Source organism: Ixodes scapularis, unplaced genomic scaffold, assembly GCF_016920785.2.
Source record: "Ixodes scapularis isolate PalLabHiFi unplaced genomic scaffold, ASM1692078v2 PGA_scaffold2__306_contigs__length_199485367, whole genome shotgun sequence".
NCBI lineage: Eukaryota > Metazoa > Arthropoda > Arachnida > Ixodida > Ixodidae > Ixodes > Ixodes scapularis.
Window position 1 is genome coordinate 65,415,482 of NW_024609857.1, and position 72,089 is coordinate 65,487,570.

The 72,089-nt window shown below is 42.8% G+C and overlaps 1 protein-coding gene across 1 annotated transcript; it reads left to right on the forward strand.

The window, feature by feature from the left end:
- The first annotated feature begins 2,167 nt into the window (after window positions 1-2,167).
- On the forward strand, window positions 2,168-54,693 carry LOC115325771. The gene is made up of 14 exons (XM_029986484.2): window positions 2,168-2,249; window positions 5,872-6,180; window positions 10,338-10,583; window positions 16,027-16,116; window positions 20,043-20,203; window positions 24,869-25,003; window positions 29,883-29,994; window positions 32,011-32,186; window positions 35,049-35,156; window positions 35,612-35,680; window positions 42,840-43,011; window positions 50,160-50,278; window positions 52,561-52,719; window positions 54,658-54,693. Exons 1-14 carry the CDS (start codon window positions 2,168-2,170, stop codon window positions 54,691-54,693), a joined length of 1,974 nt encoding a protein of 657 aa, XP_029842344.2.
- The last annotated feature ends 17,396 nt before the right edge of the window (window positions 54,694-72,089 follow it).

The window sequence follows — 72,089 nt, forward strand, 5'->3', positions numbered from 1 at the left end:
GGTCCGGCGTTCACCTCCATTTCGTCTGCGGGTGTACATAAGCATAAGTTGATGGTGCACTTATGAAGTTCGTTGGAACCAACTTACCATATAAAATTATATCTACAGTGTTTACTTCTTTTAAACATGATACATGTATTCAGTACAGGAGCTTTCGGTCAGCACGTGCGCATATTCTCGAGTGCATAACATCTTCCGACACAGGCACTTCTACATGCCACCTGTGCTGTGTCAACATAAAACCACAACGTTTGCGGCGCTTGGAATGAGCACCACACACGTCGTCGAGCTGTTGGTGCTATGAAAACGAGCTTTGCGATTTGTGATCATTTCACCTACCTGCCCGCTTTATTTTGGTCGGGTGACGACGTGAATAGAAAAGTTGTGAAGTCGAAACCAATTTGAACAACGACACAAGATCTCAACATTTTGTGTCGTTTTGTCCGTTCTTTCATTTCTACGCACCTCAGATTTTATCTGAACAAGCCTATTTTATTAAATTAAGTTTTTATATTTAATTTTTCAATTTTTACTTTAGTTTATAAGATTGTTTTGTTAAAAAAGTTACAAAGGTCAATAATGTGGTCTGGCTACTCTGACAACGCTCCACAACTATCCGAACCTATCCGAAATACACCGAGGTTCGGCCGCTCTTCGGAAACTTTCCGAAAGCTCTGAAGTGAGGTCAATAACTAGACACTACAAGTCACACAAAGCCAAAGAAAAAGAAAGAGTCAATAGCTACGAAACAAACACTTTTTTTTTTTCAAAGATCCGCAGATGCTTCCTTGCAAATGTCAGGCATGACGCACAAACAAAACAGATGACGCGATTGGCTGGAGGCAGCGTGTTATAAAAGAAAGTTCAGATCGTCAATGGTTAAACTATCCTTGAAGTGCCGGGGTTCATGAGGGTGCGACGACGTTTGTACGGAAAATTTCTAGATATATCACAAGTAAGGTAAGCTGCTTTATGTATATTTGCTCAAAATTGCTAAAATATTTGTAGACAAATTTTACTTTTCATTTTTCTTAATGACAACTCTTCAGTACCGAAAAAATAGCTTTCGGGTACAGAGCGCGGTTAAAGTATCCACCATACTCTAAAAAATGCCCGTGCGTATGCTTTCCCGCACAAGATTTGGAGAGCCAATCACCGCAACGTACGGAGGCAGCTCAGCGAATGACAATGCCGAAACATATGTTTAGACGAAAAAACGCGGTCTGAGTTTTGACATTAAGCAATGCGAAACGTCACACTTGCAGTGCTTAATGTCACAATTCAGACTGCCTTTTTTGGTCTAAACATATGTATTGGCGTCGTCATTCGCTAAAATGCCTCCGTAAGTTGCGGTGATTGGCTCTCCGAGTGTTGTGCGGGAAAGCAGATTCACGTTTTTTTTTTTTTAGAGTGTAAGCGGGGGATATTTCAGTAAAACAACATCGTAAGCTTAGCTGATACAGACCTCCCAGCCTTAAGGGCGCTCTAATGATATTAAAGCTTCTGTCCGTTTTATGTTAAACACTCCCGGAAAAACAATAACAACGACAAAAAACAACAACACCGTGTTCTGTTTATGCGACGATTATTGCAGTATGATTTTTCCTCTTCGCGAAAAAAAACATTTTCGACTACTCTTATTTGCTTTTATCATCTAGAAAAGCATAAACATCTTTCAATGACAGCGTTTGCAATCTGGATGAAACGTCGCATTTTCGTTGGTTACATGTCGCCCGGGCTGGCGGAAGAATGCTCCTCCCTTGCCGGAAATGACATCGGTGCGTTCGATCTTTGATTGTTCTTTTAAGGAGGAGATCGGCCGCGCATCGTTATGATTTATGAATTTCTAGTATGCTTAGGGACCGCAGGGTTAGTTACTGCCATGTTAAGGTGATCTCAGAAACCTCCTCAGAGGACTTTTATTATGATGCTCGAGGATTTCGGTTAAAAGTAATATAAGAAAAAAAAAGGCAGAACAAATTAGATACAACACAAAGTTTCCATCTCTGGTTCGCGGTTCACATTACTAACTAACTGTATTTTCTGTATACCTTAATGCTTAGAGCACGCTCATTTATATTTCAGAACATTGGCTTTAAATATAACGTGGTCTGCTGAATTGCCCGATTATTGCTTTGGGTTACTCTAATTTCAAAAGTCAATAAATATGTGGCTTTGTAATGCTCAGAGCGCCGTTTTGGTGGCACTGATAATACTCGTTGAACTGTCTACACAAATTGCTGGGCAAGGTGAGTTTAAACATTTATATGTGTTTCTATTGTCATAATCATAGCGCCGAAGCCACACAGGGACTAACGCTTCGAGAATGGTAGCACCTCACTGGAAAACTAAAAGAGGTAAAAGAAGATCGCTCTACCTCTCTTCGTCCTCTAATGATATATTACCATCCTTGAATCGCGAGTGCCACTAAGAATACCTGGCACGCCTCACGGCATCTTCGCCATAAGTATGCCGAATAATTTCGAAGGTCTTTGAGATTTGCTGACTTTGACGCAGAACTAATGTTCGCTCTCAATCAGCTTTACAGTTCATGCAAAAATCGCCATTGTTCTTGCGCACGGGATCGTAAAAAACTCGCATGGCGCAGCTACAGTTCTTCACTAAGCGAAGACCTTTGAAATAATGATACATGAAGGTCTCGTTATTTCAATAAGCTACTGCCTTTGACAGCTGCGCGTATCACCGTGCTGCCTTTTAATGGGACAGCATTATTAATGTACTACTCCAGATGTTCAGCTATATGGGTATCTCATTTCCTGGCCATCTTTTCAGTTTTCCCGCTAAATATGGCGAAAACATTCGCTTAATGACCTATGCAACAATTCAGTTTCCCCACTAAATTTGGCGGGCAAATTGACGTCCCGACTTGTGCACAAATTCAGTTCCCCCCAAATTCGCCAGGAGAATGGATCTCACTACCTATGCACCAATTCAGTTTCCCCGCTACATTAGGCGGGAAATTCACGTCACGTGTCCTATGCACCAATTTAATTTCCCCCTCACCTGCCTGTCTGTGCACGATAAATGCTATTACATTCATAAATATTCATCCCTGTGGTTTCCACATTTTTTTTTTACGCTGCCAATCTAGTCCCGCAATTTTCGAATTGCACCTTGTGAAGCATCAGGTTTTCAACAAACGTTTCATACGCGTCGGCAAAAGATCACCGTAAAGTAATGCGAAAGCGCCACCTTGGTTCAAGTGCCCAGGGTTATGATTTTTCAAACTTGGGAATTCTGCAAAATTATACGTTGAGCGTTCGACCTGACCGGACAAGCTCCCATGTCTAGATTAATCCAGTTTTCAGTGTAAGTGGGGTGCACGTTCCCCCGGTGAGTAACGGTAAGTGTAAATGAACTGTAAACTATCGACCAATAAAAAAGGCTACTGACTGCATCTGCTCATCATAACTACATATATAAATAAACACGATCTGTAGCTAAAACAAAAGCATTCACTGAAATTTCTTTCTTGTAACATCACCCTTTCAGATACCCGAAGGCGTTTGCATTAGCCAGGTTTAGGTAACACTAAAGGCGCGTTCACACCGGCGATGTAAAGCAGTCGCGCGATATAGATCGCGGCGCAAAAAAAAAAAAAAAAAAAAAAAAAAGATGGTTACATTGGCGCTTGCGATGAGCGAGTTGCTTATGGTTGTTTTTCGAAAACTCTCGCTCCGAACGCCGCTAATTGGCTCAGCCGCTCCGCGACTAGGTGGCATCGCGAAAATTCGAATCAACTATAGTTTGTTGCGAGAAAAGATCAGCAGTAGAGGCTCGGCCTCCTGCATGCGCTCGTTGCCTTTCGGCGTGTTTTGCTTCACGTGCACCAATGTGTTATCAAGGGTAGAAAGCTCGCTCCGGAGGCGGAGCATCTACTGCTGATGTTATATTGCAACAGGCTACAGCAAATGCTGGAATCACGTCGCTTTTTTTCCCACGATGGCCGGTTTGGCGATGAAGGTTATCGCCCGACTAGGTCGCATCGCCGGTGTGAACGCGACTTAAACGCTATGTGCTGCAGGTGAGCGCCAGGCTGCTGTAGATATATAGGCTAGCCTAAGATTAGTTGATCTAATGACTGTTCCCACCAACAGGTAATATTTTAAAACAATATGACTTTTCCTTACATCCAGGTCAGCAAGGGGTGTGTTTCACGTTTCTGTAGTCGCACATATAGACACAATTTAAAGCTACGGCTATCGTCTTTAATTTGAGAAAATATCCCCATTAGGGAAACATTCTTAATGCCTTAGCATCGGAACGCTCGTCTTGACGAAAATCCGCTGATGTCTGTCAGTTTGTCAGCACCGGGGAGAGAGGAAGAAGGCGGGGGAAAGAGCGACGCGTGCAACGCTCCTATTGGTCCGAAGCGCTGGCGTCAGCACTCGTCATCCTCTCCCTCACTCCCCGGCGCTGACAAACTAAGAGACGCCGCCGGGTTTTCCATGCAACGTGCGTCTTCGTTTTCGTGAAAGGAACGCAGTACACAGCTGGCGCGGAGCCAGAGAGGATGAGACGCCGCGGCGCGATGGAATGCGGGCGTGCTCAGTAGCCGCTATGTTGTCGCCGGGTGTTTTTCGCTCTAGGCCTCCGCAATAGCGATGAGTGGGCTGTGATGTGTGTGTGTAGTTAAAACGATAGATGCGGTTACATCCGCGAGCGATATGGATCCGGTTCCTTCCATGAGAGATATGGATATGGTCCTTTGAACGAGTGATATTGATGACAAGTGCTGATTGTTGGGCGAGTTGGTATTGTGCGGGAGAAAACATGATTGCGCTTTAAGACAGGGACAGAGGAAGAACAGACACCACAGAGCGCTAAATTTCAACTCATTCAATCCAAGAGCCTGAGCGCAGATACCCACTGCGTCACCGCACCACATCTCAACCAATCTGTGGCCTTGCCACGGACTGCGGGTGCATGCCATTATTTGCTTCTTCCACTGTTCTCGCTAGGCACAAGGATAAGACTGTTAGAGAGATAATTGAGGCGGACGCCATCAATAGTTCCGGCACGTGTTGTATCAGCGTGGCTTCAACTGACCTGGCAGGAAAAGAGATAGTGTACTTGCGCTCCGTGGATGGGGCCGCGGATTGGTTGAGGTGTGGTGCGGTGACACAGCGTGTATTTACGCTGAGGCTCTTGGATTAAATCAGTTGAAAGTTAGCGCTCTGTGGTGACTGTTCTTCCTCTGTCCTTGTCTTAAAGCGCAATCATATTTTCTCATGATATGGATGACATATCCAAGGGCGTCGACGTACTCTGACTGGCAAAGCACAGAAAAGGGGTACCACACATCCCCTTTGGGAAACGCTAACACTGACCCTATAACGAGGCCAAAAAGAGAGAGCAAAACATGGAGGAAAAAAAAAAAAAGAGAAAGCCAAAACGGAAAAATGAAGGGTTCAGCGTTAGCGTTTCCCAAAGGGGGACGTGAATACCGTTTTCCAAGGTTCATGCTAAGGCATTCCCTTAGAATCCACCAATGGATGTTCCTTCAATTTCTTTTTTCTTTTTAATATAAAGGTATGAACGGTACATCTGTTACCATTTTTCTATTTACATACTAAGACATCATCACTAAAATAAAAATAAGAATAAAAACTCGTAATTTGTCGTTTTTCACCACGTCATATCTGACAGTGTTACATACCGCGTGTCTAATATTTTCAAGAATTGGTTTCGTGTTTTTGGTTTATGCATCGGACTACTGAAACTAATAAATTACGGATCATAATGCGACTCAGTCTGGTCACTTACGCGGATTTTAGTGAAATTAGTGGTGTGTAGTGTAAATACTTCATAACATGGAATGTCTGTAAGGTTTATTTGTGTTTATTACAGCTCTACCGAAGTTTGAAGGATCCTTCTATGCATCTGGGGAAATATTTCGAAGTACCTTCGAAGTAGCTACTTCGGAAGTAATTCCTCCGAAAGCGGGTTCTTCGGAAGCAGATTCTTCAGACGCAGATTCTTCGGAACCAGATTCCTCGGAAGAAGAAGTGGAAGTTAAATTGAAAGAAACCAACACCTTTGAGGAGGCATACGATGCAGTCGGACGCAAGGCCGCCCTTCGCATTACCTTGGATAATGAGGTTATCGTATTTTTCGAAGATTTGTATACGAAGCATAGATTCGTGATTCATACTACAGGTGAGTGGAATTCTATTACGAAACTTTAGCCTAAATGAAATTAACAACAAAAAAAAAAACAGAAAAAACGTTATTATATAGTTTCACCTGGCTCCAGTGTAGTGTACTGCTCACTTTGTCGTTAACATATGGTGTCGCATAATTAAGTTACTTTTGATGAGCGCGTAGTGGTTTTTCACAGAGACGTAACTGAGGCGTAGTTAAAAATTTTATTTAGCGTGACTATGTAGGGGACGTGTAAAATATATTCCTTTACTTGAAATTTTCATTCTTTAACTCGAAAAAGTACAACGTAGACTCTAACCAATTTCTTCAATGTGCCCGACGTTTCGAAGCCAGCTCGACTCCTTGTTCACGGGTGACTGTATATGGGCGCAAATGTAGCAACCTGTCGTCGTTTTCTTCTCTTCTCTCTTAGCTTTGTTTCCTTCTTCTGTTTCTGTGTGTGGCGCATTTTAGTCCGTGTATATAGCTGCTTGGAAGCGTTCCGGTGAATCGGTTCAGGTTGTTGCTTGTATTTTGTATGTGCCAAGATTCTATAAAGAGCCGCTTTCTCCAGTTTCTTTCTGTGTCGAGGATGGAGCTGCTGTCAAAGCCATTGGCGTGGCCGGTCTTCTGAGCATGTTCCGCCAGCGCGCTGCCTTGGATGTCATTCTTGTTTGCGTCATACTTATGTCTACGCAGACGTTCGGGAAAGTTCTTCGTTTCCCCCACATAAGAGGCGTCGCATTCGGCACAAGGAATTTGGTAAATCAGGCCTTGAGCTTTTTCTTTTGGCGGACGATCCTTTGGAAGAGGAAGAAAATGGCCCAGAGTTGAGACAGGCTTATGCGTAACTGCAATGCCGTACGGTCTCAAAACGCGGGCTAGGACCTCGCTCGTGCCATGGAGGTACGGGACGCACATGCGGCTGGAGGTGTTTTTGTTCTTGGATGTAGGAGGGTGACGAAGTTGTTTGTATATTTTGTTGACAAATCTGTGGTCCGGTAGGGGGCGCCACCGCGGGTGCTTCCGGAGTATAAAAGCTTCGGGAGTACCATGGGACCTCAGTTGGTTTCGGTCCGAACGAGTCACCCCAGTGCCCCTACGGGTAGACTCGAATTCATAACTGGACCTACCCAGCCCGTCCTAGCAGTCATTGACGGTGTCCCTACCTACGCGGTGGTACAGGACTTAATACCTCAAAGAGACATGTTAAGTCAGGCGTTACAAGAGGTCGGACTGTTAAACCCCTTAGCGGTAACTCCGACCCCTTCCTCAGAAGACTCCTCGAGCACACAATCGAGTACATCCCTTGAGTCAGAGGACGATACGCTCGCTTTTGGAGCAGAACGTGTCCTCAGATGGTTAGAGTCACACGAAATTCCCCCCGATTCCGATGACTCAGCCACTGAACAGGAAGACAATGACGACTCAAGACGGGCAGCGTCCCGGCCCGCTGGCCCACCATACCAGCCAGTCCGTCAAAGCCTACCGCCACCTTCGGTTAACTGGGACCGCTTGGGTGACATTGTGGGATACTACCCCCCTGCGGACCCCGCTAACTTCAACATCAAGTGTGCCAAAAGCTTTGTGGTCAATAATACCCCTCCGAGGCAAGACCAGTTACCAGTTCTCCGTGACGCCGTGACGTCAATGTTAGCTTCTGGAGTTATTGAGACAACAACACGTGGACCATTCCTGAACCCGATACAAGTTGTCCCAAAGAATGAGACTGAGGGTAGATTCGTTCTTAACTGCTCCGCTCTGACTCCGCATTTGCAGGCTCCGCGCTTCCAGTTGCCCCCACTTCCAGTGGTACTACCAAGCTAACCCCCTCCCACACCAACCCTTCTTTACAAAATTGGATCTCGCTGAAACGTATAATCACTTCGGGTTATCGAGCTCTGCCCGAAGGCTTACAACTTTCAAACTTGACGGTACCTATTATAGGTTTACTGTGTTGTCCTTTGGGGTCCGCCCGGCACCTTTTGTGATACAGATGTTTGCAAATGCGTTAACTCGCTACCTCCGTGACCGTGGACTATGGGCATGGAGCCACCTAGACAATTTCCTGATGGCACACCCAGATCCAGTGTACCTGAGAACGGTCACTGCAGACTTCGCCCGTATCCTAACCGAAAACGGAGTTCGCATCAACCCGAAGGATACGATCCTCGAGCCTTGCCAGGAAATCAAATTTCTTGGATTTTTGTTTGACGGTCTAAAACAGACCATTGCCCATACTCCTTCAAGACTGAGAGATCTCGAGAAAACACTCGAAGTCCTAGAGACCATTCAGTCCCAGAGAACTTACCAGCGGATCGCAGGCCATTGGGCTTTCTATTTCTCGCTTTATCGAGGACATTATCATGCTCTTAAGCCAATGTTTTATGCCGCAACAACGGGAAACCCTGTCGATCCTAAATGCCGAAATGTTTACATTTAATTCATTAACTCAAGCACTACAGAGTGTTTCAAGATTTGTTTGCCTATCGAAAGCGGTATTTTTTTCTTTAAAAAATAGAAAGGGTAAAGGAAGTTATTATGTGTTGACGTGCGTCCGGATATCTGCGCTGTCGGATTAATTTGATAAATATGAAACAAAATTAAAGTGTCATTGCAGCTTCTATGTTCATGATAAGCAACGTTTCTAATAAGCTCCGCAGGGAATAATATTAAAAAGAAAAGTAATCGTTCAGCTTTCTTCGCAGACATGTAATTTGTTTCTTTTAAGCGAATGAAAAATAGCAATGTCCAATAGGTGCCAGGCTTGTGTAACCTCCGAGGGTAATGGCGAGCTTCTTGGAAAATTTGTCTCCAGGTGTTCTCAAGGGCACAAAAAAGTAACGTTCTAAAAAGTCACTGTTCGCTTTTGTGCATATTTTTGTACATATATATGTTTGTAGTGTGAAACAAATGCTGGGAAATTTTGTCAATACCATCTGGGTCCGTTTTCTCGAAGATGGTTAACTTTAACCACGGCAAAAAGTCAACAGCCCTTCCCTACTAAGTACCGACGAGTTCGACGAGGTCTGGACAAGCGATAGCTTCTTGTTTTATTATGGGGTGGTAGTTGATGTCACCCACTGGTTGTAGCGAATAAAAGTGACTTTCGTGAAAAAAAGTGAAATTCGTTTACAACTCCCTGTAACGCCGAATTGGAGCGCAGCTCTTGAGGAGGAGGAGGGAAGGGTACTGAGGGGAAGGTAGACCCCTCCTCCTCCTTTTCCTCCCTTTCTCCTCATTCTTTAATATGCTCCGGGGGGGTGACCTGACTTCGGGTGAGGGTATCACGTGACCTCGGGGGGGGGGGGGGGGGGTCACGTGACTTCGGGGGGGGGGGGAGGGGGGTCATGGGACCTCGGGGAGGGGGCCAGGTGACTTCGGGGGTCACGTGACTTTGGAGGTCACGTGACCTGTGGTGTCACGTGACTTTGGGGGTCACGTGACCTTGGGGTGACCTTGGTTACGCCGACGGCGACGGCGGCGCCGACGGCGACGGCGGCGCCGACGCCGCTCAAGCCGGAAGCGGGCGCCTAAGAGCTGCGCTCTAAAAAATTACTGAGGTTGCGGTTGTGGACTAAACCGTATGTATACGGAATTACATTCCGTATACTCACGGTTTGGCCCACAACCTCAAAAGAATAGACGGCAGATGAGATGTGGACGTGTTGTTCTCCGCTCCTGACCAACTGTCAAGGTTGTGCAGGGCTATCAATCCCTGTGTTATTCTCTAGTCCCACTTGAGCGACAAACAGAAACAGTCAACAGCGACAAGCCTCAAAGACATACAGCGTGCTTGCGATGGTACCATTATCAGGCGTGTGGTCGTTCTGTGCTCGTGAAGTAAGCACGAGGGATTGCAAGCCGGCCAAAGATACCCTCGCGTGCATGATGCTTATGTTTGAGCATAGCCTCCTTTATTTTACAAAGCCTGTCAAATCGAGAAAAACTCTGGTTTGAGTCTTGTCACTCTCGTTTGTTTGTGTTTGTCGCTCTAGTGGTACTCGGGAATTAGGGATGCTAGCATTTGCAAAAAAAAAAACATACGCTGATTTTTATGCATTAATCAGCACAATACCAAATAACTGGGTTACACATGCTATTCACGAATAACGTTGATGTGCGGCAAAGGGCGATTCTTTTCTGTTTAATAAAATACACATGCTTTGCAGATGGTCACACAACATGCAGACGTGCTGATAAAAAGGACTGGGAAGCTAACAAGTATCTGGTTACGGTACTTCGTGGACCCCACAAGAGAAAGTACACATTCTTGCGAGACATTTTCACCTTACAACGGAAAGCGAAAGTTAGGAGCAGGGTGATTGAACTCGTGCGGGACATGTACTGCAGGGTGTTTGATCTGAATATCACTGACCCCCAAGAACGATATATAAGACCCGTCGTTTACTGGACTTGTAAGTAGACAAAACATTTTCATTGACTCTGGGTCTCAAAAATGCGTTTACAAGAAGTGGGGCGGCGACGAGTCATTGAAGGGTTTTGGGAACTTAAGGCCAACGCAAGGCTGCGATATAAAAACGACAAAGAAGAAACGGCAGACAGAAGAAGACGTTCTTGTTACGACACTGAACTGCGTGAGCGCGAAGTCGGGGCAGGTAATAAGACTCGAGTGGCCGTGGGGGGACCCTACAATTTCAAGTTTAGTCTTTTCTGTCAGTGAATAACGAGGTGCCTTAGAGCATTCCGAAATAATGACGTGAAAAGCACTGATAAGATTTAAAATAACATATGCACATCAGAGCCATTTGATGCAAATAAGAATTAGCTGTAGCAAAGCACTTAGATCGTTAAATTGCGTAGCCGTTTTTTTTGTAAAATTCTTAAAATATTATATATTATTATTAAAATAAATATATTATTAAAATAAACTAGGCATCGCCGAACGCTCATTCTCCGCCCAAAGGTAAAGCTAGAGGTCACAACCAGATGCCAAAGTTTCAGCCGGATGCGATATCTTATTCAAAAGTTATAAGTGATTTTCTGAAAATTTCAATGGGAAAATGGAGCCCATTTTTGCCCGTTTTCGGTTTCTGGTGCCATAGAGCCCCACGTGTTTGAAAAATCCGTCGGCCGCCATTTTCCCATAGGAATTTTCAGAAAATCATTTATAACTTTGGATTAAGTTATCAGATCGGGCTGTAACTTTGGCATCTGGTTGTGACCTCTAGCGCTACCTTTGAGCAGAGAATGAGCGTTCGGCGATGCCTATATTTTATTTTTGCGGTAAAAAATACCGTGTAAATTTTTTTTTGTGACACCCTGTACATTCAAAGTTTGATTTCAGCAGCAGTGTTTAAAAGGCGAGAGATGATCCGGTTAAAAAGATTTTGAGTGAAAAATTTGTGATTAACACATGATAATCATAGCACTTTCTTCTTTATTACTTGTTTCTTATAATCAGAATATATGCTTTTCTCGCTTCCAAGTGAATGTAGGAGACATTTTAGGGAAAGCTGCATTTTAAGTTTTGCGACCACAATAGTTTTAAAACATACAAAACATAAATCACATATCTAAGATAACCACCATGCGATCATGCATGCCATCTTTACCCTTCTCCCCCCCCCCCCCCCCCCCCCCCCTTCGCTCCCCGCCCAAACCCAATAATCACAAAATAGAAAAAAAAAATTGATTGAGAACAGAGTTACAAATAAGTCCAAAGGGCTTATTTATTTATTTATTTATTTGTTTATTTATTTATCCATTTATTTATTTATATATTTATTTATTTATCCACTTATTTATTTATTTGTGCATTTATTAGAGTAGATCGCCTCTTGATGCATTAAAATAGGAAGGGCCACATTCCCAAAATAGATTAATTGAACATTACGTTAAACACATAAAAATGATCAGAGATCACAAAATGATGTTAGGAGTAGTAATATTACAATAGTCGAAAAATAGCTGAAACATTCACCTGCACCTTAAAAGGAACAGCTTGCACAATGTTGTTTAAACCAACGTGTAGCCGATTCCAGTCCCAAATAGACCTTTGTAATAAAATAACATCTGTAGACGTCAGTTCGGCATTCCCCAACTTTCAGGCAGTTCCGCCCGAAAGCTGGGGTATGTCGCCAACTGTCGCCAATGAAAAAATCATCTTCATAGACATTTCAATAATAGCGTGTTTTTTCGACATCAGTCTCCGGCCTTACGCAGCGCAGCAATGACATGCTCCCTGTTTAACCTTCTTTAAGACTGCCGGACCAGCTGTCGTAGTGTGGAAATAATACGTTCTATGACGTCGGTATCCGCTGGTGGTTTCAGGTCTCTGCAGAATACAAAGTAGTGCAGGGTAAACAAGCTGGTCGGTTTATGGACGCTTGGTCGGTACGCCATCGTAATTGAAGGGAAGAGCGGATCTCAATGTCAAGTTAACGACATTGATGCTTTGCATAAACGATGGCCTCCTATTAAATTTATTTTTTTAAACTTTACGTTAACCTCTAGCACTCCTCTCGAGTTCTTGTCACGTTGTCGTTAGCAATTTTCTTGGTATTGGCAGTATTAAGAAGCATAGTAAGTTGCTCCACCGAGTTCAGAAGCAAAAATGCATGATCGGGAAAGTATCCAGTTTTTTGTCTACATTGTATCAGTGCATCCGCCGGGAACATTCTGAATGCCGATAAACAAGACCGCGTAAGCTTCGTTTCGTCTTAACACCAAATAGTTTGCTGTGTGTGTGTGAAAATAAATTATGTGGCGATGCCCCTTTATGTAACCGGCCACTCTAATAAGATCCAGTTTTTTGTCTACATTGTATCAGTGCATCCGCCGGGAACATTCTGAATGCCGATAAACAAGACCGCGTAAGCTTCGTCTCGTCTCAACACCAAATAGTTTGCTGTGTCTGTGTGAAAATAAATTATGTGGCGATGCCCCTTTATGTAACCGGCCACTCTAATAAGAGGCGCAGTAAGTTACAAAAAAAAATCAAGTAAGACGAGTATCACTGCATCCGCTATAGAAAAAAAGAAGATTCATTGGGATAGACTTTAGCCAGAGTTTGATCCAGATGCGTGCGTCACGTGCAACTCTCCCACTGAACACCTCTTTTGTTCCCGCCGTCGGCAGTCACTCAGTAATGAGCAAAGACTGCAACTGCGATCAAATTCCAAGTTTGATAACTGTGGCGTTAATTAATGGCTAAAAGCAACAGGCCAAAGTAAAAAAAAAATATTCAAGAGTTGCACGGATTACACAAGCATACACTGGAAGAGAAAAGCAATATTTTGAACGAACAAAAAAGAAATATACACAAAAACATCGAATATAGCTTGTAGGCTGAGAATTTACAGTGCAATACAGGGGGTGAGTGTTGTGGGGCTAAAAATATATTAAAATCTCAGTTTTTTCTTCAAGTTGCAATTAAAGATTGCAGGTTTTACATCGTAGAATGTGCAAAAAAAAATATGCAGCCACGAAATATTTTGGCTTATCACATGAATGCCCTCGTGACCCAGAAAACGCCTTGAAAGGTACTTAGAAAGAAGTGCTATTTTATTTTGAGATCGGAAAACTGCATGTTAATGAAGGAATGACGGTTTATAATAAAAAATACATCAATATTTTTCTTTAGAAATTGTAGCTTTCGGTAATTTCTGTCAAAGCTACTCGTAAATGACCACACCTTCTTAATGGATACCGTGCAATATATAATTTCCGGTCTATATATAAATAACGATTATCCTGAAGGCGCAGGAGATTTCATTCTACGTAACTGAAACAAACGTTTACATGTTTTAACGGAAGAAGGTTGTAACAATTAAGAAAAAATAAACATCAGTTTTTTTTTAAACTTGATATATTTGGAAGTTTTATGTAATAATAAAACGGGCTTGAAATGCAGTTTCATTTCTAGGCGTGAATATAAAAAGCCCATTTTCGGCAACAGGTTTAAGAACCGAGTAGGAGCACCACCTCCATCTCGCGCTCGCTGCGTTCTCCGGGGCTTTGACTGCGCGTGCGACGAAGTGATATCGAAGGAAGGAAGCTTCTTCAGGTGGCGGAGCCTCTACTGGGTTCTACTGGGTTCGGGGAAGCTAGAAGCTGAGACATGACACAACCCCGAGACTGCGGGAAGTAAAGACGACACACACGTACAAATATCTCTAATACAATTGTGTTAAAGACTTCGTGTGTGTGTGTGTGTGTCATTCATTTCCTACAGTCTTAGGGCTGTGTTATATCTAAACATCACCAACTCCTTTGCGCTTTTACTTTCTGTTCTAAAGACTCACGGAGAAAAGCTTGCCTCATTTCCGATGGGACCGAAAAAATGTTCACTCTGGACCTAATCCGTCTAATACTTGACGGCAGACACATGTTCGCATTGCTCCCGTTAGACACAGTTGAAAGGTTTACCTTTGGTGCATAGTGATAGTAACCAGCATAAAAGATGCCGAATGTTTATATAGTCTTTGACGATTTTGTTTGTTTATTGGGATGGTGATTTTATCTGACCTGGACGCATTATACATTCTGGGATCTTGGAAGCTGCCGTTTGGTTTGAAAATGTGTGCCAGTTCAAGTCCACATTGTTTTTCTTGAAGCATGGAATGTTCCTCAACGGAACCCTCCACTCCTAGGCATTTATACTTCAATTCGTTCACACGTGCATTTCACTGCTAAATCTCAATAGAAAGTGACGTCACGTGACTTCATGTTGTCAGGTGGCTCCCCGACTGGACACCGTGAAACCACTTCATGTGACCGCGTCGCATTTCGTTATGTTCAGCGATGCCAATTTTTTTGTTAACTTTAAGGGCGGATAAATAGAAAAAAGAAATACTTTTCACTTCCCGGAAACGATTGTTTCATGTATTGAAAACAGGTTTAAGCCATTTCTTTTTAAAAGCTGCATTGCATGCATTATCGAGCTGCGAGGATAAAGGTCGCTGGTACCCTTATACATGTACGCGGCAAGTGCGACCACGGATGTGACCCGTGCGCCAATCAGCCATTGGAGAATATAAAGACGGACCACTGAATTGGGATATTATGCTAAGCTAAAGTAATCAAGTAGGCCATGTGATTTGCCTTTTTGATGGATGCCGGTAACCGAGGGAGATAAAAGAACCACACGCACACAGGCACACACACGCACACACAAACACACACACACAGGTAAAATATACTTTTTTCGATTTGCCCCGCTTCTTTGTTAATTCCGTCAGTCTTTTGCATCGATCGACAATATTTAAGAACACGGTGTTTATTGTATTCCTAGAAATCTCGCCAATGAAACTTTCGAGCATTTCCGCAGGAATAATTGTTGATTGCTGTACGAAACACGAAATGTCTCATTAGTGAAGGGCCCGCCAAATAACATTCTAATAGAACCTGCACAAAGTTTCCATCCTGTTTTTCTTACAGCAAACAACAATTATGGTTGCGCAAATCCGCAAGATTTCAACTCCCACAGAAACAGAATGTAGCATAAACTGGAATCGCATAGGTCTCCTGACATCCTCATGTGTTCATGACTCCAATGCTTGAAGGCGTTTAGTGGAAAGGGCGTGATGGGGCAGCACTTCGCCAAGGCCTGATCCTAGTGTCAGCTGGTAAACAATTAGGTTGAACATGCTTAGCAATTCACAAATGAGCTTTTCTGTTTTAATGGTTTTACTGTGAACTTATCGCCCGTGAGTATTTCACCCATGATCATACTTTCTTCCGCCGCCCAGAATGATTACACTTGGTTGTATGGCTTCGTCGGAGATATAAGATTATTGATCTTTACTTTCGGTATTGGCCAGCGTTTGCATTAGTTACCCTATAATATAACGCTCTGTGTAGAAATGTAACGTATTTATATTTTTGTTTTATCAAAAGTGAATGAAACAGTCCCAGATGACCCATATGCTGTCCCAGTTACTGCTACTCCACCTCCACAAGCATCAAGACCTCCATCCGGAATCACAAGTAAGAGCCCTATCATAGCGAGCTTGTTTTCGTTTACGCAGTTTTACCGTCCTCACTAGATTAGAAGTTTCTAGTAGTGAGTTTACTTATAGACACGAAGATGTCAATCAGCATTGATCAAGGGACTTGTCGCTACCTCATGGAGAGAGGATGCACCAGTAAATTGTAATTTTAATCTATTACATTTTTTCAAGTAGCGGGCACAAGCATGCATGCCAACTCCATCCCCCCTGCCTCCCCCCCCCCCCCCCCCCCCCCCCCCTTTTCCCCCAGACCCCAAACCCGAAAATCACAAGATAGAAAATAAAGAAAGAAATTGTTGGGGAACAGTCAATATTTTCCGGAGAGCTTATTTGTTTATTTATTAAAGCAGATCGCCTTTAGAGACATTTGAATAGGGAGGGGCACACACACACACACTCACACACATACACACACGCACGCATACAACACAAGTTATGCGTCCGCACATCTCAGGTCTAAGTTTGCTTCAAAATTCGACATCCATAACAGTGTCCCACAGGAATCCCAAAAGAACGCAAGATCCTCTTATGGTCAGCAATCCAATCACCTATTTTATGACTGAGTTCAGTCTTGATTTTCTTTTGCATATTTTAGGCTTACTTTAATGATTCTTTTTGAGATCAATACAGGATGCAGTGGCATAAATATGATTGGTGTTTGTAAGTACTAAGCATGTTTAAAAGGCGGGTCAGTTAGCTGCACCACTCTAATGGTTTGTTCTTCTGTATGCCACATTGAGATGTAGTCGGCGTACACAAGTGTCTGCTTTTATTCTGAGTTGTATATTGGCATTCTTACTTGTAAATACAGAGGCGTCCATCATGGATTCTGGGTTGTATATTTCAATCAATATTTTGTAGGCAGGTGCAATAATATCATATAAATGTGTTTATGACTATGATAAAATATATTTTCAGTTTTTGTTATACATATGTATACGTCTCCCGGCCTTTTACGAATAAAGTCCGGAGACCCATTATCTGTACAGTGGTTTTTGAGCTCAGAACTGGTTATAAATAAACAAAGAGGGCATCTCAAAGACACTGCGATTCCATTTTTACTGACATTAACCGCAAAAATTAAGATAGATTTAATTTTAATTCGTAGCCCCACCGACTGCTTTCGGTTAACCATGAAGTTTTTAACTTTTAATACACCCTTTTAAGTGGACTATACATCTACAGGAGCTGAGCTGTTTTTAGTTTGAGTATCTCCTAATAGACCCTTTTCAAAATTCAGTGGCATCTCGTGGCTCAAAAAGCACGGTCACCTAGGACAAACTAAAGGCTGCATTTCATCGGGCGCCGTGACTTTTGCATGCCAATGGCGGATAAGAATAGCTTCTTCGATTAGCTCATTATTCTTGATTTTTTTCCTTTTTGATAGTTTGAGCATAAGAACTCCCCTACACAAAGCATCTAGCCGCAAGCCCCTTGATCGAATTGATTGGATTCAGCAATCAAAAGGCTTGAGTGCTAAACTTGTGCTAATAAATTGATGGGACAACGCCCTGAAATAAACGCTTACGCAGCCCTTGTATAAAATTCGTGCGTCGCGTTGTACTGATATCTCCAACGTAAAGGCCTTATAGATCTTCCGCTTGCTAGTGTCTTCAACTTCTTCCCTCATCAGTCTGAAGAAAGCAGGATTAGCTTGGTGGAAATGTCGTACACTGAGATAATAATAGTGATCAAAGTGGACCTACTTTTTTTTTTTTTTGGAAAGGGTCTATTGTGATTGACCAAAAGTTTCAAAAACTGGCCTAGAGATGACTACAAAAAGGTGAGCCATTAAAGTTGCATACATTCTGCATTTGCTGCAGGCACAAATCCATTAAAGGGTATTTGAGGAAGCTGACGAAGGTAAACAAAAAGGGCAATGGAATAGAAAATAATCGCTCAGTGGATGCAGCAATTATAAATACATCACTTAATGTAGGCCTGATGTCAGCACAACAGCTGTAATGTTTTTAGGGCGGAAGGAATTCGTATTAAGATAAAAACGGTAAAAGAGTTCGAGGCGAAGGGACACGCAGTGACCGCACGACTGCTGTGTTCGTCTACGTATCCAACGAGGAAAGAAAGTGAAAAACAACCGAGATAAATATTCCGATCATGTTTTTTTTTGTTTTTTTTTGAAGTAGAATGTATTATAGCTTACATTTGAATAGACTTAGCGCTTTCCTGTACTAGTCATGCTCCTAAAAAAGAGCACCCGCGCATTAGTGTTGCGTGCCTTTACCGGGTTCCTAAACGTTTCTTAACATATGGCACTTTCCATCATTGTTGGGTGGGCTCTTGATATTTGGATTAACATCATCAAGAATCTATTTGTTTATGTAATTTCTTTTCGCTTGATACTGGCTAGCGTCGTATTTTTGCTCGCGCAGAGCAACGGCGAGGGCCCTTAACACCACTCAGATATACTGGTTGGCGCTTGTTTTTTTTCTTTTTTCTTTTATAACGCAGGCAGGTTTTTCACACCCGATTGACGGCTGATGCAAAGTTCAGAAGAGCTATGCAACGTAACAACTTCGTTTCGCACATGAATATAAAGACAGCGGTGTAAACTGCAAAGGTGAACGATCGCTTAATCTACGTTATATCCTCATTATCACGTGAACCTCACATTTAGAGGAACATTTTCAAGACGTAGACGAAAGTATAAAAGCGGGCTTTTGATTGCTAACCTGGAGGTGATGGCGAGTTTGACAGTCGTACTTGCTCGCTTTCCAAGAGATCGGGTTCGCACTGCGGGGAAGGTTTCTTTGAATTCGTTTGAATTAGTACCTACATGATAGCGAAAAGAGGAAGCCGTCCGTCGGCGGACAAAACTATGGAAAGGGAAGCGCGCCGCGCAGAGAGGAGGAGAGTAGTGAAGGACAAAGGCGAGAGAGAGGTGAGGTAGAAGGCAATGCGTGCGAGGGAAACCGGTATGCAGCGAAGGCAGAGGTTGGTTGTACTATTTCTCCACGGGGCGCGGTGCCGTCGGTGCCAAGAAGCGCTCCGATTGCAAGCCGAAACTTAAATACCCGTCAAAGTTTTGAGGTTTTTCAGAAAGCCGTAAAATACCGCGCGTGCCTTGTATCGTTCTGCAATTTAGTGATTTAGAGTTTTTCGTTGAAGTTCAGCAATATTTTAATTAAAACCATGCCCTTAAACTCAATATTTAAAAAAAGAAGTTATTGCGTGAAAATAATTAACAATTTAATTATCACGAACTTTAAAACTTTTCCTACATAAGCCCAATTGGCCTAGGACCAAAACGACACAAGCTTTTTTTTTTTCGGTGCGATGCGTAGTTTGCGCAATATCGAATTTGCCTACCTTTCGTGAAACACCCTGTATATATATACATACAGCCCAGCTTCCAACTTTGGTACAGGTTCTAAATATATTTTTTCTTTCATTTTTCTTTTTTAATTTTTGATTCATCGCGTAACTGGTGTGCTACTCGTTACATTTTGTTTTAATATATAGTATTCGTCACGCTTAGTTAATGTTTGGGACGAATAGCCCTAGGGAAAGAGTGTAATTAAATGCATACGTAAAGGACGAGCGTGTTGTTAAGAGTTCTGAGTAAGAGGAAGGGACAAGGGACGGACAACAACGACAACTTCCAATAGTTTTGCGATTGCAACTGTAGTGACACTTTCTAAACTTACTTTTTGTGTATAGCGTAGTACTCTTTTGAATAGAAAGAATGAAGCATTCAAAAGTAATTGCATGCGAATTTCAATTTATTATAGTAAGACGATAGTTTTTCCGCCAAGTTCTAATTATTTGTCCGCTTGATCACAAGATATCTTTCTTAAACACCAACCTTACTTTGAAGGTTACAGAGGAATCCGTCAAGGTTGTTGCTAAACACAAACTCGGGAATTCCTTTCTTGCTAACTGCAGATCTAAGATCGGCCATGAATATACCGAGTGTTAGGACACTTGCAGTTCCTTGGAGGGTGTACTACATAATTGAGGCGGCACCGTACACCACAGAAGCAATGACCATGAGAATATTCAACATAGACTACATCCGTCAGTCATCCGTAAACGACCTTCTGGAGGTAAGTGTTCTCGTTTATAATTTTAGCTTCCTGGCGATAAGAAAACACACGAAAAAACAGTATTCGTTAATTTTTTGCGTCAAAGCTGCATTAGGAGAGTATAGCTTCGGAAGTTACAATAAAAGGTGACTTAATTGTGGCAACCCTTTGAAGCTATTTTAAAAATGCTCATATTGATTTAAATATTAGATATTAAAATTTATTTTACCATTATTATTTCAAAATAATCTAGTTACTTCCGCCTTTAAATTTAGCGCAACTTGCACGCTCTAATCGAGTGGTGGCCGTTGAAGCGTTTTGTAAATCTTTTTCAATTTGGGGACTTCCCCTAAATCATTAACTTTAATTAGAAATATTGCTAATAAAGTCGTGCTCACAAAGTTACAAAATCTGAGCCTGTACCTAGGCTCAGATTGACCCTAGACCCTAGAGCGTTCTGACCCTAGAGCGTTCTGCAAGAATTTATTTATTATGATTCGCTTTCCTTGTTCACATTGATCGAGTGAAGGCAAGTTCAACAGGTGAGAAAATATAAGCTAGTGGTTCCGATGATATTTTTTTTCCTGAAAATTAATCAGCTCCAACAAGATTACATTCAACTGCTCAGTATACATGTTAAACCTCCATTTAACACGAACTAAACAATTTCTTTTTATTTTTGGTTGAAATCGAAAAAAAACACAACTTTAAGTGGTATAGATGAAATTCGTCATTAAAATACAGCACGCTCTAAACGTATTGTTTAAAGGCAACATTAGGTTTAAATATTATCCTAAATATAATTACACCTCTGTCACACGAGGGGCCCATTCCTTAAACAAAGGAAACGGCGACTTGACTTGCGGCACACAGCACGTAAGGGACTTTTTCGTTAAAATAAATTTTAAGATATATTTAGCTTGCGAACTTCCGTCTGAAGGTACTGCATGCAAGGAATTATTTATTTTAGGTGTGGAATAAAAAAAATACATTTGGTTGTTTTTAGCCTTGGGGCTAGGTTGGAGTCCATGGAGGCCACTAGAAAAAATACGAGACTGGTTTATTAATTTGCTAATTATTTAAAACGATTACTTTATCCTAAATTTATATTCTGGCAACATAATGTAGTTCGAAAATTGACACTCTTCCTCAATATGTCCACGCCGTGACGGGGAAGTTCGATTACAATACTCCTACGGAGTGCTTCGGGGCCGGAAATAACACATTTGTAGACGGCTTCAAGCCGCTACTAAGTGACCGAAGATCGGCTGTGTCTTCCTTCCCTTCGTCCGGCGCCTGCTCCGCAACCGACGTGCCACGCAACCGACGTCAGCAGTGCGACGCAAGCGCAGAGCGCAGGCATCGACGGCACGAGCGCTCTTTGCCTGCTTAGTTCCGATTTTAAGACATCTGTAGAGGAATTACATTTGTAGGCCATTAGCGCCAACAACGAATGTCTTTTTTATCAAAATGCCACCTCACGGCAATAGTATAAGGAGGTCGAGCATGAAGTCTCCAGCTACTTTACGCCTCAAAAAATAAAAATATAAAAAGTCAGTAAAAAAGGTTTGAGTAAGTTGTGGAAGAAGCTAACCAGTTGCACAGCTTTGCTAGTGACCCTCGTGGCCCCAAACGTAGACCCAGGGCTAAAAGAACCCTGATAGAAATTCTATATAAAAACAATTAGCTTCCCTTGTGTGCTCGTGCTGATATCAAATGCTACAACGAGGAGCCATTGCGTCTGGTTGGATCGAGCCTCGTTTGCACTCAGGCCCGTGCAGCGGGTGCTAAAAACCCATTGTCGTTCGCAAACTTTACAGTTACTGTTGTTGAGGCAAAACGAAATATTAACTTTAGTTCACGTCCACAGCCAGAACACATGAAAACAGATGTGAGACGAGTGAGGCAACTCAACATGATATAAACGTAAACCTTACGACACAGCCTGCGCTGTGTCGTAAGGTTACGTTTTTATCAACAAAAAAGGTGCTATACAACTACTACTGATCTAAATGTAGATGCGTGCTGTATGCAATTTCATACAGGTTTGAAAAAGTTATAAATAAAAAAAAGTTATCGTAATTTTTTTCACTTCAGGTTACCCTTTTCTTTTTGATATTCAGCCATTTCCCCTCCTTCGAATAAACGATCGCATGGCGAGTCAAAATGTCCGACGCGTCAAGAGATCCAATATTGGATCTCTTGACGCGTTGGATCTCTTGCTTTGGCTGACATGGAGTCAAGAGATCCACTATGGGTCAAAAAGTCTAACTCGTCAAAAGATCCAACGCGTCACAGATCCATGGCAAGTGAAGAGGTCCAACGAGTCAAGAGAGCCAACGAGTCAAGAGGTCCAATAGTGGATCTCTTGACTCGTTGGATCTCTTGACTCGTAGGACCTCTTGACTCTGAATCCCCGAAAGATGTACCTTCCTAATGCGAAGAGGGATGGGTGTGCGCAGTATAGGATGGGTACGTAACTATGGTTATGTGAGTTGAGTGACCCTAGCCTTTGCACCCATATACCCGTAAGGGAAACTAGACCTAGTCAAGGACTTTGGACCTAGTCAAACTTCCTATTCGAAGTCCTTTGTCGGGTGTCCTCCGCACAATTTTGTTCTATTGAAGTTCAAAGTTCAAAGCCCACTCTACCCACAGAAACTAATCTATTCCTCCTGCCGCTTGGTTAGCTCGAAGCGCTGAAGTAAGCATTCATCACCCGCGTGACTAACCCAGGTACGTTTAGTTTAAAGGGATACTAAACCGAAAATTCGAGCTCACGAAACAAGGCTGGACGGATAGGCGGGACGCTGCAAAACCCCATAACATCACTCATACAGCGATCTCTCTAACGGATCGCCGTATTTCTGGAAAAGGAGTGCGCGATTGAACACGGCCGATGAGGCCAACGAGACAAGTCACGTCACAATTGTCATTCCCTCTCTTCCTCAATACGTCCTGTCGAGGATTCCGAGTCAAGAGGTCCAACGAGTCAAGAGATCCATCGAGTCAAGCGATCCAATATTGGACCTCTTCACCCGTTGGATCTCTTGACTCGTTGAACCTCTTGACTTGCCATTTATCTCTTGTCGCGTTTGGTCTCTTGACGCGTTGGACTTCTTGACCCATATTAGATCTCGTGACTCGTGTCGGCCGAGTCAACTGATCCAATATTGGATCTCTTGATGCGTTGGACCTCTTAACTCGCCATGCGATTCATCATTCGAAGGAGGGGAGGGGGGCTGCCTATAAAAAATAAAAAAAGATACCGGACAAAAATAGTAGAGGACGGAAAGGCAAAAGAGCACGGACTAGGTGTCTTCATGTCCGCTTGGCGTCGGCCTCCTCAACCTTGACCCATGCGATGTTTTAATTAGCAATGCAGGTCTGCTGCACGTGTTACGTTTGGTCTCGGAAGGTCCAAGAATGGTTCAAAAGTTTCTTCTTCGCTTGATCGCGCCCTTCTTTTCCAAAAGTACGGCTATCCGTTTGAGAGATCGGTGTATGAGTAATATTTTGGAGTTCGTAGCGTTCCGTTACACACTTCTGCGACCTTATTTTGCAAAATCCATATTTCACTTCAGTATCCCTTTAAAGACTTCATCTATAGAGCTACATCTATTTGGAAACAATGAACTGCACTTATGCACAGATTGTCACATGCCACTATTATTCATACATAGAAAATAACCAAACGACTTTCATTAATAAAGAATTGTAATTAATTTATGGTTCATAGCCAACTAGCATTATAATCTGCATTTTCACGGTAGTTTCTTTCACCCAAGTTCCACTACTTCAAAGTAGTCGGTTGTAGTATCCGTATCAAAAGACTTCGCGACGGCAGACCTGGTAGCCTGTGTGTTTTATTAAAAGAAATGAAGTATGGAACCTTCAACCTGAGCCTGCTATTTCATCGGTTTCCGTTGAGAAAAAAATATTGAATATTTATACGCTTTTATTGGAAATATTTCGCCCCCAAAATCGTGTTTCTATCATTTTTATCACCATGTGCACTTTTGCGCACCCTCTAAGCAATGCTCGGTTAGAAAAATCTTAAACCAGTATATCGTTCCACTGTTTTCACTACGTATCTATCTGCGATAGATACGTAGTGTTTCCAAGTATTTCGAAGTAGTTAAATGTGTAGGCACCTTGGCGGCTCCCCAGCCCAGTTCCCCTACTACGGGGCACAGGGAGCCGCTGCCTGGACTCAAGCGTCGCGGGTGCTCGTTGGTTTTCTTTCTGTTAGTATTCTTCATCGTCCAGTCCTTGTTCTATTAAATGTAGTTTCTTGTTTTTGAAACCGCTTGCTCCGTGTTATTCTTCCGGGTCAGGTATGCACAGCAAGGCAAACTGACCACAAATGTAATGCTCCGTTAATGGCCTTTCCTTTGCTGTTGTGTTTGGTTTCACATTTGACGGTTTAATACATGTATATCCTTATTGTAGTCTTAAGAAAAGGTTTTTTTTTTTTTTTTTTTTTTTTAGAGTTATAAATGATGACCGGCAAACTAGCACCCGTATCAGTTACAGCACTAAGTCGACCAAAATAGACCACATAGAAGATACCTTATTTTATTAGAAACGACTAAAGTATGATAGAAAATGCTTTGCGTAATGCTATAATTAGGGTCTTTGTGCCTTTTACAATTTTAGATAACATTTTTGTCTTATATTTTACAGATTCCAGATAGAGTTTACTGTCCTGGGAATTACTTCAAAAGATGGCTTCCGCACCCCATATATAATAATATAAAAGTACTTCACTATTCGGCACAAGTATGGAATTCAAAGACGAAAAAATTCAGTGTTATTAAAGTAAGTAGTTGCCATGACCCAATTAGTATTTAGATCTCAATGCTTATATCTCATTTGAAATTTTATTGCCGTACTGGAAAATGTAGTGTCACGTTCTATAAAGGCATTTCACCTTGACAATGTTAGTTTGGCTTGTCTAGCAATATCAAAAAAGATGCCACACCCCCGAAAGTTGATTCCTTCCTAAGTTTGATTCGATTTGCCATTCTTTCAAAAACACCGAATGAAAGGCAACTTCTAGTGAGTGCAGAGTCCTGGCCAATAGTAACCTGGGCAGAAATAGCGTCACTCAGCCACCGTGGGAGAAAAGCGAGCGTTGCTGAGTAGGAAGGACAGTCATTTTTGGTTCATCGCCCTAGTTTCGCTGATCATAAAATCTAAAGCAAGCATTCTTTCTACTTTTTCTAACCGCACATTGAAAATTAGCTTACTCCCTATTTTCACCCGATTTGCTTTCAAGCTTAGGTTAGCTATCTCTCGTGATATTACGATAATGACATTAACTTGTGGGCACGGCGACTTTGCCAGGACAATGCGTCTAAAGAACCCCTTTGATTTTTGGTCCTCATACTGGTGGCGCATGCTGAATTTTGCATTCTCACAACTGGACGAGGGACAGTCAACGAACGCCCTGCGACGGAGCGGGATTGCGCACCGCTTTGGACCACGCCAGTACGCGCTGACAAAGCAACGACCGACGATTCCATGGGGGACAACTTTTTGCATCAACAACTTTGGCGAGCTTTATCGATAACATCATCACCGCCGTCGAAGGATGTAGAACAACGCCCAAACTTGGATCTCGGCAGTGGGCACCACGACTCTGCCAGGACTATGCGTCTAAAGAACCCTTTAGCTCTTTTCGTCAGGATACTGGTAGACCACGCCGTTCTCGCAACTGAACGAGGGACAGTCAGCGAACGCCCTGCGAAGAAGCGGGGTTGCGCACCGCTTTGGACCACGTAAGTACGCGCTGATAAAGCAACGATCAACGATTTCACGGCGGTACCGGCACCGGGATACCGGTACCGCCAAGACAGTGGATACGGCTGTCTCTGCTGTCTTGAAGTGGCTTTCTACAGAAATCGTTGGCAGCAGCCACCCCTTCCACTTCAAGGGGCAGAACCTGGAGGCTTCGCACGTCCAGCCGTCCCTACTACGAAAAAGCTGTCGGCACTAAGGTCCTTAGAGTTTCGCTTTGTGAGATGTATTCTTTAGCAAACTAGCAGTAAGGGCGGCTTGAGGTTTCAACTGCCAAGCTCTGGCAGCTTCTATGAGAATACCCGACGCTAAGAGTGCATTGAAAATCCGCGCTGGCTCAGCGGCCCGAACAAATAGAAAACCTACGAGACAGCACACCTTGACTCACATTGCAGCGTTTCCACAACACCGTAAGGGTCTCGGATTCGCTTCTCGAATACTTGCCCAAAGCGGGCCTCCAGGACTTTCTATAACACCCTTCGCCTTCCCTTGATGCCGTGAGGCGAGAGAGGGATACACACATTGAATGGCAAAGTTTCAGTCACTCTTATTTAGGGGCATTATTTCTACAGTGACAGCAGTGCCATCCTACATTCGCCAAACATGATGCAGCAACGGGTGAAGTTGTGGCCCCGTGGCCGGCTTACAGATGAAATTGCAAACGATTGATTGCCACATCTCTCCTTCTAGCCCAATATAGTGTTACAGTATTGAAGGTGCCTGAAACGCGTCTTAAAATAGTCTGATTATCGTCCTATACCGTAAACCGCCCGTGATCTGAATGTTCACCGGTTTCATGATTTTGGTGGTTGGTTGCAAAATTTCCGGCAAACAAAAACCAGAAGACCCAGGTGTTGCTTCCGTCGTAACGTCCATAAAGCCCCTGAATTAAAACGGTAGCGATCTATTTTTCATCCTCCCACGGTTGCGCATGGTCTTCTATTCTTATTTGTGCTTTTTCGCCCCTGCGGGCAAATGCAATTATCAAAATATAACATGCCGTTTTCCATTGCTTGTTTTTAACTTAAGTCAGAAAGCAGTGAGGGGTGAAAAGACATGCAGACACACATACACAAACTAAAAGTGAGCTTTCCTTGCGCATTTTACGGGTTTGACTACTCTGGCGGCAAAAAAAAAAACACATAAAAAAGATTATGAATGTAGTTACCTTGCGCGTTCGACCTGCAGCACGCACTCTCTTATCTTTATTTTTCTATATTTTGCGCTCCTTCACTGTTTAGCCGTCTCAAGAAAAAAAACAAAAGCGGCATTTACATACCAATATGGTGTCCGTCCTTTGAATAGAAGGTTTTATTAAGGCTGAACTCCATGGAGCTAATATGCTAAGAACAAGCGACTGATTTCGACCAGCGGCTGTGAATGAGTCTATCTGAGTCCTCTGATTAGGATGATTTTGTTTTAAAACTCGAGCGTAAAACTGAAGGCTAAATAAGGGGAGCATGAATGAAACGTAAATTTTGCCTGGTAGGCAAACCTGAATCGAGCGCGTGCTTGCATTATGATGAAAAATAAAAACTGCTTGTCCATTTTCTATATCCCAAAGGCGCTCTAAATGCATAGCGTTTATAAATCTCCTGTGACGTCATAGTGTTACCTGACAACACATGATCTCAAGTCAGGTCACGTCACGTTACCTGTCCTAAAGAAAAACACACGGTCACGTAACCTTACGTAATGTGATCACGTGACGTTACAATATCTCATGACGTCATGAGGTCGCGTGACCTGACATCATGATGTCACAGTGTCGCGATTACGATGTCACATGACAATGTCAGCCGACGTCACAATGTCACGTCAAATTACGTTACGTGGCCACTTGACGTGACATAAGGTTACCTGACGCAACGATGTCATGTGAGACCATGGTGCTACTTGAGGGCCGTCATGCTGAAGACGGCATGCGAACACCGTGTGCAAAATTTAGCGGTTTGCCTCCCTTCTACCAAAGCTCCCCCTGTCTTCTCCATCGAGGCTATATTCCGGGCACAAACGCAAAAGCGGTACAAGTTAGCCCTACAAATGTTATGAATTAAAAAAAGAACGAAATGGTGCTATCATTATGCTACCCAGCAATACAAGCATTATAATTGAACGAATCATTCTTTGAATACCTTGCTTGTCATAAAATCAGTAATGACGGAAAGTGTTTTGTCGTGAAGCTTTTAATGCGTGCCCCCTAGTCCCCTATGTTAAGAGCCTGCTCAGGGAAGAGTTGTAGGTCATCACGACGGAGCTCCGTACAAGGGACTTGCAAATAATCGTTTTCCCTTTCTCTCTCTCTCTCTAGCTCCCTTTTTTTTTCTAAGGGCAGGTACGCGAAGATCATGAGAGTATTAAGAAAAGCAGTAGGAATTTCATGTTTTGACGTTTGTGGTTGCACTTGGTGCTAGAGCCAGAGACAATCATTCACTCGAATTTGAACACTTCTAGGTGGGAACGTAGTTAGCCTAACGTAGGTCAGCGATGTTCCACAACTTTTACACACACAAGTGCTGTTTTGTTTTTAACCTCCAATGGATTGAGTAAACAAGCAAGAATGATAAAAATGTTTTAATGCTCATGATACCTGGACACATACTGTAGCTACTACTCAACAGAATCACCGCGAAAATGCAGGTCATTTTCATGAAGTGTAACAAGGGTTTCAAGGCCCTCCTCAAAGAAGGTTTCCGGCCGGGTTCTCAATCATTCCACTCCACGTTTAAAGAGAACGCCAGCCGCCACATACGTTCCTTTCGGACCCCCATCATGATTGCATTTTGATCGCCCTCTCCGAAACTCCATGCAGTTTCATCCGTACAGTCTACACCTCTGTGGCAGTGACGGTCTTGGTGATGCGTGGTGGAATGCCTTAAAACCCAGGAGGCAACGTTTCTTGACGATGGCGTCCAAAATTGTGCTGCACGTCATAATTATTACCTAAATCTGTGAAGGGATTACATAAAGAATTAGTTACAGTGCGTGTCTAAATTTTGTATGCCCTAAATATTTTCCTTCTCTCTTTTCCTATTTATTTCACGGATGTTGAAAAAAAAAAAAACAATCCTTGTATAGGCCGATCAAGGACGTCCGGAAACAGTTCGAAATATTCTGTGGCTTGCATTTGTGTTCAGTTTTGGTTCCTTAATACATCTGACGCCACATATTGTAGATTCTGTAGTGTGAGATCGATAGGAACAGACTGAAAATTTCTTTGCACGACCCCACTGGTATTTAAAACAATTTTGTGGATAGCACTTTCCCGCTTCGACACCCCTCCGCAAATGCAGCCAGCGAATGTTTTTGATAAGACATCTTGTTTTCCCGTACTTTCAGCTGACTGCAGTGTTAGGTATAATTTCCGTGTCGCTGAGTTTCTCTAGATCTTCGGTTTCTTTAGGGCAATTGCTAGGTTTAAAGAGTGTTGGAAGGTACTTCTACGATAAATCAACATCGATCAGGTACAAATCGTGCCCTGCCACGCTAGGCAGACACCATCTCCAACACTCTACCCGAGTTTCGGTAAAGTACAAATTTTCGTCAGCCGTATTCGCGAGGCAGAAATGCTTGATATTACAATTTTTATAAGGATCACTCCAGTCTAGAAGATACTCTTTCGTCAACGTTCCCAAAGTGCACTTCAAGTAGCTTTCGTAGATTGAAGCGACTGGCTGGCACAAAGATATTTTCCAGAGTGAACCAATTATGACGAAACATACAACTCTGCTGGCTCCTAGCTTTTTCATTTAGTCACGCTGTTTAGATCTGTACCCGAATAGGAAACTTCTATTCAATTTATAATTTGTAAATTACATCTTGGTTTCAGTGCAATAAGTAGAGTATCATTTTATGTTTTATTACGCCGGTTAATTGTATGTTCCTTATCTTGTTGCAGGCGTGGCTTGATGTGTACAAACGCCTCTTTAGGCTGGATTACACCCCCTGGTTTTCGAAGAATCCGGAGCCAGTCACAATCATTGCAGTTGACACAGTGACTAAAGACACAGGTATAAAACGTTTTATTTAAAAAAAAATAAGACCTTTGTTTTTGAAAGAAAAAAACACACAACAAAGAACTACATTTGGGGTGACACAGAGGCATGAGGAACGTTATAGTTATTAGACATTTATTACTTGTTATTGTTTTAAAAAAAAGAACTCGATTCTCCACAAAGAGGAGCAAATATTGCAACAATCCGTTAATTTCGTAAGGGCAATGACCATTCAATATATATACGGCAATGATAGCACGAGATAGCAAATAACGAAAAAAATGTAGTTGATAGAGGGTGCATAAATATAAGGTGTCCACAATAGATCCTGCCGTTGTAAAGCAAGCCGGAAAGCTGAACGCCTGCACATAGAAAGCTCAAACATTCAATGAATATGCATTTTGATGGTGGATTTTATTTGGTTGAAATTTGAAGGTGCACAACCCGTCTTGTGGAAAAAATTTGACCCGTTTGCTCGCTGAGACTATCGCGAGACGGTGCCACAACTTACAGCCATCGCTAACTCGGTCGTCTTGAAACACGTCCATCGTTTACCCTAGCAACTCCATTGGTCTCATCTTTCACAGGCCGGAAGCTTCGCCTTGAAATTGCAGGAGGCACAACTCACCAACCTATGATAATATTGCTAAAAAAATACACTTGAAATAATGAAACAACACTGAGTGTGCAGGCGAGTTGGTGACAGTTAATCATGATGTTTAAAACCCGAGACCAATAGAAAACTTTGAAGTGGAAGAAAAAAGGCACAGGAGAAGGAGCGAGAGAAGATGAATGATTTAGCTACGTTTTGAGATGTATTCTCCGGCGCCTTTTTTCTTCGACTTCAAAGTTTCTTATTTTTGCTCACCACAGTCTCGGATTTTAAACATCATGATTAGATTGAATACAGAAATGATTTATTCAGAATAACGTTGTCGGCCGCGACGGGCGTCGGGCTACGAGCACACAATGATAATTAGCAATACAATTACCATACATGCACCAATTAACATTTGAGATAGCCGCATTAGATTACACGACACAATAATTTATTTTTTGTGCTAACACTCCTTTTTTTTACGTCGACAAATTTTTCGGCAAAGAGCACTACCACTGGGACATTTTTCGATGTTCGAAAGACTGTGCTTGTTTTTTGTTTGACAGGGGCGATGCAGAACGTGACGACTAATTAATTCTTTGATGACTAAGTTGGGTAGCTCTTGTTTTATTTTTTCATAAAGAATAATGAAACTCATATGCGCATCTTTTGATATATACATTTCACTTGGTGCAAGGTCCGCAGTCGACAGAATAAAGTTTTGAATAAAGAAAGTGTTTTCGAAAGTAGTCGACACCTCGTGCATAGCCCGTACTCGGCGTATACTGTATTCATTTTTCTACTCCCATAGAATTTATCACGTCATTAGTTTGCCTACATATATTAGAACCTGATCTCTTATACTGGTTAATAAATCAATGCGTATGTAAATGTACATGCTTTTAACAATTAATAATATTTAAATTTATATTAAAAATGGGTTTGCATGGACTTCCTAATTACAAAGTCATGGTGGCCATGGTTCCTGAGAGACACCACAGTCAATTGTTTAGCTGTGGTAATAATGTTGCAACCATACGAAACGGCACTCCGTGCCAATAAGATCAAGATGGGTCCACTTTAATTACATCGCGCGTCACCCGGGGGAATGGGGGGGGGGGGGGGGGGGGGTATCGAGGGTGAATTGAATGCGCTGCTAATGTCCGCTGTCACCCAACTAATAATTCCCAACGCCAGACGGTGTGATATTGACAACCACACAAATTAACAACTGCACTGATAATGAGCCATCTTGGAAAAACAGTCTTGAATAGTCTTCATCTTCTAATTGTCCGCAAATCGTAGAATATAAGCTCTGAAGAATGCATAGTCCGAAGACTATAGTCTGAACAAATACGAGAGTACTTTCTCGTTAGGAATTGTACAAAATTTATTTCCACAAAATCATAATGATATATTACTTTTTTCAGCAGCTTATAATCGTGTTTACAAAATTTCTAGTGGAGGTTCTAAGTGCAAGGCAAAAAAAATAAGTAAACTTCAGTTTGACCCGCAAATGATTTTGTTGCCATCGGACATCTCACACTTGACGACAAAGACATTTTTCACTGGACGCAGAGACGATGCGAGGTTAACATACACAAAAGTGGTGAGTTGCCTTTAGATGTTCGTTTTATTTATGTAAGAAGTTTACATTGAGTATCTACGAACCTAAAATAACTAAGTACTAAATTAATGTAAGACCAGAGCAACACTCAATCCCTTCAATTCCCCATGAAGGGAATATTTTCATTTCACACTCCTTAGTATTTATTTATTTATTTGAAGATATTACTACCTTCTCACGGAAGTCATTGTAGGACCGGGGGAACGTACAATATAACAAATATCAGTGCGACAAATTTATTCACAACTGTACTAACAAGAAACCCCAATTCACAGTTTACACAATGCAAACACAACAGAAAGTGGCAACAATAGCAAGAGAATGCTCGGTCAATTGAACCTCCAGTTCGATTGTTCAGTTTGTATCCTCCACCTCTCCTTTTAAGCAAAGCAAGCAAGACAATGCTCAGACAATTGAACCTCCAGTTTGATTGTTCAGTTTGTATCCTCCAACTCTCCTTTTAAGCAAAGCAAGCAAGAGAATGCTCGGACAATTGAACCTCCAGTTCGATTGTTCAGTTTCTATCTTCCACCTCTCCTTTTAAGCAAAGCAAGCAAGAGAGTGCTCGGACAATTCAACCTCCAGTTCGATTGTTCAGTTTGTATCCTCCAACTCTCCTTTTAAGCAAAGCAAGCAAGAGAATGCTCGGACAATTGAACCTCCAGTTCGATTGTTCAGTTTGTATCCTCCAACTCTCCTTTTAAGCAAAGCAAGCAAGAGAATGCTCGGACACTTGAACCTCCAGTTCGATTGTTCAGTTTGTATCCTCCAACTCTCCTTTTAAGCAAAGCCAGCAAGAGAATGCTCGGACAATTGGACCTCCAGTTCGATGGTTCAGTTTGTATCCTCCAACTCTCCTTTTAAGCAAAGCAAGCAAGAGAATGCTCGGACAATTGAACCTCCAGTTCGATTGTTCAGTTTGTATCGTGTAACTCTCCCTTTAAGAAGTGGGGTTGATGGTGTGTGTCAGCAAAGACCAGGGACGGGGCTGGCCTAGCTAAGTGTTCGTAGTTCGTTCGTTTTAATCACTGACGAGAAACGCCCATACATATGAGATGGAGATGGAGGGAGAAACAAAGAAACAAAGCAACTAAAAGGGAAAGTGCACCAAGACACATGCCAGGAGGATTCAAGGACGTCTCAGGAGGCCCGCTTCTTAAAGAACGTCCAATATAAAGGGGGTGGTGATAAATATTAAAGCATGAATAAAATATCGAGTTTGCGTTTCAGTGGCATACCAGAAAAATGGCGAACTACTAGTTGAACGGTGAACGTTTTATAATGTATATAGATATATAAGTTCTAGTACTATACTGTCATCGTACGAGAAATAACTCATAATGTAATACCTGAAAAATTCGTCTCAAAAACTCAAGGAAATTTCAATTCGAAGAAAAATACATCAGAAGTAGGAGAAGAAAGAAACTGGAGGATTTTTGAGGTTTCGGGACCCTAGTCTCAGGTGTTACATTGCGATTAATTATCACCAGCTCGCCTGCACACTTACTGCTTTTTCGGTATAATAGAAACGTGAGAATATAAGAGTTTCCAATTAGAATAAAATAAACATTAACCTAATCATTTAAATATGAATTTCGAATTTTTAGTCATCGAGTTTCCGAATAGTTCGATGCATTGAATACCCGTAGGTACTGCTGGACAGAGTACATGTTTATTCACGGATGCTGTCCACACGATCACATAGTTTTAGCACGACTCTGTTGACTCTCTACCAAATTTGCTTTCAGAAGCTCTCACTAACTAACCGATAAGACAGAAAGTAGGACTGTCTTGCACTTTTCACGTGACGCAATCGCATTGAAACCTCTTCGCGCTCTAAGAAAACGCGCAAAGTAAGCAGTTGCGTCGTGTTGCGCCAGCTCTCGGCTATACAGTTATATTCCTGTTTATTACGTTCATATTATGGCAATGAAATACGAAAATGAAAATTTGTTGAAATTAAGCAGTTCTTTCAATTTCTGGGCATTGCAAAGTGAAATATTGACATTCAATGTTTAATCCGACATTCAAAGGTTTGACCACTGTTCGGTACTATTATCGAATGTGATTGGATTTGAAGTTGCACTATTCGTGCACCTTTATAAAATAGTATTTACAGTGCATTTTCAATCGCACTTTCAACCATGATTTGTTTAACTATTTAATGGCAGTACATTGGCCCAAACCTCAAGGAATGTTGACCATTGACAAAGTTTACATGCTTCCAAAAATAGCGTCAAATAACTCAAATATCTGAAAGCAATAAAACAAAATGTTATAGTTGTTGACATTTTTTTTTTGTGGCGAATTAGAGGTTAGCGGTTATATTATAAAATCGTCACAAGGGTTTGCCCCTTGTGACGATTTCGGTATCGTAGGAAATATGAACGTCGTATAAATAAACATTCCAACGTTTGGACGACGATCTTCATATCATTTTATGTAAATATTCAAGACATGCTCAATCTGCAGTTTTTGATAAATGTTTTCCAAGGAAAGTCAATTATTTCTTAAAGTAAATAAAGGGAACACAGTAATAATCGCCAATGAACGCCAATAGAACTTGGAAAGTAAAGACAGCTTGGTTGTTGTTACATGGCTGATGTGTGAAGACATTAAAGGCCCGTTCAGCTATTTGCATTTAACTACGACCGACTAACTCTAGACCGGTTTTTGAGGCTCTTCTAATGGCTTACGACATCTGCATTGCTGCTCAGCCGACCGTAAGCTGTTGCAATTGGCTTAAAAACCGGTCTTGTCTCAGTCGGTCGTACTCGGTTGCAAGCGTGTGAACGGGTCTTAATTTCTGTTTATGAATTCTTACGGAGTTTTTATTTGTTATAGATTTTCAAGAGAGGAATTCCATGCCATTTGTGGAGCATGAAGAGAACAGATTGGCCGCCTGGCCTCACATACGTTGTCTCTCTATGGCAGTGGTGCTTCATTAATAAGGTTAAGGCACGCTCATTATTTACAATAACATATATTTATTAAAATGCAACTGAGACGTTTGTCTAAATTCAACACATTTGACAGAAAAATAGTGAAGATTATTTATTTAATAATTAACTATTTATTTGTTATGCGCGTGCGTTTAACTATTCTCATGTCTGCAAGGAGCGCTCATCAAAATAATGACGAGAAAAAAAAGTGCCAATTTTCCGGCCGGAAACATTAATGTGTTCCTATTTGGTGTCTATACCTTCCAATAAGAGCAGCAGTATAATCTTGATAAGCTATAATTCTACATCCGAACATAGTAGACACGTTAAAAGCGATAGTTTATTAAAAACGAAAACAAGAAATTTAGTTGTAGAATAATTGGACCGGCATAAAGTTGAACTAGTTCGTGCATATCTATATATGGTATAAAATATAAAAATATAATAATTGGACTTCTTTTTCAGGAGTTTTTTACTGATCCATCTAAAATCATATCCTCCCAGCTCGTCAGTCTTGACATCATTATTGAAGATGTGAGTTGAATGCATAAATATACGTAATTTACTGCATAGCATTTATGTGGCTTCATGGTTTCGTGTTTGCTTCTATTCAAAGGAAATATGAATAATGTTTTGGCCCGTATTTTTACGAAATGTAGCCACGCCTCGCCTTTTAAGTATATCTATTGGGATGTCACTGCGATTAACCTCATAAAATAATAATACTTACTATATCCTTGTCGTCCTTTTTGATTTGGTACTTGGGCCTAACTTGTTCCTTTTAAATGAGCGCCAAAGCCTCTCAAGCATTTTTTTCTCTCTTTGTATTATGTAATAGGAAATTAACTTTGATGTTTAGAAAGTCAAATTATTACCTACATCTTATCCGTCAAGCGAAAAATTCTGTTAGGCTTGTGGACTATTATTTTAAAAAAGGTTACACGTTTTTGACGTTATACAAGTATAAAAAGTCATCACTTCGTAGCTTTGAGGACAAGTCTAGGCGCCCGTTTCCGTGGTTTTTGACAGACGCCTAATATTTTTATATTTCGGAGAAACTTGCCCTTTCAGAGTAAACATAAAGTAGTTTCTTGGGAAATAATTTTGTTTTGATACTTGCAGTGTACTTGATATTGTGATGTCACTTTTACAGACCATAGCAACTTATAATACTCGTTTCTGCATTGTTTAACTCTACAATGTGCTAATAAAAACTTGATTTTCACTTTATGTTTATTTAGTGGCCAATTATAGATTCACCGAACTCCGTAAAAACTTGGTACATCAATCAATGTAATCTTAGCAATACCACAATAATTATTTAACAAACAGTTCTGTTAGAACTGTTGAATAATTCAATTGATTAAGGGTCCAACAACGTTAATGTGCAGATATTTACATAGTTTCCAGCATTGTACGCTCACTGTCATGGTCCATTTTAAAGCCTGTGCCTCGTTTCACGCGCTGAACACTATCCACTCGTATTCGTTGATGCCCGGTTAGGCACAAATGTCTTCAACACACTCCCTGCCGGATGCGAGGGAGCACATTCTACAGTTTCGGCATTACTGAAAGTAGATGAACTGTCCAGGCCTTCGCAAAAAAGTTACCGTTAAGTACCTTTACATCTCTACGTCGCACAAAAATTCCCTTAGTCTCACCCGTGGAAACCTCTTTCCACGTGGCAAGACTTCCAATGCAGGCTCGGACATGTTTTTTAGAAGACTGCCTTTAACTAGTCGCCTAGGCATATCTTAGTTCGCGAAGGTATTCAAATTCAAATTCGTTTATTTTACCACAAACAGTACACTTGTGACAGGGGCGCTGGAAAAGAAGCTGTAGGCAATATTGAGAATTCAACTTCGCAATCAACAGTATACAAAAAAGTGGTGGTTACTTATTATAAAGCTTCCTGAATGGAACGTAGACTAACAGAGTGTATTTCAATATCACGGGAAAACAGAGTTTTTAATAAAAGTGGTAATTGGTGGCAATATTTTTGGAGACCAAAATTTGTCCTTGAAAAGGGAATACCTCAGGGTCGCGACGGGTATACAGACTCGTTTGCTTCTAGATTACGAAGATCAAGAGAAATTTCAATATTTTCCCTTACGGATCGTTGATAATTAGCTATCAGTCCATGCGCATACAACAACAAAAGAAAACGCCAACAGATCATCGGGCACTCTCCCAAGCGTATTTGTATCAGGACTTCGTCGCTTCACGGAAAAACACGGGCGCAACCTTCCAAACCGGGTTCCAACGCTGGATATTGTTGATGGAGATGAAGACGACGAAGAAGATTCGCCCAACCCATAGTAACCCGTGACCAAGGGGCCGAGCTGGTCCCGAAACGTAGGGTATTTAGTTTTTATTCAAATTTGGTTAGAGTTTTAATTTTTGTAGTCAGTTTATGATTACGCGATTTTATGTTTTTACATAAGGTTGTGAGCGGTGCTATTGACTCACCACTTTTTTTAAGCACTGTCCGTTTTCACGCTGCCTTGCGGGCCAATCGATTTCAGATTCCTTTTTACCCTTCTGCTTTTTGGTATTGGTATTGGTATTGGCATTTATTGCGTGCCCAAAACATCGTGAAGGCTTTGATATTGCGCACATAAAAGTCACAATGAGTTGAACATGCAAAAGATGTGAAATACAGGAGTGACACATCAGTCATAATAAAACAAATTACAGACACAACTGGGTATTCAAAGTAAAATAAAGCATGGAAAAGAAATCATGCCGCACAAGGCTATTACAAAAAAAAGTTGAATTCTATGCATTGGTGACCCTTCAATCTGCTTGTTAGGATAAAACGTATCGCAGAGTTGCGCATGTTTAGCTGGCACACGTAAGCTTGTACTACTCAAAAGATCAGGTGCATCGAAACTACCTTGTGTGAGTTTCTGTAAAAACACCACATCTCGGCAATGCCTGCGGTCAATTAGCGTTATGAGGTTTAAAACTTTAACGAGAAAATTATACTCGAAATAGACCCGTTAAAATGCCTATCGTAGACTATGCGTATGAGACGCCTTTGTACCATTTAAATACGTCTGCAATCACTATGTGATAGAAAGTTCTACACAACAGACGCAAATTCAAGTCGTGGCCTAACCAAAGCACAAAATAAGCGTATTAAAGTGTCAGGTGCCTGGAAGTGTCGAGTCAAACGTGAGATCATCCCAAGCACTTTAAGACCGGTACCACAAATGTTAGTGACATGAGATTTGAACAATAGTTTACAGTCTACCAGCACACCAAGGTCACTGACTACATCAGATCGAGCAATAGTACAGTTTCCTAACTTATATTTAAAGTGTAAGAGATTATTGCGTCTTGTTAGCAAGACTACATTAGGTTTGTTGGCGATCAAAGGTAAGCGGTTTAACAGGCACCACTTAGAAATGATCAACACATCAGATTGTAGCGCTTCACAGTCTTTTTCGGAATGAATATGTGAAAATAAATTTACATCGTCAGCAAATAAAAGCATCCTGTCAGATGTAATACACCTTGAAATATCATTAATGAATACTAAGTATAGCAATGACCCCACTACGGACCACTGGGATACTCCTGAAGTTGGAGAGAACGCACTTGATAAAACATTATCAACACGAACAAAGTTTCTTCGCAATGACCAATAACTAGAAACCCAATCACAAAGCTTAGGTACAATACCATAATGTTCCAATTTTTGTACAAGCAAAAAATGATCAACCCTATCAAGCCTTTGAAAGATCGAAATAAATCGAGTCAATCTGACCGCTTTTCGAAACGACCGGGGCTGCGTAATGAAGAAATGTACAAAGGTTAGTTTCCACGGAAAGTCCTCTAATGAAGCCATGCTGTTGATGTGTAAGATACTTTGAATGACACATCACCATTAAAAAGAATGCAACTTCAATTCAACAAACTGGATCAATCTGTTGTAGACATTTTAACGATTTGATTGTTTTTGACATAGACGACTTGACTCAATTATATGTACATAGTTTTGACCTTGTTTTGTGGCATGCATTTATTCCTGATGACGAGCGGTGTACCACTATTTAGGCTCTGTGCTGTTTTTGGAGAAGCAAGGAAAATAAAAATAAAAATTATTATTAAAAGAACTTATGTCCACATGGTATCTCAGTAAAGCCACAGTTATCCCTAAATGAAAGAGTTAAACAATATTCACGACAAGTATTGTTAGCGGCTGTGGCCTCATAAGAACGGCAGACTCAAAGTAACGTGAAAAAACAGCTCTACTTACAAGCTGTGATAACGCTGTCTGAGCTTCAGTAGAGAGTAACTTACTTCGTCACTTTTTGGTTGAGTAACAAATAACGATAATTAGTTACTTTATTTCAATTACGTGCGCATGTCTCCACCCTCGTATCTGTCATTAGTCTTTGCAAATTTTGGCTTCATTTCATTCTTACGTGGTCCTCGGAAAGGTTTTCGACTGGCGTGTCTGTGACTCCAACGGTTTTGGGCTCCTAGAATTCCTTGAGAGGTGACGCGTTTTGCGATTCTGGTATTTTTTCTTGCAGCACGATCGTTTGTGAGCAACTCTCGGCCGTTGAGCCGTGAGTTGCTCTCAGTTTTAATATCAGTCGGACTCCTACTTAGTCTGCGAATTTTTCCTGTGACGCACTCTCGGCAATGGTCGGATCCTGGCAGGATTTCGACGCCGCGCTGTTTTAGTTGGTCAGAAGTTCTCCGCTAGGCAGTCAAGTTTCTCCAATTTTTGTTTTTTTAAGATGCAATCATTGGGAGTTAGTGTTTTCTGTTCACAAACGGTAGGCGTAGTAATGGATTGGAGCTCATATATTTTGTTGCGTTCATCTCGCAAAGTCACATCAGTCCTGCAACATCCACGTTTGTTGCCATCACCCCCAAACACGGGGATCTTAAGTATTTCTGTCCCATTCAGTTCGCAGAGGAAGTCTGTGAGACAGTTTTTCTATGGTAAACATGCTCCATACTTTTAGGGCTCCTGACTTATGCTGTTCCAGTCTGCGAAAGGACTGCCTGCTTCGTAGTGCCCCTCCATGTAACCTGAAGATTCAGTTACTGTGTTTTTGTTCTCTTCTCTCGTGGTCTTGTTCAATCGTGAAACTTTTCATTCGGGGACTAGGCCCGATTAAAAAACGATAGAACATTCCTGCCGCGACAGTTGCTTCAAGACAGGATGTTCTTACTCATTTCCGAGGTGTAATTCGGCTTCCTGCGCCTGATGCATCGTCGATCAGTTTGTAGAGCGCGTTTTTTCTCCAAGATGTCCGTTACTCTTAGTAAAACATATAAAATAGCGCAACAGAAACAAGGACAAGAAGTAAACAGGACAGCCGTTACTCTGTTGTAGTTTTCTGTTCCGTGTGTATTTGATATACAGTGAAAGCATTGCTCATCCTTGACTGTGCTGTGCAAGGTTGCCGCCGATAATCGTCGGATCTAGTCATAGTACGGTGTTTGTTTCCATGTCTTTTGTGCCCGAGACGACGTTGGGTTGCCGGTAGTGTCTTTCGATTGAAAAGTGGACTTTTCCCTGCTCTCCACTTCTATAAAGAGGAAGTTCAGAAGCATAAGTAGCATCCCGAAGTGCACAGGCTCTACTGTTGACTGGGATGCGGTGTCGGTTCTTGACCTCCCTCCGGTCTAGCGTCTCGATCATCCACGGAAGGCATCTCGCGGTTGTAGTCCAAACACATGTCGTTCTGTAGCGCTCAAAGGACTGAGTATAACAAAGCTCAGTAAGAGCCTTGGCCCAAACTCGGCGCTATTAATACCCCGATGTGAGCTTGGAGATTGTCGTCAGCGTAACATTGAGGGATAGGCTGCAGTTCTGTGATGAATTCTGCACAATCTGCAGTCCATGTCGATCTCCGGTGAATACATTTCTCCGACACTGACAAGTTTGGATTGCAATGAGTTTCCCGCCAAAATACTCTCCCACAAGGGGTGAAAATTGTTTAGTTGACCCTAGACATCAATTAGTTCCAATTTTAGTAGGATGATACTAGCCGTTTTTGATGCTTCATGCTCTTCCGCTCTGGTCTTTGTTTGTGCGTCCACCGTTTGCGTTGCTTTTCTTCGCGGTCGGCTTTGCTTTTCTCTTTCATTTTGTGGCGCACGTGACTAGATTATAGGCGTAATGTCTGACATGTGTGAACTCTGTCTCTGCATCGGGTTCGAGGATCAGGGGCTTGATCGCGTTGTTAACGTTATTGAGCGGGTCCCACACCAGCTACAGACGCTCAGTCAAAACTTCTACTTCCTCAGTCTTCAGTGCGGTCGACTGTAGCTTTAGCTACAGTCGACCGCATTGAAATACTCGTTTTCGAGGCGGATTGTCTGCAGACGATCCGCCTCGCAAAGGAGCTGCGTTACCTGCGTGCGGTGAATCCTGCCTTTCTTTTTGAGAATCTCCATGGAGCCGTTTCTTTCAAACACCTAGCTGTGTTTGGAGATTTGTGTTTGTCCCCTGTCCCTCTTGTTCCCCTTCTCCAGGAATTACATTCGACATTCTTGTCCAGCTCGCTTGCACCTTTGCATTTAATTGCATTATAATCAAATCCATCACACGTTTCTCGCTAGCATTATCCGCAGTGCTGCAGCTTCCCAGATTTTGGCCCCAAATATTGTTAGGTCGCTTGAATAGTCGTTCAGTTGGCCAGGTTCCCAACAATGTTTATATATTTAGAGAATGTGGCTATACTTTGTCTCATCCTACGATGGACTAAAGGCAAAAGCTACGGACCGCCAGATCCAATCACGAGCCACTTAGAAATTGCGTATTGCGCTTTGATGCACGTATCAGTGCCAGCGTCTCGGATCACTGATTGGGATAGGCGGACAGTGGTTCAAATTGAATAGCAGGGAGCGACTCAACAATTTTACATTGCAAAAACGAGGTTGTTTGCAGTGTCCAAGCTATACAAATGATGCAGCGCTTTTGTGTTCGGAGCATTATTCGTCCACTCCCAATCAATGCTACGCATGTCATAGCGTAGCGTGGAACGTGATTGGACGTGGCGGCCCGTGACTTTGGCCTTTAGTTCATCGTAGGCTGAGACAAAGTATAGCGTTGTCCGTTCATCGTCATGATCCACTTTAAGAACCATGCCTCGTATCTTGCGCCAAACGCTAGGTCCCCGTGTTGGTCGATTCACCGTCACGTATATAATGCTTCATGTTCTATAGCACCAACATTGGTTTTCACAATATATATTTTGCATGCATAAATTAATCATATCGAAAAGACCTATCGAATGCGTTTGATAAGTGCTTCACAGCAATTAAAGTTGTTGTATACAAAGAAACGAAAGTCATTTACAAAAATAATACAATAGCAAGCATTCTCGCGTATTTATCCCAATATTTATTTTTAGTCAGTCAACATTAGTCAACAGCAAGACCTATGCCGAAGATTCACCTGCCATTGAATAACCGAGGTGAATAGCCTAAAATTTAAAGACGATGTTTCGCAAAACATACACCTTCTTAAGGTTGTCGTATTGCGAGGTACTCAAGAAGGCCCCTTCGCGAAACATAGGTCTTCGTCTAGCCTTGTGCAGTTGGTTGTTTTGTAAATTACTGCCCTCTTGTTCTTTTGCCGTCGTGCGTAATTTCTTAACTGGTGCGAAAGAATGTAAATTGTTTTCCGCATTTTATAAGGACACACACCCTTCACTTTCAGGTCTACTATAAAAAAAGCGAGAAGTACAGGCCTTATGAAAATGGACAGACCTTTTCGTTCTATTTCTATAATGTAAACTCCAATATGAATAAATTATCGGAAACAGAAGGCTTTGCTCCAACAGCGTGCTACAACACGAGTGATAGAAAACATTTGCGAATACGCTTGTCACGTAAGTACATATATTTAGTCGCATCTTACTGTTAATACACATAAGATGTCGAGAAAGTAGTCACGACAAAACATGGCAAATATTGTGCAGACAAAATAATATAACACAAAATACCTGCTTAGTTTTAATTAAACGAACATGTTATGACTCGAGAAGCTTACACAGTTTATATGGTTTTCTGATATGTTATGTGTAGTCCGGAGACTTCTTGAGGCGTTTTAACGAATTTTATTATGACATTCACCATTCATTTGCGCGACAAATTAAAGTGAATAAAGCCAATGGCACGCACGGGATATGGTGTATACTCACCGGGATATGAAGTTTGGGTTGACAAGTGGCGGCATATTTTTGGGTAGTTTTCGCAACTTTGAGACAGGTCGCCGCCGCAATCATTGGGCACGATCTCAAACTCGAATCCTTTAGTGCACTGCTGAACCCTGACGCAGCGCTCGTGCCCAATCGTTCCGTGGTTTGGTCTTCCCAAGGTTGCCCAGTTTGCCACCAACGGCACTGACCAGCAGCCGATCGAGTTGCCTCCTTTTCACTGTCCTGGGGCTATAGTAGAGCAAAATATCATATTTGAGTAATACTATGCCCTGAGTCCGAAATTAAACGGGCTGTAGATGACACACTTAGTGAAGATGATCTGCCGAAAGGTAACGCAGAACAAAACGCGAACATTAAAAATATAGAAAAACGACGGGGGTTTCGCCGCATTTTTATTCGGTAGGGATGACGTATCGTAATATATTTATTGAATGTAAGACTGAAGATCAAGAGGAAACGTACAAGGTACGTTTCCTTTTGTTAATGTACAAGGACGCAAAAGGTTACAGACACTCGCGACAAAAAGAAGTGGAGCATATTACTGGGAAGGGACTTTGGCCGATGGTTCCGTCACCGATGAACGGGGATGGTGTCCAGTATTCTATGTTTCGTATTTAGTTACTTGGTCTAAACTTAAATTTTAAAAAAGCCTGTCCTCACAACTATAGAAAACCAAGGTAACGTGAATTGCGCTCCTCACAAACTAAGTAGTCGAATTTTGGTTACTTGCGTTCATCGGTTGAAACAAAAACTTTGTCTACCGCGGAAACTCTCTTCGGCTCCACGTCATTCGAAGTGTTGGCCAGCGGTCGGCATAAAAAAGCATTCCTGTGTTTTTCTCTTGGTGGTAAATTCAAACCTGTGAAATAACCAGCAACCAAAATTGTTAAGCGTAAATAAGAACGAACACATACGCTATCGTTAGAAACTGTGAAGATAATTTGTAGTTCGCAGGTGACGATAGATATTTGTGAATAATGTCCTCCCATTTCAGTATTTTACCAGATTTTTCTAGGAACAGAGCTTTAGTTAGTAGCCACACATTGAAAGATTTTACGCAATTAACAGTGTAAAGGTTTGTTTCAGATACTTACACCCATATCTTCCCACTTTCATTGCCCTTACTTTGAACATACAGCCCTTTTAATTGTAGAATAGGGCGGTGTGGCTTGCAGCAGCCTTCGTTTTTGAAAACCTTAAGGGCATGGAAAAGGGTGTTGGGGGTTGTTTCAGCGAGTACGTCAAATAATTATTTCCAATAATGTAAGGGGTCTTCGTTAATTCGTGCTCGCAGTGTCAAAGTCGCGGATTAGGAAATACTCCTTCTCTTTCTGCTCAAGATGTGAACCATGATCTGGATTCTAAAACTGAAGATCCCGAGGTATTAACAACACATCAAGTCGTTGACATCTCGTTTGAAAATCAGACACATTTATTAAATCGGAGGCATACGTGCAGTTGTGATTCGAAAATCAATCTTCGCGTTTCCATGGGTACCCCCCAGAACTAATTCTAGAAACGTTGTTCTTTGTGGGCATCGTTTGTTTTTTCTAAACCCCTTACCACCTTTTTTATTACGGCTTATAGTTCTCTAGAGTAGATTGTTGGGCTTGTTGGTTTTGGTACATGGAATACATTTTAACGCTCAAAATACAAGGACACAAAGACGAGGATCAGACACCCCAGTGCGCTGTTTTCAGCTTTGTGTGTTCCTGATGTACGGGTCACGCGGCCGCTGGTTTAGGTGGGAGACTTCTCGTGTTCCCTCCGCAGGGCACCAGTGAGCCTGGCCTAAAACTAACTTGGAATACAAAAAAAAAAAAAAAAGCACAATGAAGGTGTTTGCGATTGCAACTTACGTAAAACTCAACAAAATATTTTATGACAAAAATGCAATGAAGCAAGCAGACTCACGACATTCATTGGATTTTGATAGAAGGGAGTGTTTCATGCTATTTATGAACACATGAGCAGTATTTTTTATCCTTTCAATAACAGGGTAATCATTCCGAAGTTGTGGTGTTTTATATAAAGGACGGAAATTTTCCGGTTTTTATTCAAAGAAAAATAGGTGGATGGTTTCTACTGCGTAGTTAGTGTTTAAATATTTATGTATTTCGGCGATCTGTTTCGTACGGACGCTGAAACGGTAAGTATCGCTGCAACGAATCATGAAAACTGAGAGTACAAATTTAACTTACAATTTGTGTATGCCCTTAAACGGTTCGGTGCTTGCAAACCAACACTGGGGAGTCTGAAAACGGACCGAAGTCCGAGTACTCTTTAACGCAACTATCTGCAAATTGTCCTTTTTTGTATCCTACCACCAATCTGCTCTGTCAGACGCGAAAACTTGAAATGCTGTCAAGCAAATGGTTCTTCCATGAGGAAGGCAAGTTGCTCTTGATTATTTTTCACGTATCAACATTTAAAAGCCGCCAGCGAATTTTTGAGCACTGTCGTCCCGCTCTGACTTGAATATAGCAAATGGATTTGAACAATCCGTGGTGACCAACTAAATGGCGTAACCCTGATATCGCTATCCCTCAAGGTTTGTAATTTTACTGATTCAAAACTGACAAGGTGCTTAATTTTAGATGACAGTAGGCGAATGACGAACATCTAAAAAGGGAGGGCTTCGACAAAACAGTCCTTGTTTGAAGCAAGCGTTTAAAGCAATAGGTGGTTTTCGGTTTATACTGTTCTATTAATTTTTATACCGACAGTTGCTTATCTGTGTTTTGGGTTCATTCGCGGTTTCGGTTGCGTGTATAGTTGTTTCCTCAGATTATATTGTGTTGTTTTTTGGCTGTAAATCTGATAGGATTAATTTTGATTATTCTTATACTTGCTAAATATTTTCGTTGCTAATCCAAACATAAAAAAAGTTCGGTATCTTAAATTTAATACTTGGCAAAATGTGGGGCTTCTACTGCGGAATTCAGGTTTTCAATGCAGCACACTCTTCGCTCTAGTAGTCGTAACAACCCGTCTACATTCTTTAGCAGCGGTTTCTCAGATTAATATACAATAACAAAGATGGGATTGAATTAGACTCTTGTAGGACTGACATTGATCAGGAAACGAAGGAGATGTGGAAGTTTGTGTAAAATTCAAATCGATCTAGATACATTAAAGCGAGATGATTAATATGGTCTATTTAGAGATTCAGCCTGAACAAATGTTAGGTCTAATCTTTGTGGACGCATTTTTTGTATACATGCTCTTGTCTTATTTTGAATTCAGTGTCGATCAGAAACTTTCAATTTAGTCTGATACCTTCATCCAGGCTGCGTATTGAATCCAACCCTTCGGATTTGGCGTTAGATTAGGGTTAACCCAGTCGCAGTTAAAAGACAGAATTCGATAGGATATCCCCGAGTACGCAAGGCCGGCGTATATTGTAGGCTTATACACCGCAAACATGATTGAATGCCAAGTAAGCACGACATTTAAGATCAAACACAGGCGAAACACATTTCTCGCGACAAGCTTTTTTTTCCCCTTGACAACGTTGAAAACAATTTTAGTTGGTACGCTGTACATTAGCAAGTCGCATCGAGGCTCTATGCAAAGTTATACTAAACACAAATATGGGCACATGTGATTTGTTTTAAATTATTCACAACTAAAATATACCATTATGGCACGCTGCAAGAAAACATAAATGTGCGCAAACGTGAAACTGCTCTGTAGAATGCAGACTAAAAAATTCAATTGAACTGTTCTTGCGTTGAAGAAATCATAAGGGGAAAACTATACCTGCTGCGGTTTTAGCACGACGGATATTTTCCAACAAAACCAAAAAGGAATGTATGTTGCCAAAAGCTTCGGGCATGTAAAACGGGTACTTGAGTTGAGAAGAGTGAACTCAAAATATGTAACCCGAGATCACGGGCATCACACAACACAATCACAGGTAAATCTGTTACGAATCCTACGTGACATGCACAAATGTGTCATGCACCGCAGCCGCCAGGCACCAAATGGACTTCCTCAAAATTCTCCACGGTCTTTCTATAAAACGGCACTAACGCGCTGAAGGCTGCGGTAAGGGGGTGGGGGGTTGCAAAAATGCGCGTTGTCTGATCTCAAAATATTAAAAACAACTCATGTGTTTACCAACGCCTCTCTGATTCTGCAGTCGAAAGTATAAAGGGCATTTATTTAACCTGAGACTGGGGTAGAGAAGAAACATCAAAACGTAGAAGGGACAGAAAATAGACAGGACGACGTCTCAAGTTTTATTTTTTTGTTTTATTTTTATTCCTTGTTTTTTTTTTATTTATTTATTTGCCTATTTTAACTGGATCAATTTTCTTAGCCGTTGGAAGGGTGTTGCCATTGAACCTCCACATTTTCGTTCTGTGGTATGCTGCCCTTGCTGGCCGCTCTGACACCTTCTACCACGCCGGCTGCCTTTTTTTTTAGCGTAATTCTTGTTGTTTGTATTTTCTCGTGTTTTTTCTGCGTGCACGGATGCCACCGCAGTGAACAATACTTTTAACTGGACCACGAAAATTGTAAAAAAAAAAACTAAAAAAAACTTTATGGTCGGTTGAACTGGAACAGGTTTGGTTGAAAATAGAGCAGGGTAAGGGAAACGACAGGCCGATCCGCGTAGAACCTACATGTTTCACATAAAAAAGGAAGCGAAAAAAAGCCGTCGTTCTACATAAAATTACCGTTTGACAAAAAATTGTCCCTGGCTTTAGACGGAATGTGTGGCGCGTTTGTTAAGCTGGAATCTAAAGGGTGTTTCAAACAAAGATATACGGGGTTATTTTTTGCTGCAAAGTTAAACGATACATAGCCGAGCGCTCATTCTCCGTCCAAAATTAGCGCTAGGTGTCCGAACCTGATACCAAAGCTTCAGCCCGAATCAATATCTTATTGAAAATGTATAGGTGATATTCCAAATATTTCAATGGGAAAACTGCGGCCGACGAATTTCTCGAAAACATGAAGCTCTATGGCTCCAGAAACCGAAAACAGCCGATAATGGCCAACACTTTCCCATTGCAATTTTCACAAAATCACATATAACTTTTGAATAAGATATCGATTCGGGCTGAAACTTTTGCATCAGGTTCAGACCTCTAGTACTACCTTTTGGAGGAGAATGAGTGTTTGGAATGCGTAGTTTATTTTTGCGCTAAAAAAAAACTGTAAATGTCTTTTGGGAACACCCTGTACGTGGACTCATATTAATAAGCGTGTTGAATGACTCTGACATCTAGAGTGGGGAGGGAAGGATTGGCGCCGCCTCCCTCCCATTCGTACGCACATATGCTTCGCATATCCTTTTGTGCCAAGACGATTGTTTGTTTCGCTTCATTAAGGTAGAAACGTAGGTAATATATCATCATGAACCCTGGAAAAGGGAACATTGCAGAACACTAGCGATGAAAACAAAAGTAGCAATCTGCTTTGAGCCCTACCATATCAAAGAAGGCAAAAGTTGCATCCGTTAGTTACCCAGACCCATCGTACGGCACTGTTCGTTTTGCAGTGACACCAGTCTTCCACCCGAGAAACTGCGATTTTACTAAGACCCCAAGTATATTCTGCACAGCGGGTGTCTACTCGGCGATTAAATGAGTGCCGTAGAATAACCTTCGGACATGCGGCGGCTAGCGACCCTGCGCTCTGTGGGCGAATAATTACTAGTCTAACACAAGTGAAAGCCACGAAAATTGTGACAGTGGACAGATAGTCGACACGTGCTCTCCTGTAGACTTTCAAGAATAGTTCTGAGAACCAAAATGGCTGTCGCCCCGTTTGGTGTGTGAAAAAACATAAGCGACGTGAAGACTATCGTGGTGCAGAAACATGTTGGTTGAAGTGGATCCTGAACACTTGTGACTGAATAAATATTTCTAGATTCCAAGTATGAAAACAATTTTCAGTCTACTTGGTGCCAATCACAAAATAATCACGTATTAACCGTCTACAACTATGCTGTTGGCGCCAAATAAAGGGTAACTAATTAAGGCATTGCCTCGTGAATAGTATTGTGCTCGGGTGCCAGGGGCCACGATATGAGTTTACGAGAGCCTTATTCGGTCTTGTTATTGTGCCTAACGGAAACTATGAATACGGTACTGTGTAAGACTTATTTATTTGACCGATTTATATATAGATCTAATCGTGTCTTGAAGGTGTCGTGAAATTTTAATCAAAACCACCGCTACCGCAGTGTAAGTCATATTCTAGTGTTGCATTTTCATTCCTCCTCGGTAACCTGTTAGCTTGGTGGTCTTCTAATGTCCTTTAACACATGCCTTCTCGTATAAGAAACACCGCATAAAATGGGAAGTCAGTCGCACAAAATATTTCTTGTCCGAAATCGCCTAAAGTTCGTGAAAGTAAAGTTGACGAAATTGAAGCACTTTCTTAGAAGAAAGGCTTATCGCAAGCTGATCGCCCTTTCGTTTCCTATCGTAATTTGCCTGTCGCGTTCCTATATTCCATTAACTTCGCCAGATGTTTGGAAAGTTTTGATTAACGGTCCACACCAACTTTTTTGACTAAGTGGTCGTAAACTTTGGGGCACCATCGAGCGGAATTTGGTGACTGCTGATGTCGCTCTGCAAACTTTTGGAAAAAGAGCACATGCGCAGAGATAGAGGAACGTGTCCATAATTTCTTCTTGGTATCTGTATATACCACATAGAGATTGTATTATAAAAAAAAAGACACGCAAAACTGCTACGTCTCATCTCAGTCTGAGAGAACGCCAAAAGACAATATTAGTTCCTCTGCAGGGATTGAACTAATTTACGTCTCATTATAAATTATTGTAATTTTTGTTTCAGGGGAGTCACTTTCTGCTGAACAGTTGAGAGAGCCTGACTTCTTGTTTGCGGCGTGGAGCTCTGTTGGGAAAACCGGTAGCATTTCGAATCCCCGCTTGCGCATCACCGATTTTAAAGCGGTAAGGGACAAACGTTGACTGTTGTGTGTCTCTTTTCACGTCAAGGTTGATAACCACCCAGCCTCAGTAAGAGGGGAGAAGCATGACTCGTCAGAAGCCATTTGGGATTTGTTACATGGGGACATTGTTCAACCACTCCTCCTACACTGTACAAGCGACTCCATCAAAGATGCAAGCTATGTTCTCTTATGAGTGTAGTGTTAAAATATCAGATTACGCAATGTGTGAAGTCATTTGAGCAGTGCCTTATGCTACGTTGTTGAAATAACACTAAGTTATTGTTTGAGATGTCTTATATTTAAAACTAGCAAGTACATTTGAGAAAATGACTGATAATAGAATTCGTTTTCCGGATACAGGAACTCCAAGATTTTAAGACGCAATTCGTCGAGACAGTTCTCTTTGGTTATCAACACGACATTTTTTTTTCTGCCGATGATGAAGTAATTTGGTCCGTTGCGCTTCATCTTCTTCCCGGGCATACCCGTGGACGTTGAAGCCTCCCCAATTTGAGAATCCCTCCTTTCAAAACTATACTTTTTCTTAGTATGATCTAGGAACCCACTTTAAAATGCGAGTAGTGTTAATAACCATGCTCAATGGTGTTGTTAATTGTTGCCCTACATGTCGATTCCCTGACAGATCAGGCTGCCGAGAAGAAAAAGCATAGAAAATAGGCCATATTAGTTGGGTCTGGTTGTCCACAGGAAAATCCCACATGCTATTGACCTCCAAAAAATTATGGAGCGCGTTGGGCATTTCCGCAGTTACAGAAAACGCCAACGATGTTAAACATTTTCATATGTCAAATGAAAAAAATGTGTGAAGGGTAATTTAGATAGATAAGAAAAACCGTATCCCAAATAGATATCTATAGAGACTAGAATTACTAATCTGAACTGCGGAATTGTTGCCTGTATAGTACTCACTTTGAACGACGTCGAGAGCATGAGGCTTGTTGTACACTGACGGAATATGATAAAGAATAGCTTCCTTGGATCCTCACGTTGAGCACAAGGCATTTGATGACGTTAAGAGCCGCAATGTTTCAATATAATATGACGACCTGGCGCTGCGGAGACTCAAAAACTTGCCAAGAGAGTGAGTACCTGAAAAGTAATAAAGAATAAAGGTTTATAATAAATAATTTGTGTAATGGATCAATTTGAATCTCAGGTCATCTTTAGGTTAAATTCAAATTAGGCTCCTTGTGCAAGGTAGTAAACAGTAACGGCCGCATTCCTCGAGGTAAAAAAAAAACTATAAAAAAAACACGGTTCTGATTTTGCCGAATGCGTCGAAGAAAAAGTCTACTCTATTCCTATGGTATGTGCTGCTCAGTAAAGAAGTCGGCACGAAAAATCGAGGAAATTTGGAAAGATGCTGTGGGTGAGCGAGTAGAACACGCAATTGCGGCCCATATATAATTGTGTTACTCAAGAAAAGAAAGTGTACGGAAAGGAAAAGGCGACGTTTGGGTGGACGCCATGAATGCACCTCTTTAAAATCGCGTTGGGCACGCGCCGCAGCTCAGAGAGCGAATAAACTGGTAGCGTAGCTCCCATCATCGATTGGTAGGGCAGGTAGGTCACTTCCTCGATTTTTAGTTCGTTCATCCAACGCCTGGTGCCGTCGGTATGTGGAAAAGGTCCAGTGACAAGTTGTTGATCACCCACCGTTACTGTCTCGATCACTATCCGCCCAAGTTCCTTTGGCTGCATGGTGGCATTACTGGTCACACCGCGGTCAGGTCGGGTTGTCAGCAGCTGGCTGATCCAGTTTCGCGACCACCTTGCTGCATCGTTTGCACACCACTTGTTTTAGTGGACTCACAATGAATTAAGGTTGTGGACAAAGCAAAAGTGAAGGCCGGTATTACCCTCCGGAAATAATGATAGAGAAAACATTAGCAGCCTTTTTGTGTTTCGGATGTTTATAATATATTAATATTTTGAAAGTATAATGAAAACATTATGCTAAATACGAAAATAATCGCCGGAAAGGGGAAATAAGGCTGGCAAGGGTGAATACAAACCTCCAAACACAGCTGGTTCAGCTAGCTTGCATATTTGCATTTAATGCATTTTCATCATGCTAGAGAGATCGGGGTTAAAACTTCCCTTTAATTTATGAGGCCTCGATATGCTACTTTCACAGATAAAAATATTTTTACTGTCGTGTAAAAATACTGTTATCTGATATCATTCATTCACTTTGGTGAACCATGCACGGCTATTTGGAGTGTATCTTATAATATTGTTAGTATATGCCTTTCTTAACAGACTCAACACGGAAAAAAAAGTTTTTTCGAGTTTACACTTTGGGGAACGCTAAAGGACCTGAACAAGAATACAACACACGGACGTGTTGACATCGATGCAGTAATGGATAAACTTGTGTGGCATGCTGCAAAAGGATCGTTTAAGTTTACTTACAACAAGGTAAGCTCTACATTTTGTGAAAAGAAAACAAAACCGGTTTGCAGTTTTATGTAGTTCTAGCATGTTTTACAGCTTACCTTTTTCGATTACGCAGATGCTTTTTACTAATACTTTTATAAAACACAAAGATAGGTATTTAAGCACAGGGCTTCACGCAGACTGCGAGAAAATTTGATCGATGTTTTCCTTTATTTTTTTTTTCCGCACCGCCACAGATGTGGTCAAAATATATAGACGTAAAACTAATAAATAGTAAATTTTAAACAAAAAAGAAAATTAATGCACACAGAGAAATTTATGCTGCCCGACACCTCGAGCGGTCGAAATGAAGGCATTCTTTTATTATAGTCGTTCCTCTCGATTTTTCTATGAAGTGCTACGAATTTCTGACGCACAAGCATAAAGAATGCAGGAAAATATTGAATCTCTAGAAAGCGACAAGCTGCTTGGAGGGAAACTGAAGCCTGTTTCGTAAAATTTGAGTTAGGAGCGGACTTCTATAGCCATTTGTACATTGAATTTATTTATTGAACTTAAGCAAAAGCAAACCAAAGATATATATATATATATATATATATATTATTTTTTTAAAAATACGTGCGGCGGTTGCCGCATGCCACGCAGGGAGCCTCTCTGCCTCCTGTTAAATGTGCAAAGGTTCATGACGTCATCATTGGCATTCCCGAGCTGCAGCATGGTGGCGAGAAGGGGTCATGCCCCGCCGATAACGTCCCTTTTGCTGGTTTCTCTCTCCGCTCTCGCTCTTTCTTGCGCTCGGCGCTCCAGAACGAGCGGGGCTACGTCGAAAGTTTAATTGGCTATTACGGCGCCCCTGCTCATAAGATCGAGAAAAAACGTAACACAACTTTTAAGATACCTACAATAAAAATTTCCCCTTTTGTGTTTTTTATATAAATGTAAGGACCTCTTCAACTTTCCTTTAATAGAATATGCCAGACAGTCCCTTTTAAAGACTCAGGGAGTCAATTTTATGGCTGTATCAAACATGACCAGATAGTTTGAAATGCACTGTTGAAATGCATCGGCAAGGATATACGGGCTCTAGGGACGTTAATTTTTAGATCACTTTTTCGATGGTCACCTCCTTCGTGAAAAATCTTATTACATAAGAAGTTTCTTCGTCCAATAAACGCATATGATCAAATAAGATAACATAAGAGCATACAAACCGCATAAAAACATACGTATATAAACAACACAAGATCATATAAAGAGTTATAAGAAACTTATCAGTTCGTTTTAACTTATTACATAAGAATATATTGTTTTTATATGTTCTTATATGTTTTTGTGTGCTCTTAAATGATCTTAATTTATACAGCGTTCATCAGACCAGGAAATTTCTTATACATATCAGTTTTTCACTAGGTCTTGTGGTGATGGTGAAAAAAAGCTCGAATTAATATATTAGCAGGTAACGTTTGCTTGGTCCTAAACGACGGTGACGTACGTTGTGAACTGTAGTGGTAGCTAAACTTTGTAGGAATGGATTCCAAGAACGTGTTCTTGCTTAAACATTCGATTGGCCATCTAATGTGCAGTTAAACCAATTATATATTCTAGTGGAAACACGTCCGTTCCTACAAATCGTTCAATCCTCCCTTTCTAAATAAGGCACCTCTCCCTTTGTAAATGGTTTCAAAATGTGTTGAAATTTTAAATAGATGATAAAGTTGATTATATAAAAACTGTTTATTATTTCGGTCGTAAGTGTTGTAACTTTTCCTGCGTCTGAACTGGTTGCTGTATTTGCACTACTACTTTCTCTGCACCAGACCTACGCACGTTGTTTAGGTGGATATTGCGTGAGCGCATAACCTACATGTATTTTAATTAACGTAAAACAAGTTTTGTATCGAATAAATATTATGCGACTATAAAAAGAGCCGCTTACTTATGAAGCTTTTTTTTTTTCAGGAGGAATACACAATTGATAAGGTGTGCTATACCTGAATGTGCAAATAAAGCTGGCTCCTTCTCTTTCGAATTTGTTTATACTGCCGACCAGCGCTGATGCTAGTTCTATAACATTTTCGGAAAAAAAAATTCTACCGTCTTTTGAAATGCTCCGGAAGATACAATTTAGCGAGCATCCATATAGGCGGTCCTGAAAATTGTATCAGAGACAAAAGAAGCGACAAGCCTCTGTGGTATCAAAATAGAATCTTATGAAGGGAGGTGTGTGAGAGGGTCCCAAAAATTTACGCGTAAACTATATAATGCTTAAAGGGACCATAATGACGATTTTGAACTTTTTCAGAAAAAGATGCCTTCCCGCTTTCTAGGGACCTGGCAATATGCTCACCTTTTTAAACAGTTCTATGAAGCTTATCCTTTCCTATAAAATAATTCAACGACACCGAAACTGAAGTTCCACTTTTCTGCCATGCACGCTCTTTCAAAACGGAAGTGACGTCAACAGTGAACAGTCGGTTTCGGTAGGATTTCGAGGTCATCAGCCTAGATGACGCGGTGAGCAGTACCGGGGCTTTGTGGTTTGGGCGCGTTGTAGCGCCCAAAGCACAAAGCGTTGCGACTGCGACTGCGTTGCGCCCAAACCACAAAGCGTTGCGACTGCGAGTAACCAGGACATTCGTACTTCGTCTGCCGCTTGCCAAGCTATCTCCTTCAATGGACCATGTGCCAAACCGAGGCGCCCCTAGCGGATCAGATGCATGAGATAAAACATTTATCAACGAAGATTTTAGTTTTGGTTTCCTTCGTCGGACCGCTGCAAGCCAAAAGCGCAGACCGCAGACCTACACCACGCCTCTCAACGCAGCGTACCTCACCGAGCCTTCGTAGGTTCACCTACGTGTGTATGGGATGCAGTAAGTACAACTCTCTTTTGGTGGATTTATCAGATGGTAACTGATTAAAGACAAAGGCAAGCCGCGCCGCTTCAGCGGAACTAAACCTAATGTCAATCGGCGTAGACTGATATACGTACCGACGTTTTGTGGGTGTTTGTTTCCGACTTCAAGTGACTTCGAGTTGGGCCAGCACCAAGATTACTATCGGGCTTTCACAAAATCTTCCATTTCTGTTTTATCCATCGTTCTTCAGCCATCTTCTTTCATTTTCGTTGCCCCGATTTATCTGGTTACTGGCCAGCGCTACTAGGTGGGCTAAGTTTGGACGCTCGGTAACCGGCGTCATAGCCTCCGCGATTTTTCGCGCGCTGGCTGCGCTCCTCAGGCCGTTGCATTCGCCGCTAGAGACTGTTGCTGTTGGGCGCTTGGTGGCGCTCGCGACCAAACCAGACTAGAGTTCCTGTTGCGCGTCTGTTTTCCACGTGCCGCCGCGCCGCTATTCGCCGAGATCCGATCACGCGAGGAGCCGGATCAAGTGTCGTGCAGGAAAGTAGACGTTGCACGCGCCCCGGCGTGCGTTCCCTTGCTTCTGAGCGCGCCGCGCGCCTCGAACGCGCGGCGCCGCTATTCGCCGAATTCAGTCACGTGACGAGCGGGATCAACATGCCGTGCAGAAAAGACGGCGCTACGGAGATGAACGCGCAACTCTGGCTCCCGTAGGGAGCCTATACACGTTTGCAAGTCCGGCTTCAGGGCGCTGCCATCTTGCCTGTCTGGGGTGCGCTTGGACCAGTCATAATCCGATTACGAAGCCTTGCTAAGGCGTCGTAATCGGATTATGGCCACTCCCAAGAGCGCACCCCACTGAGGAAGATGGCGGCGCCCTGAGACCGCACTTGCAAACGTGTATACAGGAACTCTAAACCAGACAATACAAAGCAATACTCGTAAATTATGATCATCATCATTATCGTCGGACTACGGAAATTAGGATACAGTGTACTAGAATACGGAGAAGTGTTTCGCCCGGCGCGGTTCGGCAGTTGGCGACGTGCGCGATCGAAAGCGTCGCTGTGGTCGGCCTTCCACGATTGGCCGAACGCTGACTATGACGTCAGAAAAGGATTTATCATCGACGAAAATAAGAGGAATGAAAGAATATTAATTTTGACGGTGTTGGCAGTGTTCCTTTGAGAGCGCAATGATTTCAAGCTTCCGCCATGATATATCTACAAACACCATCGAACTCGTTGTTTGCAAGGTAATGACGTCACAAGGGGGAACCGTAGGAGGGCGCCACTAAACATCTCGCCGCTAATGGGTGCTTGTGAGGCTGGGCGTGTAGACTGCAATCGCGGCGCTGCAGTCGACAGGGCAGCAGAAAGTCGCTGCAGTTCGCACGCGCCGTCGCACGTGCTTGTGCACGTGGTGGACGTGCAGAACCATCACCATACTATATTTGTTATGTTATTCGGGAAATTTATAGCTGTTAAAGTAATGCTTCACACAACCTGTAACCATATTAACTATACTGACCATACTGCCGATGCGCCGGTGTCGACAGCTCTCGCGATCGACACAACACGCCTCACGGGAGCCGCTCCGGCCCCATCACCCGTATTCTAGTACACTGTACATAGGAGCAGCGCGAAATGTGCTGCCCGCCTCTCGCCGCAACCCACAGTCCTTTGGCGAAGAAGAAGTTGATCGAAATTTGAAGGTTAATCTTTTCATAGCGAGAAAGGTGTAGAACAAAAGTCCGTGCACGTGAATGAAGTTCATAAATCTGTTCTCATGCATGACGACCAAAATATTTATATGACTGTCAGGACGACCGAGACAGTATCCGTCGAGGACAAATATAGTAGACTCGCACTAAATTTTACATTCTGAGGTATCATCCAGCGAAACAGCGCAAAGACCGGAGCAGCAAATAAAAGTTACTAATCAGCAGTGATCGACTTACCTGTCTCTATTCTGATGATGAGAACAATGAAAATGGAAGCTTGGTGCCGCGCGCTGAAACTTGACAGCGTGCTTTGAGGCAATTCGGTTTCCGTTTCTGCCTTGGTTATAAGCGCCGCATGCGGAGGTCTAGAGAATTGGGTCGGCTCACTTTTTCTGTTGGACAGTTAAGCGTTTGGACAGGCCAGAGCAGAGCGCCCGAAAAATCTCGGAGGCCATGCTGGCGTGACACCATTTCGTGGAGCGCGCGAGCGATGGCGCTGCAGTCGCCCTAGGATCGATTTTCGGCGGTGTCTCGTGCTCGTTGTTCTTTCTGATGTTTTTGCTCGTATCATAGATGGCTCGTCGTAGGCTTGTAAGTGTTCCTTTCGTCTGGGGCTTTAAGTCGTTGGCCAATCAATGAGCAAGCTGCCGACCTGAAGCGCTCCCAGCTGTCACAGCGGGTACGCCACGTAAAGGCCGGTTCACACATGCAGCGAAGCGCTGACGTAGCGCTGCTCACGTGTCGTCAGCTACTTATTGTCTGCCATAAGGAACAGTTTCGACGGTGCGGTGCAAAGCTGGTGAACGCTCCGGTAAGCACGCGCGTAGCGCGAGGTCAGCGCTATGCTTGTAGCGCTCCTCTGCATGTGTGAACAGGCCTTCAGTGTCGAAAAGTGAAACGCAACTTTTTTTACCGTTCCAATCTCCAAAGGTTGCTGCGCGCCTGAAAGTATGGCAGAACGCGATGCCTCAGAAAATGTTCACGCTCACATAATAAAGAAAGTGTGTGCCGTATGCATTTTCAGCTCGACGACATTAATCACCATTACTCGCACGTCATCGGTGTTGAGACGTTTCTGAAGGCCAAGGTCAAATGGTAATCATAGAAAGATGCTGTGGCACGTCTGTTTCTGAATCACCCCGCACATTTATTTAAATCATCCACGAAAAGCAGCAAATGAAAGCAGTCACCGATCAAAGCGTTGCTGAGGCTGCGGCCAATTCCATTACCCCTGATGTGACAATTACATACGAACCCGGAGCAGACGACGATGACAGCAACCAAACAGACACGCGTACCAACGTTTCCAACACCTTTTTCTTTTTGTGCAACAAGCACAGTTTGATTGTTTAGATTAGGTGCTCTATTTGTGCATCCTGTATAAAACCCAAAAGGGCTCCGGCATGCGCACTCACTCTGGTTCATTTGTAGTAGTCCTCAGGGGAGGCAAGGTTGAGACCTCGTGCCTGAATCAGGGGAAGGAGGCAGTGCTGAAGATTTGGGCAATTCCGGAGAATGTGTCGGAGGCCAACTGCGGACGCCCTGGCAGAGAGGTAGGGGCAAGCTGGGCTGGCATCATTGGGGCCCCGGCCCCAGGAGGCCAAGACTGCTGGGGTGACTGCGGAATCCGTCCGGATCCTTGTGAGGAGGACCTCCTTCCGCCGGGGCACCTGTTCCAGAATTTGAGGAACGCAGTCGCCAGTCAAAAATTTGTAGCCTCAAAGGACACCCGATGATGACATAATTTGCTTTAAGTTTTTGAAGAAGCAAGGCACAGTTTCCGTCACATCCAAAGAGGATCTCCCTTTGGTTGTTAGTATGGTCGGAAAGTTGGTGCTAGATGAAAGCCATATAACCTTTTATTTTGAAACGCTACCAGACGGTGCTCCAGTCTTGACGTCCCAGCAAACTTCCGGTTCATATAAAAAATGAACAAAGCCCACCATAACAGCGCTGCTTGATACTTCAATGAAACCTTTAACGACTATAACGAGACTAAACCCTGGAGAAGGGTAACAAGGGGAACAAAAAAGAAATACAAATCTCTAAACACAGCTAAGTGACTGGTGCGCGACTGAAAAAGTCCGCCTGGTCCTGGTATAGAACCAGGACCTCTCCATTTCCAGTGGAGCGCTCTACATTTGCTGATAATCTTTTTTTTTTTTTTTAATATTACGATTGTATTTTGCATCGAACTGATGATTTATGAAAACAATAATCTGTGTTTTTGAACAGATAGTTCGATGTATTAAGTTATTAAATGAAAGGAGCAACACGAAAAGGAAATAACCGCCGATAAAAACGTTCAAAAACAATAAAGCTTTTTTGTGTGTGTGTGTTTGAAATTGGAGTAGCATTGTTAAATTATTTCCTTAGTAATCTTAAAAGAGGGCTGCATGGGTTCGAATCCCAGCTCTACCAATAATTAGTTTTTCGGCGGCTTTCGTATTTTATTCCAATTTGATGTATATTTTTCGTCCAATGTAATATACAATAAAATGTATGTATGTCTCATTATACACTAATATACCACATGATGAAGGAATACGAACTGTTCTGAATAGAAATAATGACACTAAAGTGTCCGTTAGCAAAAATGTATTCAATATTTTTATGCATTTAACTTTGGAACATTTTAGAACCACTACAAGCACGTAAAAAAACGCGAGGGTACACCACAGTTACCACTCGTGCAGCAGGCACAAAGCTAGCGGTGGTGAGACGCGGATGATATCTGATCATCCAGATTTCCCCACCGCTAGCTTTGCGACTGCTGCTCGAGTTGTAACTCAGGTGCACCCTTCGTTACTGACGTGCTTCAAGTCGTTCTAAAATGGACTGATTTAGTGGGTTTTGATGAGGCTCAGCAAGTTTTTCATTGAAGCCATATATTTATTTTCACACATTTACAAGATAATTAACGACTTTTAGTTAATTACTCAACAAACTGTGGCAGTTATTCGCTCTTCTAATGTCCACCGGATTCAACATACATCCAGGGAAGACTACATTTAGCTAGCAATTTGCATTCCTCATTGAAAATTGTTTCAAATAAAGATATCACCCGGTGTAAGAGAAACTTGAACAAGTGTACGAAAACGTACGGATCTAGATAAAAGGCGCAATCGTACACTTGTTCCCAGACCAGTTTGCCATCATCTTAATTTTGTAGACAATAAGGGAGTTTCTGCTTTTAGTTTTATTATACTTCACGGTGGATTTTGGACTACCGGAGTCAGGAAACATAAGGACTATATCTTAATTTATAGATTGAATACTCTAGATTCTAGAACCGAAGAACCTTAACATTTCTAAAGGAACATTTTCGCAGTTTTTCCTTGGTATACAATATAGATATTCTAATTGGTGCCTCACTGTTTTTTTATGTTATATGTTTCCCTCGCTTGATTCTTTAGCACCACACTAGCGGCTACTTTAACATTTGTTCGCTTCATACCAACCACATGAACGAAAGCTGATTTTGCCCAAGAAAATTACATTTCTTTGTTTATTTGAATTGTACAATAAGGTGTATTGCCTTTTTAGTTTGATTGTATTAAACAATTAAGCGAGATATTAATTTTGTAGATATTTTTCCCGCCGTAAGCGTTTGTTTCGACTACTGGGCGCGATGTTTTTAAACCGGTGAAATAAAACGAAGTTATCGAGGTTTTTCACTAGACTGAAGAAGAACCGGGCAGGTCCCGAAACGATTTTTTTTCTTCTTCGTCTTCTTAATTTACGATCGCCAGAGAAGACATAGACCATCAAGGGCTACATTTTCTGATATATAAATTTATATAAATATATAATCTGTGGAACCAACTTAACACAACCCCCTGCTAAATTGTTTGTACACGAGATTGGGAACTGCCAAAACAAAGCTGCGCTTGAGTTTTGATAATTCTTTGTAAAAGCAAATTAAAAATTTGGTTAAATTTATCAGAGGTTTGTGAAATAACGAAGAAGTTAATTAAATTATCTTAGCAGGGCAATGCTGTTTTGTTTTCATTTAATATGTTTTATATAAAATGTATATAATTGTCTTAAAGGAGCCCTGAAATCCTATATAAGCGTCTACCTTTTTTGCGGTTTCCACATCTCTTTTGGTTCGGGCAACCCAGTGGGAACGGAGAGAGTAACTAAATATCAATGCGTCATATTTTGACTGGACGACGCGAAAAACCTCCTCCTCCTACGGAGGCGCCACATGGTGCCGAGTGCGCGCGGCACTGACGAAATCGTGACGTTGTCCGTCCTGATCAGCTTCTGCCTTACGACTGGTCAGAGTCGCTAAAAGCTTTCTTTTTAGTCGAAATACAAACTATAAGTGGCGCGAACCGTTTCAATTAGTTAGGAAAGTGGCTTTTGTTTAGTATTTTAGATGAGAAACGAAACAAATGCAGTTTAGAAAGTAGAAAAACGAGAAATGACCCGTTGACACACCCGCCACCAAGCGGTGGAAAAGACAACAAAAACTAGAAAGGGATAGTGGGATCAGGCGCCGACACGCGCCACGCATTGCTGCGAAGCGGCGAGCGTGGAAAGGTCCCGGATGCACGCGGCAAGCTAGCGGCGTTGCGGTCCTATGGGCTGGAGGACCCCACCGGTTCCGACCGTTCCGAAGGCCTTCGTCGAGCGGGTTTGGCTTGCGGTTTGGCCGTTTGGCGGTTTAAGAGCGCGAAGTGGCACCCGTTCTGAACTGATCTTTACCCCTTATTTGCTGTCGTTTATGGCCAATGAAGTGTTATGTCGAATTAGATGCCGAATCGACGACGACAGCGCCATTGCTTCGATCCGGGGTGCCAGTGAGGCTATTTGTGGCGGAAAGGTGAGCAGCAGTCGATGTTCTTAGTACCTAAGTAGGAAGAAAAAAAAAGTTTGGGGACAGAACTTGCGTCGCAAGAATAAGTTTCTGGACGAAAGATGTCCGATGTGTGAGCTTCATTTTGAGAGATCATTTGTAACAAGAGACTTCGTTCACATTATAAATGGAGAAGAGGTGCACAGCCCCCGTGAAAAGCCGGAGCTCTTTCCGGGCGCTGTGCCGGCATTGCTTCGGAATGCTCCGAGCTACCTGTCAAAGAAAGCGTCGCAGTCAAGGCCCCCGAGAAAGCGAAAGATCGCCGATGCTTCCTCAGTTGATGCTAGAAGAAAGTACGTACTGCCTCTTCAACTGCCTGCAGCAGCACCACACCGGCTGCAGCCGATACCGGAGCGTTTGATGAAACCTGTCTGCCCGAAGAACTTCACGCTGTGTGTCCCCTCCGAGTACTGGAGCTGTCACCGAGTTCCGAGCCTCAGCGGGATTTTTTCACGAGACAGCATGCCTGATGTTGTATCCACTGTGCATCTTTGTGCCCTCATGGCTGAAGGAGGACGCGTCATTATCTGCAACAACTTCCTGCTGTTTCTAGCGGAAGACTCCTAGTAGGCCCACCTGCCTTAAGATACTCTCTCTACGTGCAAAAACACTCGGCATCGAGACGCCGCCCAGGAAATTGGTCTGGCGGCGTTCGCCTTGCGCGTCGCGCATTTGTGCTTCGTACCACGCGCATTTTGAACGGCTCAGGAGATTAATCTCTTATGGTGAATTCCACTCTTAGATCCGGAGCTTTCCAAAATCCGCGAGGGAGTCAAAATTCCGCTCCGTGGGACCCGCTCCAATTCGACGAGGGGAAGATAAACGCGCATTTTTGGAGCGACCTCCCCGCCACCCCTCCCCACTCTTCCCCCTCCGCTGTTCAAAATGACCGCTGCTCGAACGTGACAAGCCCACCAACGCCTCAGCCGACTGATATTTCCGACGCAGAAATGACACGCGTCACAGGTTGGGCGAAATTATACGTACCACGGCGCCCATGTTGCCCATGTCGCAAATAACGAAGACGTCCGCGTTCGCCGCGTCACATACCTTTCGGCCGCGTCGAAGCGGCGGGGCACGGACAGCAATTGTCAACGGTGGAGTGCAGATCTCTGGTACGACTTGAATGAACAAAGAGTCAACAAACCATCACTAGCACGCTCGTTGCCTAATCTCTTGTTGCTTTATTGCACGGGAAAACGCCGGCGGAATGCAGTGTAAAAAGGTAAACAATCATTGGCTGCAGAATGAACAGGACTAACCTTGCGTCTGCCTCCGGCATTTCTGTCGTTCTTTTTCTCGTTCTTCCTCCCCCGATCACAGATGTCAGTGCTTGTAATTTACCACGCTCCACAGTCCCGGTTTTGTATCCCTGATCTACGCGAGGTAGAAGCGTTCGAGCCGTCACGATCCCACGTAAACAACCGACGCACCCGAACCGATCCGACTCGACGACCAACCGTGGCCCGACCGGCCTGACCGGCCCTCCGACCTCGCCAATTTCGCCGCGCATGCGCTCTGCCGATTTAGAGGGAAATAACGTAGGGCGCTCTGTCAACTTCCGGAAAGATCTGCGAAATCCCGCAGAGCAAGTTCGGCGGGGTTCGGGGCGCTCCGTGGAGCGGGCGTTGCCAGAGATCTACGAGGGTAAGATGACCAGCTCGAGCCAGATCTGCGAGCGGAATATGCGCGCTCCAAATTGAGCGCTTTTGCAGCACTCGAGATCTGCGAGCGGAATTCACCATTAGTAAAAAGCAAACGTTCATGCCGTAATTATTTGAAAGTCAATAAATCAAGCCGCTCCAATGCGGTTCCAAGCCATGTGTTTGTTTCCCCGCAAGGCACGTCGTAGCCAGCATTTATGCTGTAGCGTTTGTTTTTCTATTTGTGCTGTTCACGCACGGCTGCGATTGTCTTGAATTAATCTCTGTAGAGCGGATATTCATTCAGCTGGAAGTGATGCTTCACGGGTAGAGAAATCGCTTTTCGATCAGCTTGAATACAGTCAAAGCCGCGAGTTGCGACAGGTATTAAGTGTACGAAGCTACGCCGTAGCGAGCTCGAGAACTTCTAGCGCTCATCCCAGCGCGCCACTTCGAGGGCAGTTTCTCCAGGAACCATAGTTTATTTAAACAGCAAAATAAAAGATAGCTTCTCTTCTTTTTTTCTCGATTTTACCTACCGTCCTACCTTAATGCTGAAATTCCAAACTGTAAATATACCTACTTTCAATCATATTTTCATAGTGTTCAATCCTTTCCCAAGAGCGCAGCCGCTCTCGGCGAGGAGACAACCGACAGTCACATTGGCCACTGTACGATAGAAGCTACGGTTCAGACCAGCGTTCCGACACGACTATCCACACGTCGATCGATTGCACCTAATCCCTCAAGTGGTCTTAAATTCTTTAATGTAAAGCAGAATGTCAACCTGCAACACACCGCCCCCTCCGTTCACGGCCCGACTAGCGGCATCAATGCCCGACAGTTTACGTCATCTCATCTTGTTACACCACTGATAGGCGAACGCACGGTCACAAGGGCGATAATTCCAGTCTTCTGTTCACAACACACAACACTGCCATAGCTATGTTGTTGCTATGTTGCTGACACACAGAAATACAGAACCACTTTGACTGGCGTTTGGCACTGGGAATCGGAAAACAGAACCAAATTCAGCACAGAAGGCACCCATCCACCCGGCAGCAAAACCTGCTTGTCTCAGACGCAGTTTCCGCGATTTCCATACCGTCGTCAACGTCGACACATCCACTGTGGACACTGGACACATCGTTCTGCGTGGTTCGCATGGTTCCGCTTGGGTTCCGCAGTCCGGAGATGGCCATCTTAGCCCAGTGTACGTGGCGCTGCTGGCACTTCTCTGAAACTTCGCAGTTTCTAGCGGCTTCGTTTGTTCGTTTGATAAATTAGTGGTAAAAACGTCACTGCAACCAAAATGTTCAGCACGTTTGGACTGGGAGACGGAATTACAGAGGGCCTTCGCTGCCGCTGAAGCTCAATCAATTAAAGAACATTTATAACACAACGTGTGCGACGTGCTCGAAAAACGAAACCGAAAGATGAGTCGGGAGGGCGAAAGCTTTCTCCAGACTGCCTGGGGAAGGAGAAAAATGTCTCCTTCCTCCCTTCTTCTCGTGTCCGCTTGGGGGCGCGTCAGTAGAAGGCACAAAATATGCACCGTTGCTACCTTTTTCCTCCATTTTTTCTTAGAGTGAACTCACCCTACTGCCAATGCACCGGTGTGGACTAGGGGGGTAAAGGCGGGTGAATAGGAATGGCAAATCCCGTGCGCCGACATCTTGGGTCCCGAGTGAAAGATCGCGAAAGAGAGCAACAGAACACGAGAGAAAGAGACCAATGTTGCCAGCTGAAGGACGACAGTCGCAATGGTAATCGCGAAGACTGAAAACTCTCAGCAATATAAATAGTGATAATTTAACGTTGTAAACTCAATTCTGAGCTATTCTAACGCTTAGAAAAAGCAGTATACTTATTACGCTGCATTAACTTCCCTTCTGTCGCAATCTTAGAAATCCGGTGGTTGCGCGGTTTCGTACCTGGGGCGCGGCCACCCGCGAGGCCGGTTATCTGGTTTAGTTTAGTGTTGACGGGAGGCCGTACATCTGCGCGCTATGCAAAAAGAAAGCTTCGAAAGGAATGCGAATATCTTTCCACCGGTAAGTTCGTGAATTGTTGAAGTTAATGAAACTGCACTGATGATATAATTATATTCGTGAAATCGAAGGCAGTTGGTAACCATGTGTGGGACCCCGAAGGTCTGCCTGCATGCTCCGCCGCTTGCGGCAGCCAGAATGCATGAGAAAATGGCGGACCTTTTCCTCTAGAGTTAGTATATATGATCTCTATGGTGTGGACACTTATCGCGATCTACTAAACCACACGCATCACGCGAGCCGCTTGGGTCCCAACACTACCCCACCCCGTATTCTAGCACACTGTATTGTTGTATTGCAATGAATGTTTTCTTACTGGCGACATCAGCTACATGCACGACCAAATCGTACGATGCGCTGTAAAGATGGCCGAATCTGGCCACATAGCCTTCCTAGTCTCGGTCCGCGGTTCTGAGCGGGACCCTTTTGAACGGAATCATTTCGGCGAGAACCTTTTTTTGTATCTCTCTTGACGGTGCCGTACGGTGACAGGATTAGTAAGTTGGGCTCTTAACTGGTTATTTCTTTGTCATCGACGTCGAAATCCGATTATTGCCGTAGTGGGAGCACGTTTTGGGCCATTTTCAATTCTTGCTTGTAATCGACAACAAATTCCGAATAAAAAAAAGACGTTGGACTGTGACAATATAAGACGATACACCTTTTAATGCATACAAGCTATCCATACGCCGAGTTTCTAGAAAACATAATTTCTAAAATGTAAATACAGAATTGTTTCAACAGTTCCCTTGAGCCGGCAGGACACAACCTCTTGAATGCTCCCTTCATTATCGAAAAAAACCTTTTTCTAAATTACCCAAGCACCAAGGAGCATGCTGCGAGTTTAGTTACACGCGCTGGAAGCTCCGGCGTTCGCAACAGTAACTGTTCGAAAGCAAAATCCTAAAAGAAATCGCATATAAAACGCGCGTTGGAGAGCGCTTGATTTTCGTTTTTGACTTCAAAACAGGGAAGGCGGGCACATACGGGTTGTTTATTTACGTTTCCAGCATTCTCCATGATGGTTGGGTAATTTAGTAAGATAGAAGGGTGTACAGTAGCGGATACCATCCTCGAAACTTGCCAGAGTGCACACATGCGCTGTCGCGTTGTGTCGCTTACAGCTACACAGCCCTCCCCCCCCCCCCCCCCCCCTTTCCCGTTTACCTCTTTAGAGGACATTGTAAATTCAACTCTCCTGTCTTTACATCTAGAAAGCGCTCTGTCACTTCCTTTGGTGTCACAGTGTCACATGGGAGATCTATACTCCGTCCACCTCTAAGCTAAGACTAGAAGCTCCGCCTTCAGGGCGAACTTTCTGCACTTGAAAACGCAAGCGTGAACGCTCAGGCACGCGCCACCGAAGCACTCCGGAAGCCAGCGAGCTCGCGCTGAAGGGTGAACGGAGTATAGGCCCACTACGAATTATACGTATCACGGTAACGACACTTCGGTACCCTTGTTGCTTAGCATCATTGTTGCCGCTACACCCCGTTTAACTAGGTTTGAGTAGAAGCTTGCCACTCAACGTTAGTTAAACGGCACTCAAAGTTAGTTAAGCGAGGTATAGCGGCATCCTTGCGAGACAATGCTTGGAAGAACACTTGTGAGCACAGGGTATCTGGGGCAGTTAAACATCAATTGTTGCGCTTGAAAAATGCGGGGTTCTCGAATAACATAGTGGGGGAAGCGGCGTTGAAATGCCTAGAGTTTTAATTGCAATTAAAAGTAAACGAGGGAGAAACCGGACAGACTGGCGTTTATTCCGTTTTTTTTTCCTCGGATTTCCGCACAATTTGATGGCGATTGCGAATAGGTTTCGGTTAAAAGTGACATTTACTATAGACTCTAAATTGAACAGGCTGACGCGATTTTCAGGATAAATTCAAGGTTCTTCGAAAAGTCACAAGGAAGCCCCGTAAAATACCGGGTTGGTGTTGTCTATGACGTTCCAATGGCCTGAGGGTCCTCCTACTTCAAACAGACAAAGCGTTGTTTGAATGAAATATTACTCGAGCACAAGAGGGCTATTATGGATAATGCAACGAACTCGGAAATCGCAAGGCACGTAGAAGAGTGCAATAATCGTTCTCCCTTTTGGGAGAATATTTTATCAGTAAAGAAAAAAACTGCACAAAAAGAGTTTTAAAAGAAACAAATAGGATTGGCTCGTTGGGAAATTTTATTAGCCTGCCTTCAATAGCACTGGATCTGGTGTCGCGGACGGTTTTACTTTTGTAATGGGTGGAATAGGGTAAATATTTTTTTTTCTTCTTGTATACAGGCTTGTCAGGGAAGTTTTATTTATGTATTATTAGGTGTGTTAGGTAGGGCGTGCGATGGATTTGGGAACGTGTGCAAACTCGGTGAAGGTTATGTGAGAGGGTGGGGTACACGGTAGCGCGCCATTAGCTGTGTTATGGAGGCGCGGTTGGCTGTGTGCACGAGTGCAAACTCGATGGCGTTCGTGTCAGGGGTGACATATAAAACACGATGTTAAATCAAATCAATTCCGCCGCCTTTGGGACGTGTGTGTTTGTCCCTTGTCCTCCTTCTCTTTAGTTGTCTCCGGTTAGACTGATGTGCAAAGTTAGCCAGCTTGCCGGTGAATTAACCTTTTCTTCGAAAGTGCGAAAGCTGAAAGTGTTTATTGCTGAAGCCAAGGAACAGGCGAAGATCAGAAGGTGAAGAGGAATAGCAACGGCCAGGTCCTATGGAGTTGCAACCTTTAAAGAAGCACTGGCACCCAAAAGATCGTTTCTTTTTTTTTTTCTTGTTTTGCTTTTTGTCTGAAGCGATGGAAGTTGTAGTTAGAGGCGAACAAAAAATGCCACAACGCGAAAAAAAAATAATTTTTTTTTCACACTTTCGAGGGGCGTTTTCAAGAGTGGGAACATTTTTTTTATTTCTCTTTTTCTTTTTATCTTCTCCTTTTATTTATTTTTATTTATGACGTAATCGATTCTGAAACTTAGAAGTTTTCGAAGCGACATTTCTATAACATTTATTAACAGCATTTGTAAAACATGTTTGTTAACGCAAATGCGAAGGAACTACGTTCGCTCCGTTTGAAATATCAAAAATCGAAGTCTTAAATTGTTGTCGCCTCCTGGCCTTTTATCCTTCCTCAAAAAACATGGCAGCGCTCGGCACCTGTGGCCTGTAGCAGTGAGTGTGATCGATTAATCGAACCAAGTTCTCTATGTTTGGACTTACCTCTGGCCTTGGACGTTTTGCCTCGTGTGATGTGACCTGCTCCGGGAAGTTCGTCGGTACCATGCCTCAATCGAGGTACCATTTGAACCCCCACCGTTCTAGAGACGCTTGGGCTTACTTCATAATCCTCGTCGACAAAAGCAAAAAATAAAGGACTTCGATCCGAAATCCTCCAGTAGTTTTTCAGGAATTGCAGCTAGCCAGGGCGCCTTCTGTGACGCGTTCTTCGGGAACCTGTGCAGCGTACTTTAGGTTATGACTCCGCCGCGGGGCATCCTTTCCCGCAGCAGCGGCGAGACATGGCCCCTCACGTCGCTCACTTCGGGAACCTGTGCGCGTCCTCTTCGACCTTAGGGCCCTAAAAGAACTTAAAACTCGAAAGTGAAGCGTTGGCTGCTCCTAGTGATAGGCGTCATGCACGGAGAAGCGCACTTGATCGGGTGAACACGACACTCGTTGTTGGGATGGCTCGGAGGCGTAAGAAAACTCGAGTTACAGGACGACTCAACATTTGGCATCACTGCACTGGCGCGGATTGGATGTGAACTTGAAATTTGGCTTTTGGGAACTCTTTTTTTACTTTACAAATACTGAGCTCACAAGCTTCGAATTTTGAAAGCAATGTCCAGGCATCGTTTTCAATCGTTTCAGAAAATAAATATGGTTTTGACCTGTGAGTGCCGCTTCAAGAGGTCCCCTAAGCACCAAATATGGCGGGGAATATGATGTCACGTGACCTGACGATACACTGATTTAGTTTCCCCGCTATATTTTGGCAGAAAATTGATGTTACATGACCTGAGCTGACACAACATCACTGGAAGACGAAGAGAGGTTGCGGAAGGTTTCCCGACCTCGCTTCGTCTTCCAATAGTGTCATGCCATTGTCGAAGAGAGTCAGCGCGATTCAAAACACCTCGCACGACTCATTGCATTTTTTTTGTCTCTGTTCTAGATTTGTGGAATTTTACGCAGAATAGACCTTTCGCTCAATTAGCCAAGCATCAAAGCATAGCCTCCTCTATACTCACAGAGCCCGCAGTTCGACGAGAGAACCATATAGTGCCGGTCGTTGATTTGGAGCGCGAGGATCTGGTAGCACAAAGCATTTGTCGGGAAACCTTAACCTCAGCGCACAGCTTTTGGAACGGCGAGGACCCCAAACATGGTTTTCAAACCCGACGAGAAAAGAAGCGGTAGCGAGAGGAACGCGATATGCACGAGCCGACATTCCATCGCCCAAGAGAAGAGTGTTTCGGCGTCTCGCCGCAGCGGGGCACCCGTCACGTGGCTCTTCTCTCATCCGTTATCTGCCGCTCTACCTTTTCAATTTCGGTGGCCGCTTCTCGTGGCAATCTGCCACGCTTTGTCAGTATAGTCAAATAGAATGTTGGGAACGTAGGGACACGCGCTGCACGTGCTCGCCTTCCCCATAAAAATTATTTTTAGTAAATAACCAAAATAAAACGTGCGTAAAGCACTCGTGCGAAGTGACCTTTGTTTTGCATTTTTGCTTTCGAAGTTAGATCTGAAGATGCCAGCACGCGCAGCGCGTGTATACCTACGTTTCGGCATTATTTTGATGCTTGGGTAACTCGGCAAAATGTTTATTGATGCTCGTTTTTCGCTTTGATTGAAGTACATGCTGAAATCCCTCGTAGGCTTGTGCACATGATCAAACTCTTGTATAGCGCAGCTCGAAATGTTCACGGAACGATGCCCTTTGGCATGACACATGAAGGTTTCTGCCTTTGACAAGCGAAACGCGCTAAAGTACCTTCATAAAAGCGTTTTTCTGCAAGTACCACACACCATTGTTGTGGAAATGAGCAAGGCACGTGTCCCCAGCGGGTACTCCACCACCATCCGCTTTCAAGGGTCACTCATTTCAGTGCTGTGCCGCCATTTGGTTTCAAGGGCCGCTCGAGACACGGGCCTCGTGCCCTGGCGCACTCGACGCTAGTTGGCAAACGCAAACACATTACGCTACAAAACTAGTCTCGGTATTTTTTGACGGCACCTTACGGAGTAATATAAAATTTATGGCTTTAGTTTCCTATACGTCGATTTTTTTCAGCGGTCATCAGTCGGGTAGGGAGCGTGCATTACGCTCAACTTACGGGTAGTGTTTCTTTATCCTCTCAGTACTCAGTTCATGATACAGGTACATCTTTCGAGTTTTTGCGGCATTACTACTAAAAAGCATTCCTTAAACAGAGTAAATTCGGAGAGGATTGTTTAAATTCACGTACAACAAGGTCATTCTTACGTTTTCTAAGAAAAATAGGGGAAAACGTTCTAGATATAACAAAGGACGACACTGTAAAAGCGGCCTCAATCTTAGGAAGTTTCCTCTGCCACTGACCTGTGTACTTCGTGACTTTTGTTGCCCTTGTGTAGGTAGAACGCCAAAAAAAAAAATGCCTTACTTGGCACAAGCTTGGCAACTTTATAGAAGCCTAAGACGGGCCGAATACGGGTTTGCTCCAAGGTGTTATTTAATGCGAGTGCACTTTTCTTTTCGTGTTTCTAGGGCTTTTCTCTGGCTCGCCACATAATTTCCAAAGTGCCAGACTTAAGTCTGAAATGCCACGTATAACCGAATCGAGAAGAACCAGCGGTGAATCCTGAATCTGGCACTTCTTCGGCAATTTAGGTCCAAAGTCGACACATGAAAACCAAACTACCAGAAGTGAAGCCAAGCTTTGACACTTGTTTGATGATTTAAGCTTATAGGTGCCGGCCAGACTGCTAGCGGTAAAAGCCCAACCTTGTTACCTGCTTGGCAAATTAGGATTTAAGGAACCCAGACTGTGTCCAAGGAACGCCAAGTTTGGCTATATCTCGGCTTCTTTAGTCCTTTTAAGGCCTTAAATTTACCGACAAAAACCAGATTTAGGCCTAGAAAACTGTGCGACTGTAGTAGCTTGAAATCTTTCGGTGCATTTTTATTTGTGTAAGTAGAGAGCAGATTTTTAATGACAGGAACTCCGTTTTTTAAGGTAGTGCAGCTTAATTACAAGATATTTTTTA

Bases quoted from the DNA above. Each gene is read 5' to 3' on its own strand.
- LOC115325771 (XM_029986484.2), top strand. From the start codon at position 2,168: ATGTGGCTTTGTAATGCTCAGAGCGCCGTTTTGGTGGCACTGATAATA. The intron at 10,584-16,026 runs GTAAGTAGACAA...TTTTATCAAAAG, and splicing joins ACCCGTCGTTTACTGGACTT to TGAATGAAACAGTCCCAGAT. The intron at 43,012-50,159 runs GTAAGTACATAT...TTTTTGTTTCAG, and splicing joins TTTGCGAATACGCTTGTCAC to GGGAGTCACTTTCTGCTGAA.